Genomic DNA, 66957 nt, shown 5'->3' on the forward strand with positions numbered 1-66957 from the left:
TAGTAAAGTTAACTGACAGATCAATCGATAGCGTACCGTTAGTTCTGATCCCTTCCTTTTGGGGATAGGTGTCTTCTTATATAAGCCTTGGGAAGTGTGCATTGTGCTCATATTTCCGATGTGGGACTGTGGACATGGATTGTGAGCATGACACGTGTCCGATGGTAAAAAGGGGCCAAGATAGATGGCTTCGGTAAGAAGCACGCCGAAGAGGATCTGTGATCAATATCGATCCTGTCCACGTGTTCGATGGTCATAGGCCGTTTCTTTCCGGTATAAACATAACTGATGTTTACTATGCTCTGAAGAAAAAAGACATGCCTTCACCCCCAACATCAGACATATCTTAAATCTTACAAATTCCGTCCCCATCCTCATCTCCAAAAGAAAGAGTACCTCTGTCATAAGAGTGGGCGCGCCTTAAAAGTGCTTTGTGATAATTAGGCCGTTCTCTCAGAGCTGCATTGCAATCATCAATGGCCTTTTCCCATTGTCCAAGGCTTAGACTTGCAAGACGCTCGATTGCAAAGCAAGACACTATTTGTTCGAACATATTGCAGGCCATGGCCATACTTTGTGCATGCCTCCAAGTACTTCCCATCTTCAAATAGAGCCTTTCGGTCTTTTCGAGCATCAGCAGCTCCCCTAGCTTTCCTCAGCCACTTCAGAGATTTTCGGGTTGTGTCCAAATCGACAGCTTTCTCTGCGGTGAGCACCTCTTGCTCAAATCTGAAACAAAATTAAAATTTCAGGCCTATTGTAATTTGCAGAACTGAAATAGCATAACCAAGTGGCAGCTAAGCAAAAACAATCCACCATTTAATTTATGACCATGAATGTTTGTTCAAATTGGACTAACATTAGGAATGCAATAAAAAATGTTTACGGCATCTACAAATCGAACTAGAAGAACTTATGGGGTTGCAATTACAAACCAAATACCTGGCATAAAGAATTCCAAGTCGATGATGAGCACGAGAACACGAAGGATCACATTTGATTGCTTGCAGGCACTCTTCCATTGATTCTGTTAATCTGCCTAGGCCAATCAATGATGCAGCCTTATTGTAATGGCAGGCAGCATTTTGAGGGCACAAGGCAATAGCTTTATCATAAAAAGAAATCGCGTCCAAGAAGCTGGCCCTTCTGTACTCCATATTACCCATGTTGTTAAGCCCTTCCACACTCTCATGGTATGGAGAAGAAGATTGTGAACTTAAGAAATTTAGAGCTTTTGGCATGCTCTTATTGCCAGCAGCCACATTGAACCTCCTTATAATGTTTCTGTTAGATTTATAAGGGAAAAAAAAAGTGATTTTATTATATTTGGAGGAGAATAGTACATGGCTTTGATGTAGGCTAATTGGCCTTTTATACTTAGCATATTGGCTTATTGGCCACTATATTTGATTTAGAATAGTTTGGGCTATTTGGCCCTACACTGGGATTAGTTTGGACTATTTGGCCCTTATAAGCTAATTGGCCCTTATACTTTGATTGGTGAGCTTATTGACTCTCAACATAGTTTGATTTGGGTAGCTCTTGACTCCCTAATAGTTTGGGAGTTGATTGGTTCTACTCCCACATAGATTGGGAGTTGATTGGTTCACTCCCACATAGATTGGGAGTTCTATTAGTTGACTCCCCCTTGTATGATTATTTGTATGTCTATTTATAGACATGATCCATCGCCACACTTTGGTCCACCGACTTAGGAAGACTAACCCCAGCCACATATGTTTGGCTTTCTCTAGATAGTTCTCCAAGGTTGCATGTGGCTGCCGACTTCCCATCAAGCTTATGGCACTTTCTTCAAGCTTCTAGATTTTTCCACACATTTCTTTTGCACAAATGTGCATTATTGCATTATTTTCAACAGTTTCCATGCCCATAATGACATCTTCCAAGGCCTAATACATGGTTTTTAGGCCTTGCTTCAATTGCTTGGCCATCTTTGAAATTCTGAGGAGATTTACATATGTTCCCAAGTGAAACACTTCTTTGATGATGAGCCTTAGCCTTCTCGTCCGCGACCAAATTCCTGTTCTTTATAGCTTCACATGTTCTAGAGCTCTCTTTCTTAGATTTGGAGCTCCCTTCATTTGACAAACTCGAATTACACGGAGACGACAAGAAACCATTAGAAGCATCATTACCTTTGTAGCTCTCTGTTTTGTTCTGTCTATGATCAGAGCAATCCATCTCAGCATTCTTCACTTGGACATCCCATCTTCGCGGCCCGTGCTCCTTTGTTTTCCAAAAAAGAACCCCACAGGTGCCAAGAAACATTTTTTCATAAAACAAAAAGAAAACAAACCTCGAGAAACCAAAGATACAGAGTACCAAATACCCACAAGAAAACCTAGTTGGAGTCTCAAAACAAAGAACAAAATGAAACTGGAAATTCAAGTCTAGATAGTGACGAAGCTATTGTACATAGCAAGTAGTGTTGTTCCAAATAATAAAAAATTGTGGGATTTGAAACTTTGAAAGACATAATCGAAGGGAAATGTTTGATGACACACTTTGTTTTCGTTGTGGATTCCTATAGTGCAGGAACATAATTGGAAATTGAGTGAAAAAAAACCATCCATCATTTTCTCTGTCTTATCTTCCATGCGTTAATTGATTTTGCACGTGGTTAGTATGGGATAATTGAAAAACAAAATTGAGGGGAAAGTTAATGCTATATATTATATTTCCAAATCCATCAATATCAAGATAAAATTTTGATGAAATTTGATATAATGTTTGATTTGGATGAATTAGTGGATTTAAAAGAGTGTTTTTTTTTTACTTATTTCTCCATGATCATCACAACTTCTGGACTGATAGATAAGTGAATAGCTATGAAACTGCTCATCAGAAAATAGACTTTAAAGACATTACCTTATGAAATTATGTTCATCATGATCTGATATAGAAAGTTCAAAATAAACATATCTGTTTTTGTACAAACGATAGTTTAAACTGCTCTAAATTACATGACGAAAAAATTAAACTCAAGTACAATAGGGACGGCATATTGCCATATGGCTTAACTCACAACTGCAAAGCAAACAAATCAGAAAACTGTTTTATAGCCAAATGGAGTAGGATCATTATTCGTTTGTTATATTAATTCATGGAACCATGCTACACTTGGTTTATAATAACCAAATTTATAATAACAATTCTTAGTGCCCAGAAATTTGAACGGCTCTGGTTGCATGAGGGTAGCAATTAACCTTCTCCTTAGGAACCGTGACAGTGAGCTCTCCATTTTCCATGAACACCTTCATCTTGTCAGCCTTGGCATTCTCAGGCAAACTCAAACGCCTGATGAACTTGCCGCTGCTCCTTTCGATGCGGTGCCAATGGTCCCTCTTCTCTTCTCTCTCCACATTTTTCTCCCCCCTAATGCGAAGAACCTTACCCTCCTCCACATCCACCTTTATTTCTTCTCTCCTGAAGCCTGGAAGATCTTCCTTGAGTACATATGCGTGCCCATCTGAGGTCTCCTTCCAATCAATCATGGAGTTGGTGAAGGAGGTTGCTTCTCTTGGAAATCCATAGTGGAATTCCTGAAATGGGTCCCAAACATCGTGGCAGAAAGGATCATAGTGACCAACAAAAATGGTACTAGGAATTAATGCCATGATCTTTGTTAAAAAAAAGAAGGGACACACACGCACTGGCTAGCTTGCTTGAATTTCTCAGTGCTGTGAAGTTGAGGGGGAGTAGAAAGCTGATTTATAGGCCAAAATCGAATGGTTGGAAGGAGAAGGATATAGTGATGTGAAAAATATCTATGGCAACGGTGCACATATTGCTGAAATTTCTGGAGAGAGAATCCTCTTTATGAAAGAAAAGATAATTATGCATGGAATAATATGCTATTGCTGTGTCATTGTCATGAGAGCATTTCTTTTTATTTTTTCTTCTTCCTGGGTTTTTCACATTATTTGTGTCTCCCATGATAATTTGCCACACATGGAGCTGCAAGTTTTAATTGATCAGTGTTACAAGTTACAACCAAAAGAAAACAACCATATTTCAATGCAACAAATGCGAAAGGAATGAAACAACACAAGAAATTCTAGTGAAAACTAGTTGTGGTGTTGCAAACTTCGAATGTATTCGATGAGCTGCTCCAAGTTGTTGTGGGAAGATCCACCTTTGACGACACTGTCACGAGCCAATTTGGAAATGGTGTCTATGGAGCTCTGGATCTCCTCCCTTTTGGGTCCCATCAAAGTTTGGATCATGGTTTCAATGTTGCATCTGTCACAAATTTCATTCAATTGGAGACCAATTTTCCACTTCTGACTAACAGTTCTGCTAATAATATAATGGTCCCCCAAATTGGGCCAACAGATCATAGGAAGCCCAGCCACAATGCTCTCAAGCGTCGAGTTCCAGCCACTGTGAGTCAAAAACCCACCCACTGCTTTGTGGGCCAAGACCTCCTCTTGCGAAACCCAATCGACTATGTAACCTCTTTCTTTTGTACCAATTTCAAGCTCGGCTGGTATTTGATGGGCCCCATATATGATGTCAGATCTTATAACCCACATGAAGGGGTGTCCACTATTGACCAGACCGTACCAAAACTCTATCATTTGGGCACGTGTCAAGTTGACCAAAGTCCCGAAGCTGACGTAGATAACAGACCTGGACGGCTGGGAATCAAGCCATGTCATGCAATTTGGGTCGCTTTTCCAAAGACCGCCGTGGGATGCTAGACTCTTGGACACATTACCTATTTGAGCATTGAGGAGGGCGTGGAGTGGTCCGAGGGTGTAAATTTTGGGAAACATGAGGGCCATGTGGGAGAGACACGAAGCGTCGAGCTCATAAACTGTGTCGAGGATGAGAGCTGAGGCTCGCCTTTGGGCTTGGGTCCAGTTGATGGCGAATTGAAGAGCTGGGTGGTTAGCTTGTTTGACTCTGCAAAAACTTGGCAAGTCTTGACGATGCAAAGGGCCATCCATTCCAGACACTCCGGTAATTTCCACACTCATGTCATCATCTGTTGTGTAACAAACTTAAATGTTAGAAACTCACAAATCAAATCATTACAAGCCAGTTAATTAGGTTATCTTCATATTCTCTCTTTGTCCCTGACCTGGAAAAGGAAGTTGTCCTTGCTCAATGAGGTCCGGGAGACAAAGACAAGTCCACAAGTAACGAGCACAAGGAACGTTATAACTAAGAACGGGAATCTCCAACTCCTCCGCCAAGTCAAACGCAAAAGTGACGAGCCCGTCTGTTATAATACAGTTGAGAGGCGGCGCCGGAGCATCATTTGACTCGGCCTTGATCGAAATGGTTTCGAGGAGCTCCCGGAAATGAGGCCTAATGGACGTCTTCAACGCTATCAACAACTCGCCATTCAAGGCACGGGGGTGGTCGTCGGGGAGGCCGTCGGAGATGGACTCGAAGTGGAGGGTTGGGAAATGGGTGGAGAGCGCTTCGGGGTTGGCCAAGCGCTTGTGGTTGTGGTGGGTGTTGACGAAGGTGACGTGAAAGCCTGCATGGCAGAGAAGCTCTGCTAAGCACAGCAATGGCTTGATGTGGCCTTGGAGTGGGAAGGGAAAGATCACTACGAGAGATTGCTTCCCTGCCATTGCCAATTTGCCAGCAGTTGTGTATTTGTGTGTGTATATATATAGCTTCTTGCTTGCTTTCTTCCTCTCAGGCTTTCATAATTCTAAGTCAATTATATACCGCCTAGGTACAGGAGGGGGTTACATATGGTCGCTGAAGACGGCATATAAAATTCCATGCGTGGAAAGCTATAAACATAATTAAACCAAGATAAGTCGTATAACGGGTGCGGCCACCGTAATTACGTGTACTATTAATTAACACATAATATATAAACTAAAATAAAATAGATGCACTCTATCTTAGTTGACCCAAAAAAAAAAAAAGTAATTTAAGAACAGTGGAAAAGGAGACTTTTTGTATTACATGATTGGGATGCATGGTATTCATTTTTGACGGATTCATGAATCTTACCTCATAAAGTCATAGTGTAAAAGTTTCAAAAAAAATTAAGATGAAAAGAACATTGAAATTGAAACGGTACTTTTATTTATAATTCATGTAAAAAACAACATTACAAGCTACAATTGCTCATGACGAGATTTCATATTTTGAAAATATAGCATTGTAGCTTCATTTTCAATATAAGCAAAAACATGGCAGGAATATTACAATGATTAGCTTATAACTAATCAAGCTTAAGACTAACTAAACATAAAAGAATTAGTTATGGTAGTTATGAGCTAAAATATTCTGTTATTATGTTTATGGCATCTACAAATCGATCTTGAAGAATTATTCATTAATAATATAAATAAAATGGGCCATTATCCACCACCCACTAACACTCTGAGCCAGGTTTTGTCAACATATTACAACCAACTAATTCAAAATAAAACAAGCATATATTTCAATGATACATATATACTAGCACACACGAACAAGACATATAAACTTAAGCAATCTACTTGATACACAATTTCTTTATTAGGTCTTCAATAAGTTTCACCACGTTGTTGTACGATGTACGAGCCAGCTTCACAAACAGCATTCTGAGCCAATTTTGCGAACCTCTCCACAGATTTGGGAATGTGCTCACTTGCATGATCTTCCCTCAAATCCCTTACATCAGACTTATCCTTCATATCAAACCCACTCTTCCAAACCTCATCACCAGATAACACAACAAATTATTCCAATGAAAAGTGAAATATAATATCACCAGCTAGCTAGCTAGCTAGTTCTGGTGTTGCAAATTTCTAATGTATTCGATCAGCTGCTCCAAGTTGTTGTGAGAAGATCCACCTTCGGCAACACTGTCACGAGCCAATTTCGAAATGGCATCCATGGAGCTCTGGATCTCCTCCCCTTTGGGTCCCATCAAAGTTTGTACCATGCTCTCAATGTTGGACCGGTCACAATTTTCATTCAATTGGAGACCAATCTTCCACTGCTGGCAAACAGTTCTGCTAATAATATAATGGTCCCCAAACTTCGGCCAAGAGATCATGGGCAGCCCGGCCACAATGCTTTCAAGCGTCGAGTTCCACCCACTGTGGGTCAAAAACCCACCTACCGATTTGTGGGCCAGCACCTCCTCCTGCGAAACCCAATCCACTACGTACCCTCTTTCTTTCGTACCCTTTTCCAGCTCTGTGGGAATTTGGTGGTCCCCAGATGTGATGTCGGACCTCATGACCCACAAGAATGGGTGTCCACTGTTGACCAGGCCGTACCAAAACTCTATCACCTGGGCACGTGTCAAGTGGACCAAAGTCCCGAAGCTGACGTAGATAACTGATTTGGATGGCTGGGAGTCAAGCCACGTCATGCAGTTTAGGTCGCTTTTCCAAAGAGAGCCGTGAGATGCTAGACCTCGGGACACATCACCTATTTGGGAGTTGAGGAGAGCGTGGAGTGGTCCGAGGGTGTAAATCTTGGAAAATATGGGGGCCATGTGGGAGAGGATTTGAGCATCGAGCTCAGAAACTGTGTCGAGAATGAGAGCCGAGGCTCGTTTTAGGATTTGGCACTCGTTGATAAAGAATTGAAGAGTTGGGTGGTTAGCTTGTTTGACTAGGCAAAAACCTGGCAAGTCTTGACGATACAAAAGGCCTTCCATTCCGGGGACTCCAGTAATTTCCACAGTCATGTCATCATCTGTTTATAACTCACAAATCACTGTAGACAAAGAAATTTTGGTGCAATAAATTTCATTGACAAGAAAATAATTAGGGTTCGGTGGATTAAATCGTGGGCCCCGTAATTCGCCCACGTGGCGTGTGACTCATCAAGATCGAATTAGTTGTCAAAAATGACAAATGGCGACATCCGACGGAGTGCATCAAACGGTTCAAGATGAAGACAAAATTAAAGGAAAGAATCTTCTGTGATTGACTTTGATTTAAATCAAATATTAATCAGGTTAATCAATTAAAGATAATCTGGTTAAATTGCCAGATTATGGGAATTGATTTAAATCAAATCAGAATCCCACAAATCAAGGTTTTAAATAGAAAAAGTTATTTAGGTCAAGCAGCCGACAAAAGCCTATAAATAGGAGGCTTCAAGACGAAAGAGAAGGTCAGAGAAAAAAAAACCTAACACTCAGAAGAAACAGAAAACTCTCTGCATTCTTCACCCTACTTTGGAAGAGCCACCAAGCACATCAAATACGTGCCGGTTCCTTCACCATAGAAAAAATCCCAAACACCAAACAAGCTTCGTTCTACCCGTTTGATCAAGATCAAGTCTCTACGACCCTTGTATCAAACACAAATTTTCTTTAAACACTTTGGAGATCGAATCAGAGGATTCAATACAGAGATTGTAACCCTAAATTTCATTAATACAAAATTATTTTGTACACGTGTTCTTGTCTCATTTGTCGCAGGAAATTCGTGTTTACAAATTTGGCACGCCCAGTGGGACTATCTCTGCCTCTCATCTCTTTCTCCAGTTCCAAAATCAATCAACACACCAAAAACGATGGCTTCCAAGAAGATTCAATCCGTTCCCTCGACGAGAGGCAAAAGCATGAGCGCCTCCTTCTCAAGCGGAGATTCTGCTGGGGTCGTCACCCGGAGCAAGGCCAAGGCGATACCCGCAACTCAACATGTTACTTCCATACCGACTCAAGCCAAGGCGAAAGATGTTCACCGAAGGCGCGAACCGGTTATCAATTTGGCCTCATTGGGGCAAAAGAAGAATACCTCTCGGGCGGATGAGAGAAACTCTCGGAGTGAAGGGAGGAGTTTTTCGAGTTCGAAGAATTCGAGAGAACGCTCACTCTCACCTATTTCAGACGCTGACTCGAGCACATGCTCATACCATGGATCCCCGCCTGACGATCAACAGAAGAAGCTTACCTCGGTATCCGTAGGTGAGTCTTATTCTATGGCTATGCAGGTCATGGTGACGGGAGCTATGTCTATTGAAGAACAGCTGGCCCATATGAGCGAAGCGGTCACCAAACTGACTAAGATGGTCGAGGAGAAGGATGCGCAGATTGCTTCTCTCCTCAACAACAAGTGGGAAGTGCATCAGGATAAGGAGCCTGGTCAAGACGCACACAAGAAAGGACCACATCATGAGGCTGAATCCATCGAGAAAGGATTGGGTCATGAAACAGAGTCGGGTGAGAAGTCGCACGGAAAAGGTGACGCTGCCTCGGTAGGGTCTTTGTCGGTCCAACAACTTCAGGACATGATCGCAAACACCATCAGGGTTCAATACGGAGCACCTTCCCGAGACACGCTCATGTATTCTAAGCCATACACCAGGAGGATAGACAACTTGCGGATGCCAACAGGATATCAACCTCCCAAATTCCAACAGTTCGATGGAAATGGCAACCCAAAACAACATGTTGCACATTTCGTCGAAACATGCAATAATGCCGGGACAGAGGGTGACCACCTGGTGAAACAATTTGTTCGTTCCTTGAAAGAAAATGCATTTGATTGGTATATAGACTTGGAGTCCGATTCCCTTGATAGTTGGGATCAGATGGAGCGAGAATTCTTAAACAGATTCTATAGCACTCGTCGCACTGTGAGTATGATGGAACTCACAAATACCAAGCAATGGAAAGATGAACTTGTCGTCGATTACATCAATCGATGGCGCTCGTTAAGCCTGGATTGCAAAGATAGGCTTTTGGAGTTATCGGCGGTTGAGATGTGCATTCAAGGAATGCATTGGGGGTTACTTTACATTCTACAAGGAATTAAACCCCGCACGTTTGAGGAGCTAGCCACTCGTGCCCATGATATGGAGTTGAGTATAGCTAGTCACGGAGGAAAGCATGAGCCAGTCATGGAGCAAAGAAAGGAGAAAGTCTTTGGACAAAAGACAGATAAGCCTGTCAAGAAGCCTACTAAGGAAGCAATGACAATAAACACCGTCCCCGTCAAAATCTCCACCCGAGACAAAAAGAAAGAAGTCAAAAGGATGGAGCCATCTCGAGAAGTGGATAGACGTCGACGTACTTTGAAGGAGTTAGAGGAAAAAACGTACCCTTTCCCTGACTCCGATGTCGCAGGTATGCTCGAGGACTTGCTTGAAAAGAAGGTGATCGAATTGCCGGAATGTAAGCGGCCTGAAGAGATGAATCGAGTCAATGACCCTAAGTTTTGCAAATACCACCGAATTGTCAGCCATCCGGTAGAGAAGTGCTTCGTGTTGAAGGAGCTAATTATGAACTTGGCTAGGCAAGGAAGGATTGAGTTGGACATTGACGAAATCGCAGATGCGAACGTTGCCACAATTGTGTTTGGATCCTTCGATCCAATGCCACTGCCCGCATTGTCGAAAAGATTGGAATTCCAAACAACAAGGGGCATACGCCAGGTGACTGATCCGTGTACCGAAGAAGTGGCGGGCAAACCGAACAATCAAGGTGGTGATGGCTTCGTTGGTGACTCATCTTTCGATGACAATGAAGGATGGACGCTCGTTACCCGGCGGAAACCTCGTACGAAGCGCATTCCTCAACGACAAAATACTCAATCAAAGAGGGAGCGGCGAAAAAGGAGTTCGCACAAACGCTCTAAAACCAAAACCAGAATAATGGTGAAGAGAGATTCTGGCCAAGAAAATGGACCACTAATCCAAGAACCACGAATTCCAATTACGCTAGAAGAATACTTTCCCAAAATGTTCTTCGTAAGAGGACCAACGGAGACTGTTCATATGACAACTTGCTATCAAGTGGATGACGAAGATGTCTCGGAAGGAAGATCTGAAACTCATGAAGAGCAGAAGGTCCTAACACAGGTAGAAGATTCACCATCACACTTCAATATTGAGGAAGTGGTGGAACTTCCTGAAGCAATACGCATAGCATTGGTAAAGACGTTGATGGATCTCAATATTCATCCAAATCAAATAAGAGAGGCCAAAAAATTAGAGCCTGAGTCTCAAGACCGTGCTATCTGTTGTGCGACATGTGCTTCCATCACATTCACCGATGAAGATCTTTTGTTAGGGTCTAAACCACACAACCGTCCGCTTTTCGTGTCCGGGTATGTACGAGAACAGAAACTCAGCCGCATGCTCGTGGATGGAGGTTCAGCAGTAAACATAATGCCTAAATCCACAATGATAAAGTTAGGCATCACCGTGGACGAATTGTCTCGAAGTCGTCTCATGATTCAAGGCTTTAATTAAGGAGGGCAAAGAGCCATGGGCATGATCAGAATTGAGCTCGTGATAGGCGACCTAAAGTCAAACACCCTATTTCACGTAATTGATGCTAAGACTTCCTACAATCTTCTCTTAGGAAGGCCGTGGGTACATGAAAATGGGATAGTACCTTCAACTTTACATCAATGTTTCAAGTTTTACAGAGGTGGAGTGAAGAAAATCCTAGGTGATGTCAAGCCATTCACTGAAGCTGAATCCTATTTCGCCGACGCCAAGTTCTACATCGATGAAGACATGGCATCTGAAGTTATTCCCGTTGAGGTTCACTCAACTGGCCAGGCCATACCAAGAAAAGATGAGCAATCAAAGTGCCTTTTCGCTTAAGAAAATAGCTATAACAAGCCAAAAAGCACTGCCTTTGGACAAATGGGATCACCACCGATAGATTCACGGAAGGTATCTATCCCTGTTCTTCGTTATGTCTCATCATCCCGAAGGAAGGAAGGTCAATCCCCATTTGGAGAAGAAGTGAAACCAAGGAAGTTAGGGAAAAGTGACATGAAGTTCTTGAAGGAGTCTACAACCATGCCTTTACCCAAGTTGAGCAATTCAGATGTGTCGAAATCTTCAGTACCAGGGTTCGTCAGACCATTACAAGATGCAACAAGACGTGAATATCTTCCGGTCAAAAGAACTAAAGAAGGTTTTGATCCTAATGCTTATAAGCTCATGTCAAAAGCAGGTTATGACTTCGGCTTGTCTTCCTCGCTGGGAGAGCTTAATCCAGATGTCACAGGAGAAAGGACACATGGCCTTAGCGAAACCCAAAAGAAGTTGAAGGAGCAGGGTTACACAATCGACTCAGCTCGAACAGGCCTAGGTTTTACTCCTGTCGCACCTGTTAAGATCTCTGCTAGAAGAAAAGAAAAGAAGGCAGAAGCTCAACACATTAGTGTCGAAGTGGTTGAGGAGGAAGAAGAACCAAAGGCTATTAAGAGAGCCTCAGTGTTCGACCGTTTAGCCAAGCCTACTCAGCGGACTTCAGTTTTTGACCGCATCAAAAAATCGACACCACGACCTTCTGTGTTCAAGAGGATATCTGGACATAAGAATCAAAGGGGAATTCAATCAGCTCCGTGCAGATCAGCACTAGAAAGACTCGGAGTTCCAAGCCAACCGTCTGAAGAGAAAAGCCAGCGAGAGTTGGAAAGTGGAGTTGTTGTTGATTCGACGAAAGATAATGAAATCCGGAGCCTGATCCCGTCACGTATGAAACGTCTCTCAACACTAGATGTAACTTCAGGTGACCAACTCAAAGTGAAACGACGAACAATCATACAAACTCGGAAAGCTTTGAGTCAACAAAATGAAAGTGATGATGAAGTAGAGATTCTAGCTGTTCATCACGTTACGATTAAAGAGCTCAATGAAGAGGAACCTTTCGAGGATGAGGCTCATGACGCTCCTGCTGCATTAGAAGATGGGGGCCAAGCGACTGTTGATGAATTAAAAGAGCTCGACTTGGGCACAAATGAAGACCCAAGACCTATCTTCGTTAGTGCACTTTTGAATCGTAGTGAAGAGGAATCATATCATCAGCTGTTGCTTGAGTATAAAGATGTCTTTGCTTGGACGTATAAAGAGATGCCAGGCCTCGATCCGAAAGTTGCGGTTCACCACCTTGCAGTCAAACCTGGAGCGCGTCCAATCAAACAAACTCAACGTCGCTTCCGTCCGGAGCTCTTAAGTCAAATCGAAGCCGAAGTTGACAAGTTGATCGCTGCCGGATTTATTAGGGAGGTGAAATACCCGACGTGGATAGCGAACATTGTTCCGGTAAAGAAGAAAATCACAGGGCAAATTCGTATTTGTGTTGACTTCCGAGACTTAAACGAGGCTTGCCCAAAGGATGACTTTCCATTGCCCATAATTGAGCTCATGGTCGATGCAACTACAGGTCATGAAGCCTTATCTTTCATGGATGGCTCATCTGGATACAATCAAATAAGAATGTCGCCAGAGGACGAAGAACTCACGGCCTTCCGCACTCCAAAAGGAATTTACTGTTACAAGGTGATGCCATTTGGCCTCAAAAATGCAGGTGCGACCTATCAACGTACAATGCAAAAGATCTTTGGTGACATGCTTCACAAGAATGTCGAGTGCTACGTTGATGACTTGGTGATCAAGTCAAAAAGAAGGGAAGATCACTTGAAAGATTTGAGAACAGTATTTAACAGATTGCGGAAGTACCAACTCAAGATGAACCCTTTGAAGTGTGCTTTCGGCGTCACGTCAGGTAAATTCCTTGGTTTCATCGTTAAACATCGAGGCATCGAAGTAGATCAGACTAAGATTAAAGCCATCCGAGATATGCCCGAGCCAAGAAATTTACGTTAGTTGAAAAGTTTACAAGGACGCCTCGCGTTTATTCGGCGATTCATCTCAAACTTAGCAGGGAGGTGTCAACCATTCAGTCGCCTTATGAAAAAGGATGTTCCATTTGTTTGGGATGAAGCTTGTCACAATGCCTTTGAAAGCATAAAGAAGTACCTATCGAGTTCACCACTATTAGGAGCTCCTATTCCAGGCAAACAACTCAAATTGTACATTGCGGCTCAAGAAAGGTCAATTGGAGCCCTTTTAGCACAAGAGAATGAGTCACACAAAGAGCAAGCACTCTACTATCTAAGCCGAACGCTTACTGGTCCCGAACTAAACTACACGCCTATAGAAAAGACGTGTCTTGCACTTGTTTTTGCTATCCAAAAGTTAAGGCACTACATGCAAGCATTCACAGTCCATCTAATTGCACGAGCTGACCCGGTGAGGTACGTTATGTCAAAACCAGTCTTGACGGGGTGTTTGGCCAAGTGGGCGTTACTTCTCAATCAGTATGAAATCATCTACACTCCAGCAAAGGCGATTAAGGGGCAAGCTGTTGCAGACTTCCTAGCCGATCATCCAATTCCAGCAGACTGGGAAATTTCAGATGACCTGCCCGACGAACAAGTCTTCTTCGCTGGCGTTTCTTCTGCTTGGATGATGTTCTTTGATGGATCGGCTCGTAAAGACGGGGCGGGGGCTGGCGTAGTCTTCGTATCACCCGAGAAACACGTATTGCCCTATTCATTCTCCTTAAGTGAACTTTGCTCGAACAACGTTGCAGAATACCAAGCTTTGATCATGGGCTTACAAATGGCTGTGGAGATGAAGATATCAAGCTTAGAAGTATATGGTGACTCCATGTTAGTGATCAACCAACTACTAACTCACTATGAAGTTAGAAAGGATGATTTAATTCCATACCACCAATTAGCCACGCAATTACTAGAAAGATTTGACTTCGTGACGCTGGAGCATGTGCCAAGAAAAGATAACCAAATGGCAGATGCCTTAGCCAACCTTGCCGCTACATTGGCATTGACAAAAGATGAAGCAATAAATCTTCCAGTTTGCCAACGTTGGATCGTTCCATTAACGCTTGGGACATCGCAAGAAGGAGTCAACGTTATCTCGGTACTATCCATTGACGTTGATGACTGGAGACAACCTTTAATTGAGTATCTTGAGCATGGGAAACTGCCAGATGATTCAAGACATCGATCAGAGGTACGACGTCGGGCACCTCGATTCATTTATTACAAAGAAATTCTCTACCGTCGTTCATTTGAAGGCGTATTTCTAAGATGCTTGGACGAAGAAGATGCATTCAAAGCAATGGAGGAGGCTCACTCAGGAATTTGTGGAGCACATCAATCAGGGCCAAAGTTACATTTCCAAATAAAACAGATGGGCTACTATTGGCCGACTATGGTCAAGGATTGCATGGATTATGTGAAGAAATGCCAAGCATGTCAATTCCATGCCAACTTTATCCATCAACCGCCGGAGCCGCTACATCATACAATTACTTCATGGCCATTTGATGCGTGGGGTCTTGATGTGGTGGGACCAATAGCACCTAAATCTTCCGACGGTCATTCTTACATCCTTGCAGCCACAGACTACTTCTCAAAATGGGCGGAAGCTGTGCCTCTAAAGGAAGTGAAGAAAGAAAATGTAGTGAGCTTTATCAAGGTAAACATCATTAATCGGTATGGTGTGCCACGCTACATCATCACAGATAATGGCAAGCCATTCTCGAATCGGTTGATGGATAAATTGTGTGAAGACTTTGGTTTCAAACAACGCAACTCTTCAATGTACAACGCACCAGCCAATGGTCTTGCGGAAGCGTTCAACAAAACTCTTTGCAGCCTGTTGAAGAAAGTTGTTGGAAGAACCAAGAAAGATTGGCATGAAAGGATAAATGAAGCTTTATGGGCTTATAGGACGACATACCGGACGCCTACTCAGGCTACACCGTACTCACTCGTGTATGGCGTGGAAGCAGTTTTGCCTCTAGAAAGTCAACTTCCATCATTGAGGATTGCCATACAAGAGGGATTGACTGATGAAGAGAATGCGAAGCTACGTCTCCAAGAGTTAGAAGCACTAGACGAAAAGCGACTTGAAGCGCAACAACGCTTAGAGTGTTATCAAGCCCGGCTTTCAAATGCTTTTAACAAGAAAGTACGCCCCAGATCTTTTCAGGTGGGAGATCTCGTCCTCGCATTACGTAGACCTATCATCACAACACACAAAACCGGAAGCAAATTTACTTCGAAATGGGATGGGCCCTACGTAGTACAAAAAGTATACACAAGTGGCGCTTACAAGATTATAGCAGAGGATGGTTTAAGAATTGGCCCTATCAACGGAAAATTCTTGAAATGATACTATGCATGAAGTGACTACCAGCTCCTGGCCCGCATGAGCCTAAACTGCGTACGGCACCCTGAAAAAAAAAATAGCTCGTTGGATTGAAAACCCGAAAAGGCGGTCTAAGCAAAAAAAAATTAGAGCGCAAGAAAGTCCGTTGAACTGAAAACCCGAAAGGGCGGTTCAAGCAAAAGTTAGGGCACAAAAACAAAAACAAAAATCCTTTGAACTACGTGATGACTTGATCCCTTTTCATCGAGGGTACGTAGGCAGCTTGGACAAATAATTCCAAGTTTAGTCACATCAAAATAAAAACAAAGGGTTTTCCACGTCAACCCGAACCATTAAAAAAAATGAAATGAGAAAATGCTTTTATTTCATCATGAAAGTTATTTAGTAAACATCAACACTTTGACAAGTTCAAAGAGAAATATAATAAAGCAAAGAAAGTTTACAACAGCAGAATTTGCTATTCCCAAGACAAATCCTTGAAGCCGTTACGCAGTCTCTCAAAAGAAACTCGTAATGTATCTAAAGTCTCGGCATCTGCAGCTGATAGTACAGGAGCTTCTTCAACCGTGGTCTTATCCTCTCTCAAGCGGGTGACCTCACCATGATGATAAGAAAGCTGTGCATCATTCTCTGAAAGTGATCCGTTTAGTTGGCGCAATCTTAACTCCAATTGTTCTTGTTCCCTCTTCAACTCCTCCATACGCATATTGGCAGATTGAATAGACTTAAGTATAGAAGACTGATGAACTTCTTCAGCTTGTTGCAGAGCCAAGGCAACAGAAAGTGAAGAGTCAACTGCGGCTAAACGATCGCTTTAAGCCTCGAGAGATAGCTTTTGGGAGTAAGTAGAGTGCGCAGAATGATAGTCAACTGCAGTCACCATAAGCGCATCGATCATAGCTCGTAAAGATGAGACGTTCGCCCCTACATTGTCAAGAGTAGTCATCAACTTGCCAAGCTCATCTTTGAATGAGGGAAGCCTTTCCAATGAAGCCTTCAAGATTATGCTTTTTACTTGGTTTCCTAGAACGGAGATTACTTTGCGAAGGGTTTTGTCTGCAACACCTAATTTGGGCTCCCCACATGACATTTCAGAAGTGGACGCGTAATTAGCCGGCTTTAATAAATGTTGTTGTGCAAGTGAACCTACATTGACCGACGGGTAATGGTTAAGCAAATAGAATCAAAGATTTCTAAATACGGAGCGTGACAAAGATTGGCATTGTACCTTTTAGGCTAACACCTGAAGCACTTATCGGGCGCAACGCATCATCTTCCTCTTCAATAGGCAAATGATTAAATGGCACAAGCTCAGACACAGTAGGGACATGATGCACTACTTCTCCCTAATATATATATATATATAATTAATATATGTATGTATAGAAAAGGGGAAGCTCAAGGCAAAATAAAATGCATACCTCATTCATTAGAACCGGTTGTGAAACAGCGGGCACATCACCAAAAAACCCATCATCAAGTGGGTATGCCGCGTCCAAATCACAATAGAGAGGTCCGACACTTGTCTTCTTATGCCTAAAGTTGACTTCACTGTCTTCATTGCTACTTATATGCCCTCGCTTCAAATTGCGGATTCGTCGACTGAGTGGAATGAAATCTTCCTGAGAATCTGCTACGCTTTCTGTTTCTCCTTTATCATTAGGGACTCGAGTTGGAGGAACATCAACTGGAGGTGGGTGTTGAACTCGAGGTGCGGGAGTAGTAGAACTACCTTCAACTTCTGGATGAACTCGAAGCGCTCTACCACGGGCGAGTTTATCATGAACTAAAACTTCATTGCCATGGGACTTAAGAGATTTCGGCTGAGAAAGCGACGATGATTTGCCTGCAGTTGAGATTGTCTTTGATTTTGTCGATTCAAAGCGATGCACCTTCGACCACCAAATAACATAATCGGATGTAATCTCAAACTCCCGAATATTGTCTTTAGTGGGTAGGGTTATTGTAGATGCACTGCCAATTTTCAAACATGATTTCCAATGTGAGTACACTGATAGCACAGTCCCATTCCGGACGTCATCTTTAAGTTCTCCTGGCACATGTTGTACATAACAAAATTGTCTACTGAACCTGTGCGGGCTATAAGGTTGAATGACTCGGTAGTTTTCCTGTCGTAGAGAAACGAATCCCGAACGAAGACATATCAAATACTCAAAGTCTTCTTTAGAAATATGATCTTCATCAGTCAGTTGTTTGCATTCTGAGAACACTTTTGCTAGACGATTCATTTTCACTTTACCACAAGTCCGGAACAAAGCTCGAGCTGTCGAATCTTCAAAAAATTTTGCAGAAAGTCTCCCTGAGAACCTTGCCATGATGGGAATGGACCTCTCGGAAGATGATGTAAAATGTGTGTCGAAATATTCACCCAACCACCCATACACATAATGGAAAGGTAGAACAGTTGTGCAATTTCCTGGATCATCTGCACTAGAAATATCATTCAACCCCTTGTAAATACTGGCCAATACTGGAACTGCTAAGCTAAATGATACACCGTGCGCCATCCGACTGGCAACTTTGAAAACCCCTGGTCTAGTCAAAGTTATGTCATCTTTGGGAAATACAAATTTGCACAACCAGAAAGCAAGGAATGCAGCCAAGTAGGATCTATCCATGTCTTCATCAGCTATACCCAAATCTTCAAAAACCCCTTCCTCTTCCTCAGTACGTTTCAATGCCGCTGCAATGATACCAGACGGATCCGAGTCTTCCTTTGGCTTTTGTGACTTGTTCCGTACAGTTTTCCTTGAAGATTTTTTATACCTGAATGGCCCTCGATACCAGTACTTTATCCAAGCAGTCATTCTCACTCCAGATTTTCCTTTGGAGTCCTGTAAAATTTTGTGGTACGCTAAGAACAAGTAACGACAAATATGTGGGATATAAGGCACGCCTTTATGGTCCTTCCTGTTGAGACTTTCAGTGTTTGGAATAACTTCATCATAAAATCGACCTGTAATAGGGAGACCGCCGATTTCATGAAGATCCCAAAGGGAAATAGACATTTCTCCTTGCGATGTATGAAGAGTATTTGTCGCAGGGCACCAATACTCGCAGAAGGCTCGAATGACTGGAGCGTGTCGATCATAGCTAAATAATGAGGCAAACACTGCATTATATAGACCGACGCTCTTAAGAACCTGGGTATTTCTACTTAGCACATCTTCAAGCCATTCCCAGTAATACTCGGTAAATGTAGATTCACCAGCTGTCGGAAGAACAGAACCCCAATTCACTGCCCCATTATGGATTCGATCGCTAAGGAGTTCGAACGCCCCTAATGAATCAGTCTCTGTATGATGCGAGGACTTTAACTGTAAAACAGTGGAGTGAAGATCCCTATCTGTAGATTTGGATTTTTTGAAGCTGCTAAGTTGACAAAACACCTCTTGGGACCAAGACGGAATATGAAGATAATTGTCCACCTCAGATATCTCCGAAGCTAGGAGAGGCGTACCTACAAGCAATGTGGTACCTTCGTCCCGGCTATCACTTTCATCCTCAAGAATAGTAATGGTGCCTTTCTTAAAACACTTGAAGAAGGCCATCTATATAAGGTAAGAGACATGAAGCAATATTCAGTATCAGGCTGGTGACTTCATACCCAAACAAAAACAAAAACAAAAACAAAAAACAAAAAACAAAAAAAAAAAAGATGGGCTGCGAAAAAAAAAAATACAAAAAAAAAAAAAAAAAAAAAAAGAGCTTACTTATACAAGTTTGAAGAGCCGAGCAAAGGTGGAATGTCTCGAGAGACAATCTTCACTTGTCTTCCTCTACGTAAAGCCTAAGTGCTTGAGCGGGTTATCACCAAGTCGGAGAGATGGATCAAACCCAAGCGCTATAGGACGTCTACGTTCTTCACTTGTCCTCCACTTACGTAAAGCCTAAGCGCTTGAGCGGGTTATCACCAAGTCGGAGAGATGGATCAAACCCAAGCGGTATAGGACGTCTACGTTCTTCACTCGTCCTTCACTTACGTAAAGCCTAAGCGCTTGAGCGGGTTATCACCAAGTCGGAGAGATGGATCAAACCCAAGCGGTATAGGACGTCTACGTTCTTCACTCGTCCTCCACTTACGTAAAGCCTAAGCGCTTGAGCGGGTTATCACCAAGTCGGAGAGATAGATCAAACCCAAGCGGTATAGGACGTCCACGTTCTTCACTTTCTTTCAAAGCACCTATTATAAAAAAACATACACATATATAAATATCATCATTAAAAAAAAAGTGATAGATATGCTGCGGAAAAAAAAAAAAAAAAAAAAAGGGTTTTATTTCAGGCTGTTCGGACCAGCCCAAGCTACAGCCCAGTCCGCACAGCACCCCAGCTCGCAGCCCATGTCGCTCCAGGTCCAACTCGCAGCCCAACCAGAGCTCGTGGCCCGCATCTCCTCCTGGCCCGTTCACTCTAGCTCCAGCAGGAGGCCCAGCATCTTCTTCTCCTAGCTCGAGCCCACTTCGCACAACAAGGCCAGCGCCTCCCTTCGAGCCCGCCTTGCGCGCCAGGCCTGGGGCCTCCTTTCCAGCCCATATCGCACCTGCCTCCCTTCGAGCCCATATCTCGCCTGCCTCCAGCCATACTGACCAGGCCCTAATGCACACCTCCAGGCATGTTCCAACCCTCTTACCCATCTTGCTTCCACTCAAAAAAAAAAAAAAAAAAAGAGCTGATACAAAAACATGATGAAACAAAGAATGGGTTCAAGCCTACCAACAAGTTTCTTGATAAGCCAACAGATGAGTTCTTGTGACTGTAAAAAAATAAAAATAAAAAAAATAATAGCAACTTCAGTTTTTCAAATGGCGGCTGTAGGTATATATATATGAGAGAATCAGACAACGAGGGAAAAGAAGCAACTCTCACCACTTTGTTTGCTAAGAATTCGGATGATGCAAACTTCAAAATCGTAGACCTTCTCGCCAACAAGAGGAGTTTTTCTGCTGTTCTATTTGGTTGATCTCAATATTCATGAACATAGTGCAATTTAAAGAAACCAAAGACCATCAAAGCTCCTAGTGATGCTAGGGTTTCTCATTCCTAGTTTAGGAAAGTATGGGATTTTGTATCTTGCTTCCCAAGATCTTACCAATATTGGATATTATTAAGCTTAATAATATCAAAAAAAAAAAAAAAAAAAACCTGGAAACCAACGTTGGAAATAGGTTAGATATTCTCAATAATATCTACCACAAAAAAAAAAAAAAAAAAAAAAGGAGGAACACTTCAAGCTGCACCTCCTACATGTGAAAAGGCACATGTCTACAATGCATCATGAAGTGGGGGCAATTTGTAGACAAAGAAATTTTGGTGCAATAAATTTCATTGACAAGAAAATAATTAGGGTTCGGTAGATTAAATCGTGGGCCCCGTAATTCGCCCACGTGGCGTGTGACTCATCAAGATCGAATTAGTTGTCAAAAATGACAAATGGCGACATCCGACGGAGTGCATCAAACGGTTCAAGATGAAGACAAAATTAAAGGAAAGAATCTTCTGTGATTGACTTTGATTTAAATCAAATATTAATCAGGTTAATCAATTAAAGATAATCTGGTTAAATTGCCAGATTATGGGAATTGATTTAAATCAAATCAGAATCCCACAAATCAAGGTTTTAAATAGGAAAAGTTATTTAGGTCAAGCAGCCGACAAAAGCCTATAAATAGGAGGCTTCAAGACGAAAGAGGAGGTCAGAGAAAAAAAAACCTAGCACTCAGAAGAAACAGAAAACTCTCTGCATTCTTCACCCTACTTTGGAAGAGCCACCAAGCACATCAAATACGTGCCGGTTCCTTCACCATAGAAAAAATCCCAAACACCAAACAAGCTTCGTGCTACCCGTTTGATCAAGATCAAGTCTCTACGACCCTTGTATCAAACACAAATTTTCTTTAAACACTTTGGAGATCGAATCAGAGGATTCAATACAGAGATTGTAACCCTAAATTTCATTAATACAAAATTATTTTGTACACGTGTTCTTGTCTCATTTGTCGCAGGAAATTCGTGTTTACAATCACATTATTAAATTTATTTCTTTAAAGCGAGTTAATTAATTGTGACAGCTTTGAGCTGACGATGACTTCCAAAATATTGTATGTGCGCATGAGGATCTTAATTTTATTTATGTTTCTTATTCTCCAAAATCCTTGTAAGTTAGACAAACAAAAATTGGATAAAATAAATGTTTAATTTGATGCCGTTTAGGGTTTAGGGTTAGAATATGTGTTACATGACTTATGATATATAAGTGTTACATGCCACATTAAAAATTCGAAGCTTCCAAAATATTTTTTTGTATCACTCCATCCCCAACATGATTCTATTTCTATTTTTTTTTTTAATCTCTTTACAAATGAAAATTTGAAGTGATGGAGTATATATATAGAAATGAATAAATAAGGAGTGCTGCTATTTCCACCCACCTGTCCTATTTTCCCACCCACCTTATCTTCCCACTCACCATATAAATTTGAAAAAACACAATCCTATCTTTCCACTCACAATTATTCTTAAAATACCGTTTATTATTAATTCAAGCAAATTCTCTTTTCTGTTAACTTGTGAGTCATTTAAATTTAATCTAATGATTGAAAAGAGCAATTGTTTGCTCTAATTAGAGAGATTTGACAACCAAAATTAAACTAATAGAACATATTTTCAACATGAGCATCTGATTACATTGGAATTTGTTCCGTGGGATGAGAAGACTTTTGCCATGTCGATCATTGGGATTTGCTGGCCTCCTCCTACAAATGGGAAGAGTACATGACGACTGGAGTTTCTAATGAAGAATCCATCGTTTTGGCTCAAAAAATTTTGGGGTTGGGGTTTTAGGATGGAGATAAAATAGGAGGGAGAGGTTGAGGGTGCTTTGGATTTGACGTTTGATCTTTGTGCTTTGGATTTTTTTTAACTTTTTTTAATTTTAAGTTTGAGGCAATTGTTTTGTTTTTTAATCATTTTCCACAAGTCCTTAAAAGTCATTTTATGAAGGAGTAAATTTATCTTTAAATTTTTGAAGATAAGGTGGATGAAAAAATAGGACAGGTGGGTGGAAATAACAGCACTTTAAAATAAGAGGTGAAGTAGAGGCCCTTACCTTGAAAAGGAAGCTGGCCATCCTCAATGAGCTTGGGGAGACAAAAACAAGTCCACATGTAACGAGGTCAAGGAACGTTATAACATAGAATTGGAAGCTCCAGCTCCTCCGCCACGTCAAACGCAAAATTCACTAGCCCATCTGTTATGATACAGCTCGGAGGCGGCACCAGAACATCATTCGATTTTGCCTTAAGCGAAATGGTTTTGAGGAGCTCTCGGAAATGAGGCCTAATGGACGTCTTAAATGCCATGAAAAACTCAATGTCCAGGGCACGAGGGTGGCCCTCGGGGAAGCCATCGGAGATGTACTCAAAATGAAGGGTGGGGAAATGAGTCGAGAGCGCTTGGAGGTTGGCCAAGCGCTCATGGGTTTGGTGAGTGTTGACATAGGTGACATGAAGGCCTGCATGGCAGAGAAGCTCGGCTAAGCATAGCAAGGGCTTCATGTGACCTTGGAGTGGGAAGGGAAAGATGACTACGTGAGGTTGCTTCATTGCCATTGGGTTAATATTTTAGCTAGGTTTTCTTGCTCTTAGGGCTTTCTTAATTGTAAGTTATATCAACCTATTACAGAAGGGGTGGTATATATAGAATCTGGAGATGGCATACAAAATTGCACGGCGTGGAAAATGTCAACATAAACTTAGATGCCAATATAAGTAGTGCATACGCAGGGGTGGTCCTACCCTAAGGGTAGGGTAAGTAGCCGCCTACTCTATTTTTTGCCAAATCAAAAATTATCTAGTATTCAATACAATCAAATTTCTTTTGCCTACTCAAACCCAACCCATCAGGGGCGATCCCACCTTAAGAGCAGGCCTACTCCATTTTTTGCCAAACCAAAACTTACCCAATACCCAATACAATCAAATTTCTTCTGCCTACTCAAACCCAACATACTCAAAATTTTCCCTTTAACAAAAACAATAGCCCAGCACACTCAACTTTCTCCTTTAACAAAAACAATAAAAAGCAATATAAGCATGTGAAAGATGTGAAAGTTGTATGGAGATTTTTTTCAACGTTGACTAACATTGTGAATTCTGTTAGTGCTTCTGTTAAACGCCGTAATGAGTTAAATTTAATTCGAAAAGCTGAACTCAAAGAGCTTTTATAGTTTATATTAATTTCTTATTTATATTCTATTTTGAGTATTTGTTATTGTTCTTAATGCATTGAATATATGGCTAATATTTAATTGATTTGATGATCCGAAAGGAGACCAAGAGAAGATGTTTGGTTATTGCTTCTTATAACAAATACCATGTCTTGAATGAGTGCCTAAGAGGGACTAACATGACTCATGCAGTTTTCTTATAGGTTATTATAGAACTTAATGGGTTTTTGATTTTCTAAATCCATTCATCGAGAGAGAATGAGTTGTTAATTGAGAATACTTTTGGTTGAGCCTGAGAGGGGATATCGAATGAATTAGGAAAAGCCAACTGTCAACATGGGTAGTAATTAGGGTTAATTGGCTATAAGAATTAAGTGGAATTGGTTATGGTGAAATCGGATGCTCTAGTGTCTCATCAACTTGATTCTAAACCGTTATTTAAATTGTTATTTTTCATAATTGCTTTAATTTAATTGATAAATATTATTAATCAACTGTTTAAATACAGTTTTGAATTAATCAAAATTGGTAATTAATAGGATATTATAGTCTTCATGGGAACGACACTCTATTTATTTATTTTATTATTTGTGTGGATTGTGCACTTACAATAATTTCACAACACTAATCAAGCTTAAGATCTAATTAACTAAACTTTATTACTCGGCTATTTTATCACAAAGTAATTTCAAGCATATATAAATTGCATAGTGTACAAAACAAAAAACTCAAGATACAATTCTTGACATCTATTTATTTTTATTGGAAATAATAGTCAATATGAAGAAATGACACAAATTTGAGTTTCACATGATTTCGAAGTCAACCAATATATAGGCCAGTTCCAGCCACTCTCAATCGGCATAATATTTTTTGTACACAAAGAAAATTCTCTTAGAGCATTTCCACCAGTTAGCCCCTTGCCAAGGCAAGGGGAGCCCTAGGGCAGCTACTATTCACGTGAATAGTGGCTGCCCTAGCCCCCCTCAGCAAAGTGTGTTTCCAGCAGTTTAAGCTTGCCATGGCAAATACTATTCATTTTTTTATTTTTTTCACAACTTTTTTTACTTAAACAATTAATTTGGATAATATTTTTGGATAAGATTTTTGGGTTTCTATGTGTCAATACTATTCATATTGGATAATATTTTTGGATAAGATTTTATTTTATTAGTTGTATTGGTTGGTATTTATAGGAAAAAAAAAAAGTATGAGGAATGGGTTAATAGTGAAGAGTATTGGTTGGTATTTATAAACACTGGCGAACTCATAATTTTTGTAGCAGAGGTGCAATATTGACTAAGTATGAAAAATAATTTTTCGGAATAATCATTTTCTCAAGATAATTTTTGGCGGCTTTTATTCCTTACACATCAAATAAGAAAACTTGATTTTATGAAATTTTAATATGAAGTATATATTGACTTAATGAGCCATCATTTTTAGCCTAAATCGTATTTTGCACTAAAACCGATTTTTCATATTTTGATTTGATGGGAATTTGATTTTCTAGTATTTTTATTTGAATCCAAATAGGGTGTACTTCTTTATTTACATTGTAAACTTAAGTAAATGGAGTAATATAAAAATAAATGAAAGTAAAAGGACAAAGACATTTACTTAAATGTTGAAAATGGAAATAAGGTATAGAGAAAAAAAAATCAGTAATTTTTTGGGTATTTTTTTAAATTTTTATCCATTTTTTTTTTCATTTTTTTATTGCACAAACATTGGCTCCGTTGGATTGCTGGAAAAAATATGATCGGAGAGCCTAGCGCTCGCCACATGGACGATTTAAAAAAATTTGGACGCAGGGCTGACGTCGACGTGACGTCAGCACACTGACATCAGCCTTGCCCTCGGGCCAGCCCAGTCTGTTGGGTCCCACCATTTGCCCGAGCTTGCTTTTGCTGCTGGAAACCACTTTTTTGACTAAACCCCCCCCCCCCCCTAGCCCGAGCCCAGTCTTAGCTGCTGAAAATGCTCTTAGAATATACAAGTTCGTGTGGAAATCGTCCACACATTATTGTTGAAGCCAAGCCATAGCAACAATGATAGATTTGCAAGCAGATAATTCTCATTAATCACCTTCATCTAGCCAACCATCGAAGCCCATTTTTTCTTTATGTTATTCACACATTAAGATCAATTACATAAGTCATGAAGGAAAATTCGAAACTAAACATTCATTTGCTGAAAACGGATATTCAATCTAGCAAGTTATTCAATTCAATTCAATAAAATTTTAGACACCAAATATGAACTTTATAGAATATACTCTTATATATACGTTACAAGCTTATTGATTGTAAGGCTGGAAATGTGAAGAGAATCTTTTAATTCCTCCACAAGATAAGGAAACATGGAATAAAAAAACTCTAATTGCAATGACTTTTGGTATATATGCTTGACAATTGACATAAAAAAATAAAATAAAAAATCCAACACTTGGAGATGTGTTTACATGCGACTTTTGCTATCGTGGTTACAAAACAAATAATCCTTTTTTTTTACCTACCATTACTTTGCATACCTTTTTATTTTTGTGGTCAAATTTCTCCGCTTACTATTAGGTCATGCATGTATGCATGAGGCATTTAATATCTGCATGATAAATTGTGTTTACATGTCTCCAAATTTTGTCAAACAAAACAATTTGTGGGAAGTTAAAAGACAGATTAGTCGTGGTGGAATTTATTTTAATCCCACAAAACAATAAAACACCAACACCTACAATTGAAGTTACAGACAGCAATTTGTGGGAAAGAGCTCGATTGACCCCTTGCATGCATGTATCACTTCACTTGTGGATGAAAATTTTGAATTTTGGATTGTTTATTCAAGAAGCAATGATACATATATACTAGCCCACACGAACAAGACATATAAACTTAAGCAATCTACTTGATACACAAATTCTTTTATTAGGTCTTCAATAAGTTTCTCCACGTTGTTGTACGATGTACCAGCCAGCTTCACAAATAGCATTCTGAGCCAATTTTGCGAACCTCTCCACAGACTTGCATGATCTTCCCTCAAATCCCTTTACATCAGACTTATCCTTCATATCAAACCCAATCTTCCAAACCTCATCACCAAATATCACAACAAATTATTCCAATGAAAAGTGAAATATAATATCACCGGCTAGCTAGCTAGCTAGTTCTGGTGTTGCAAATTTCGAATGTATTCGATCAGCTGCTCCAAGTTGTTGTGAGAAGATCCACCTTCGGCAACACTGTCACGAGACAATTTCGAAATGGCATCCATGGAGCTCTGGATCTCCTCCCTTTTGGATCCCATCAAAGTTTGAACCATGCTCTCAATGTTGGACCGGTCACAATTTTCGTTCAATTGGAGACCAATCTTCCACTGCCGGCAAACAGTGCTGCTAATAATATAATGGTCCCCCAACTTCGGCCAACAGATCATGGGCAGCCCGGCCACAATGCTTTCAAGCGTCGAGTTCCACCCACTGTGGGTCAAAAACCCACCTACCGATTTGTGGGCTAGCACCTCCTCCTGCGAAACCCAATCCACTATGCACCCTCTTTCTTTCGTACCATTTTCCAGCTCTGCGGGAATTTGGTGGTCCCCAGATGTGATGTCAGACCTCATGACCCACAAAAACGGGTGTCCACTGTTGACCAGACCGTACCAAAACTCTATCACTTGGGCACGTGTCAAGTGAACCAAAGTCCCGAAGCTAACGTAGATAATCGATTTGGACGGCTGGGAGTCGAGCCACGTCATGCAGTTTAGGTCGCTTTTCCAAAGAGAGCCGTGGGATGCTAGACCTCGAGACATGTCACCTATTTGGGAGTTGAGGAGAGCATGGAGTGGTCCGAGGGTGTAAATCTTGGGAAACATGAGGGCCATGTGGGAAATGCAAGGGGCATCGAGCTCATAAACTGTGTCGAGAATGAGAGCCGATGCTCGTTTTAGGGTTTGGGTCTCGTTGATAGCAAATTGAAGAGATGGGTGGTCAGCTTGTTTGACTCGGCAAAAACCTGGCAAGTCTTGGCGATGCAAAAGGCCTTCCATTCCGGGCACTCCCGTAATTTCCACATTCATGTCATCATCTATTTAGAACTCACAAATCACATAATTTTTTTTTATTTTTTTAAAGCAAGTTAATTAATTATGACAGCTTTGTGGTGACGACTTCCAAAATATTGTATTACATGCGCGGGAGGATCTTGTTATAGAAGTTTCAAAAATATTACATGTATCATTCCACCCCAACGTGTTACGTGTCAATTTATTAGTGTTTATATTTCAAGTTTTATTTAAGTTTTCTATTATCCAAAATCCATGTAAATAAGTTTCATAAGACAAATAATTGAAGTGATATGGAGGTCGTTCATATATATGGAGATGAATAAAATAAGAGGTGAAGTAGAGACTCTTACCTTGAAAAGGAAGCTGGCCATTCTCAATGAGCTTGGGGAGACAAAGACAAGTCCACAGGTAACGAGGACAAGGAACGTTAAAACTTAGAATGGGCAGCCCCAGCTCCTCCGCCACATCAAACGCAAAAGTCACGAGCCCATCTGTCATGATACAGCTCGGAGGCGGCACCAGAGTATCATTCGATTCGGCCTTAAGCGAAATGGTTTTGAGCAGCTCCCGGAAATGAGGCCTAATGGACGTCTTCAACGCAATCAACAACTGGCTATTCAGGGTACGGGGGTCATCCTCGGGGAGGCCATCGGAGATGGACTCGAAATGGAGGGTGGGGAAATGAGTCGAGAGGGCTTGGCGGTTGGCCAAGCGCTGGTGGTTGTGGTGAGTGTTGACATAGGTGACATGAAGGCCTGCATGGCAGAGAAGCTCGGCTAAGCATAGCAAGGGCTTCATGTGACCTTGGAGTGGGAAGGGAAAGATGATTACGTGAGGTTGCTTCATTGCCATTGAGTTAATATTTTAGCTAGGTTTTCTTGCTCTTAGGGCTTTCTTAATTGTAAGTTATATCAACCTATTAGAGAAGGGTTGGTATATATAGAATCTGGAAATGGCATATAAAATTGCAAGGCGTTGAAAATGTAAACATAAACTAAGGCCATCTCCAGTCATATGGCTAAATGTAGTTCAGGATTAAAAATTTAGCCTCCAAAATATTAATTTTTTAAAGAATAGTGCATGGTTAAATTTTTCCATCTCCAGCCATGCAGGGGTATATTTTAGGGTCCTTCATATTTTATTATTGTGAGAAAAACTATAGTATAACACTCATACATTCAACAACTATATATTGTTTAATTTAATTAAACTACAATTTAGAGACAATATTTCATATTTAATTAAACTACTATTTAGAGATAATTTTTTATAATTTTTTTTAAACAACACTTGAAAACATTTAAAAAGGTGACCATATTTATTTTTATTTTTTAAAGAAAAAAAAAGAATGGGTTTCAATGGTCTGACCATAACGGTCATGACCAATAATATTTTATACTTTTGTCTTCAACAATATGAATTGAAACATTTAAAAAGGCTGTTAAAAAATATATATATCCAACTATGCATTAACGTGTTTTACTGTTGGCCGTTGAAAAGCAAATGCATGGGGCCCACTAAAATTTGGTCTAGGCCAAAGCTGAGCTATATGTGGCCCAGTTGGAGGGCTAAGGAGCCAAATGTGGCCCTCTAAATTTGGCCGAAATTTTGTTTAGCTCATGACTAGAGATGGATTTTACATTATTTTAAGGCTATATTTAGGATATAGCCCAAAGCTAGAGATGGCCTAAGATGCCAATATAAGTCATGCATACGAACACATAATATTATACCTTGAAATAAAAATAAAAATAGGTTCACGGATGGCGGCCACCTTACATGATATATATGGCAATTCACGTGTACCCAAAAACAAAACAAGAAAAAAGATACCGTGTCTCAGCTATTTTTCTCATCCAATGAAATTCAAGTTGAACCCTCCACCAAAAAAAAAAAAAGGAAAGAAAACTAAGAACAGAGGATTAGCTTATACAATGATGAATTGGAAGTAATAGTAAATATGAAGATATGAGACAAAATTGAATTTCACGTTGTTTCAAAGTCAACCGATATGGAGGCAAGATCTAGTCCCTCTCAATCAACATAATATTCTTCTAAACGGAAAAAATTCTTTCAGAATATATCGTATCGAAAACGTTGAAAATATAAAATACACTAGTATAAACACGTGAACATATATAATGAGTAAAATAACAAAGGAATTAAGATATTCTTCCTTTAAGTCTCAATAATGTAATTGTTTTTGTCGTTTGCCAAAGGTCTCAATGCAACACATACAAGTTGGTGTGGAACTCTTCCACGCATTCATCTCCATCTACCGAACTATGGAACTATCGAAACTGATTCTTTCTATACATTATTCATACAATTAAGATCAATTTGAAAGTAGCATTCATTTCTTATTTGAACAAATATTCGAATCTAATGAGTTATTCAATTTAATTTAATCTTCGATATCAAACATGAATTATGGAATTTATGTCGGTTACAAGCTTATTAATTGTGAGGTTGGAAATCCAAACCAATTATTTGATCCCAGACTCTGGGCAATATTGTTGTTGTTTCGATCAATATACAAGGTTGGCTATCAAATAAGCTGGTATTCTCAAACAAAATGACTAATATACCATGCAATCAACCTATTCCAAAGAAATGACTAATATGTGCAGCATTAATTTTCCATAGAGATCCAGCTATGTTTGGCAACTGGGAATTTGAAGAGAATCTTCTAAATTCTTTTTCTTTTTTCTTTTTTTATGAACTTCTTTTTTTTTATTCCTCCACAAGATGAGGAAACATGGAATAAAATAGACCCCAATTGCAAGTGGCAATTACTTTTGGTTTTGGTACCATATATATATATATATATATATATATATATATATATATATATGCTTGGCAATTGACATCAACATCCAACGCTTGGGGATCATGCTGTGTAGTGTTTTTGCATGCTACTTTTGGTATGGTGGCTATTTGACCCTCAAGTTCAATCGCATTGCTCGAAGCGATAATTTTTTTATTTATAAGAGAGAGAAGAGGGATGTATCACGGAGGATTGTCGGAATTTTTATAAATTTTTTTATGACCAACTCAAATATTGTCATGGTTACAAAACAAAATAATCGTTTTATTTTTTATTTTTTAAAACCTACCATTACTTTGCATACCCTTTTTTTTTTTTTTCGTTGCTCAAATTTCTCTGCCTATCATTACTTTGGTACAGACACTTATTAGGGCTGATTATATATGCATGATAAATTAAGGATGTTGTTAAACGAATTTTAAAATTAATTGAATACATCTTATGATCTAAGTACACTCTAATATTTAAATTAAAATATAAAATTAACTAAGTATACCCAATTTAACTACTAAAAATACTCCTGGTTCACCATAATATACTCTATCACACAACACCAAATCCATTTAAGAGCTGACTGCTGAACACTATCAAACCACCAAACTCATTTAAGAGTTGGCTACCGAATACAATAATAATACAGTAAATAAATAGAATCAAGAAAGACAAAGAACATCAACAGAGCTTCTAAACCGTTATGGTGAAATCAGATGCTCTAGTGTCTCATTAACTTGATTCTAAACCGTTATTTAAATTGTTATTACAGTCTTCATGGAAACGGCACTTTATTTATTTTCATATTACTTATGTGGATTGTGCGCTTCCAATAATTTCCCAACACTAATCAAGCTTAAGATCTAATTAACTAAAGTTTACTCGGCTATTTTGTCACAAAGTAATGAGAAGCATATATAAATTGCATAGTGTACAAAACAAAAAAACTCAAGACACAATTCTTGACATCTATTTATTTTTATTGGAAATAATAGTCAATAGGAAGAAATGACACAAATTTGAGTTTCACATGATTTTGAAGTCAATCAATATATAAGCCAATTCCAACTTCCAGCCACTCTCAATCGACATAATATGTTTTGTGCATGAAGAAAATTCTCTCAGAATATATCGTTTGGAAAACCCTTAACCAGCATTACCTATAAATATTGTGGAAAATATTATAGCCTTGCTATAATAAACAAGTCTCAAAGTAATTTATTTTGTCGTTTTCCAAGTCTCAATGTAATTATTTTTGTCGTTTGCCAAAAGTGTAAATGTGTAAGACATACAAGTTTGTGTGGAAATCGTCCACGCATTATTGCGGAAGCGAAGCCATAGGGTGTAAATTGACAGTTAATCTTTCTTATTAATCTAGTCAATTATCAAAGCTCATTTTTTGTTTATGTTATTCACACATTAAGATCAATTACATAAGTCATGAAGGAAAATTTGAAACTAAACATTCATTTGGTTGAAAACGAATATTATTTCAATCTAACGAGTTATTCAATTCAATTTTAGACAGCAAATATGAACTTTGTAGAATATACTCTTTTATATATTACGTTACAAGGTTATTGATTGTGAGGCTGGAAATGTGAAGAGAATCTTTTAATTCCTCCACAAGATAAGGAAACATGGAATAAAAAAAAATCTAATTGCAATGAATTTTGGTATATATATGCTTGACAATTGACATAAAACAAAAAACAAAAAATCCAACACTTGGGGATGTTGTATAGTGTGTTTACATGCCACTTTTGCTATGGTGATTGTGGAGGATTGTCGGAATTTTCATAAAAAAATTTATGAACAACTCTTGTTGTGGTTACAAAACAACTAATCCTTTTTTTCACCTACCATTACTTTGCATACCCTTTTATTTTTGTGGTCAAATTTCTCCGCTTACTATTAGGTCATGCATGTATGCATGAGGCCTTTAATATCTGCATGATAAATTGTGTTTACATGTCTCTAGATTTTGTCAAACAAAACAATTTGTAGGAAGTTAGAAAACAGATTAGTCGTTGTGGAATTTGTTTTAATCCCACAAAACAATAAAACACCAACACCTACAATTGAAGTTACAGAGAGCAATTTGTGGGAAAGAGCTCGATTGACCCCTTGCATGCATGTATCACTTCACTTGTGGATGAAAATTTTGGATTTTGGATTGTTTATTCAAGAAGCAATGATACACACACGAACAAGACATATAAACTTAAGCAATCTACTTGATACACAAATTCTTTATTAGGTCTTCAATAAGTTTCTCCACGTTGTTGTACGAAGTACGAGCCAGCTTCACAAACAGCATTCTGAGCCAATTTTGCGAACCTCTCCACAGACTTGGGAATGTGCTCACTTGCATGATCTTCCTCAAATCCCTTACATCAGACTTATCCTTCATATCAAACCCAATCTTCCAAACCTCATCACCAAATATCACAACAAATTATTCCAATGAAAAGTGAAATATAATATCACCAGCTAGCCAGCTAGCTAGTTCTGGTGTTGCAAATTTCGAATGTATTCGATCAGCTGCTCCAAGTTGTTGTGAGAAGATCCACCTTCGGCAACACTGTCACGAGCCAATTTCGAAATGGCATCCATGGAGCTCTGGATCTCCTCCCTTTTGGATCCCATCAAAGTTTGAACCATGCTCTCAATGTTGGACCGGTCACAATTTTCATTCAATTGGAGACCAATCTTCCACTGCCGGCAAACAGTTCTGCTAATAATATAATGGTCCCCCAAATTCGGCCAACAGATCATGGGCAGCCCGGCCACAATGCTTTCAAGCGTCGAGTTCCACCCACTGTGGGTCAAAAACCCACCTACCGATTTGTGGGCTAGCACCTCCTCCTGCGAAACCCAATCCACAATGCACCCTCTTTCTTTCGTACCATTTTCCAGCTCCGGGGGAATTTGGTGGTCCCCAGATGTGATGTCGGACCTCATGACCCATAAAAACGGGTGTCCACTGTTGATCAGACCGTACCAAAACTCTATCACTTGGGCACGTGTCAAGTGAACCAAAGTCCCGAAGCTGACGTAGATAACCGATTTGGACGGCTGGGAGTCGAGCCACGTCATGCAGTTTAGGTCGCTTTTCCAAAGAGAACCGTGGGATGCTAGACCTCGAGACATGTCACCTATTTGGGAGTTGAGGAGAGCGTGGAGTGGTCCAAGGGTGTAAATCTTGGGAAACATGAGGGCCATGTGGGAAATGCAAGGGGTATCGAGCTCATAAACTGTGTCGAGAATGAGAGCCGATGCTCGTTTTAGGGTTTGGGTCTCGTTGATAGCGAATTGAAGAGATGGGTGGTCAGCTTGTTTGACTCGGCAAAAACCTGGCAAGTCTTGGCGATGCAAAAGGCCTTCCATTCCGGGCACTCCCGTAATTTCCACATTCATGTCATCATCTGTTTAGAACTCACAAATCACATAATTTTTTTTTTAAAGCAAGTTAATTAATTATGACAGCTTTGTGGTGACGACTTCCAAAATATTGTATTACATGCGCGGGAGGATCTTGTTATAGAAGTTTCAAAAATATTACATGTATCATTTCACCCCAACGTGTTACGTGTCAATTTATTAGTATTTATATTTCAAGTTTTATTTAAGTTTTCTATTATCCAAAATCCATGTAAATAAGTTTCATAAGACAAATAATTGAAGTGATATGGAGGTCGTTCATATATATGGAGATGAATAAAATAAGAGGTGAAGTAGAGACTCTTACCTTGAAAAGGAAGCTGGCCATTCTCAATGAGCTTGGGAAGACAAAGACAAGTCCACAGGTAACGAGGACAAGGAACGTTAAAACTTAGAATGGGCAGCCCCAGCTCCTCCGCCACATCAAACGCAAAAGTCACGAGCCCATCTGTCATGATACAGCTCGGAGGCGGCACCAGAGCATCATTCGATTCGGCCTTAAGCGAAATGGTTTTGAGCAGCTCCCGGAAATGAGGCCTAATGGACGTCTTCAACGCAATCAACAACTGGCTATTCAGGGTACGGGGGTCATCCTCGGGGAGGCCATCGGAGATGGACTCGAAATGGAGGGTGGGGAAATGAGTCGAGAGGGCTTGGCGGTTGGCCAAGCGCTGGTGGTTGTGGTGAGTGTTGACATAGGTGACATGAAGGCCTGCATGGCAGAGAAGCTCGGCTAAGCATAGCAAGGGCTTCATGTGACCTTGTAGTGGGAAGGGAAAGATGACTACGTGAGGTTGCTTCATTGCCATTGAGTCAATATTTTAGCTAGGTTTTCTTGCTCTTAGGGCTTTCTTAATTGTAAGTTATATCAACCTATTACAGAAGGGGTGGTTATATATAGAATCTGGAGATGGCATAGAAAATTGCACGGCGTGGAAAATGTAAACATAAACTAAGTCATCGTGCATACGTACACTTATACTAATACTGTACCTTGAAATAAAAACAACTTTAAAAATAAATAAATAAATAAATATAAAAAAAGGGTTCGAGGATGGTGGCCACCTCACATATGATATATATAACGTGTACAACTATTTAACACATAATAAATTAGATACGATAACTCATGGCACACAGGCCCAAAAACAAAACAAGAAAAAAGATACTGTATCTCAGCTAATTTTCTCATCCAATGAAATTCAAGTTGACTCCGGAAAAAAAAAAGGAAAAAAAAAGGAGGGAAAACTAAGAACAGAGGATTAGCTTATACAATGATGAATGATGAGATGCTGACATTTATACAGCAAGGTTACACAAAATTGGAAGTAATAGTCAATATGAAGAAATGACACAAAATTGAGTTTCACGTTATTTCGAAGTTAATCGATATGTGAGTAAGATCCAGCCACTCTCAATCGACAAAATATTTTTCTAAATGAAAAAAATTATTTCAGAATATATCGTATCGAAAACCTTGAACCAACATTACCTATAAATATTGTGGAAAATATAAAATACAAAGGAATTAAGATATTCATCCTTCAAGTTCACCTCTCTTAAAAACAAGTCTCAATAATGTAATTGTTTTTGTCGTTTGCCAAAAGTCTCAATGCAACACATACAAGTTGGTCTTTGGAAATCTTCCACGCATTCATCTCCATCTAGAGAACTATGGAACTATCGAAACCGATTCTTTCTACATTATTCATACAATTAAGATCAATTACACAAGTCATGAAGGAAAATTTGAAAGTAACATTGATTTCTTATTTGAACAAATCTTCTAATATAGTGAGTTATTCAATTCAATTTAATCTTCGATACCAAACATGAACTATGAAATTTATATATGTTACAAGCTTATTGATTGTGAGGTTGGAAATCCAATCCAACTATTTGATCCCAGCCTCATGGCATTGTTGTTGTTGTTTCGATCAATATACAAGGTTGGCTATCAAATAAGCTAGTATTCTCAAACAAAATGACTAATATACCATGCATTCAACGAAATGACTAATATATATCATGTGCAGCATTAATTTTCCATGGAGATCCAGCTATGTTTGGCAACTGGGAATTTGAAGAGAATCTTTTAAATTCTTTTTTTTTTTATTCCTCCACTAGATGAGGAAACATGGAATAAAAAAGACTCTAATTGCAAGTGGCAATTACTTTGGGGATCATGTTGTGAATGTGTAGCGTGTTTGCATGCAACTTTTGGTACGGTGGCTATTTGACCCTCAAGTTTAATCGCATTGATCGAAGCGATAATTTTTTATTTATAAGAGAGAGAAGAGGGATGTAATTGATCATGGAGGATTATCGGAATTTTTATAAATTTTTTTTTATGAACAACTCAAATATTGTCATGGTTACAAAACAAAATAATAGTTTTTTTTTTTTTTTTTTTACCTCTATTACTTTGCATACCCCTTTTTTTTTGTTGCTCAAATTTCTCTGCCTACCATTACTTTGGTACAAACACTTATTAGGGCTGATTAGAGATTAGGGCATGCATGATAAATTAAGAGTGTTGTTAAACGAACTTTAAAATTAACTGAATACATCTTATGATTCACGTACAATCTAATATTTAAATTAAAATGTAAAATTAACTAAATACACTCAATTTAACTACTAAAAATATCCCTGGTATACTGTAATACACTCTATCAAACAACACCAAATCTATTTAAGAGCTGATTGCCAAACACTATCAGACCACCAAACTCATTCAAGAGCTGGCTGCCGAATACAATGATAATACAGTAAATAAATAGAATCACGTCAACAAAACTTCAAGCAGCATCGGCAATAAAACGTTTATATATATAAAAGTCCTTTTTGAGCCCAGAAACAAAAGTACATATTAGTATGGCAAGGAAACATTTTCTACTGAGAATTGAGAGAATAGGATAAAGAGCTTTCTCAACCAATGACCATTTTGGACTCAAAAATTTCCTTTTAACTCCCAAATTCCTTTATAGTGTCTCTTTTCCAAGCCTCATCTCATATGTACCTCAAAGTAGAAAATATGATCGCTATCAAGACTCAGAGAAGCTATCTCAATTATTCCCATCCAGCCAACAAAGACAAGTCACGCATCTCATACAAGATACACACACTCGGTTCAGTCTTTCAAAATCTATCCTTTAGGTTAACCCAGCATTATAGAAACTTGGATGCCATTTCTCATCTTCATTTCTTTTCCCTCCAGAGAAGAGCTTATAACTTATCAAGGTTCTAGAAACTCTTCTTCTTTGGGACATAAGCATACCTAAATAGTTAAAAAGTTCATACCCTACATAGATAAGCTCGAGTTTCAAAGACAATTCACTATATGGTCAGAATTGAATATGATGAGTAGGATTGTACTTATTAAAATTACATTTGTTTCACAATTCAATATATATTTTTCTGTCATTTTATATTAGGGATAAATTAATAATTCAATAAATAGTTTGATAACATGGTGTACTCAATTAATTTTAAGGTTTGTTTAACAACATTCTAAATTAATTGCTCAAAGATCTCTTAAAACTGTCTCCAGGTCCACCTTCACTGACACCGAACCCAAAATCTCGTCCCTCTGATCTTCCATCAATGCCCTTACCGTCTTCTTCTCCACCGTTGATCTATCACATTTGTCCTTCATATCAACCCGTGTCTTCCACCTCCCAACCCATCTACTAATCACCGGCTGGTCCGCCAGTTGGGGCCAGCAAAACATCGGGACTCAAGTCAAGGGTAGAGCTCAATCCACCCAAAGCTTCATGGGCTAGGACATCCTTTTTCTTTGCCAAGAATTTGGTCTTAGAGCTAACGAAACTCTAGTTCCCATTGGCAATGTGGCCCAACCCAACTGCAGGTGATCCAGACTTCCTAACATAGAAAAATAGTTATAGACTAGTAAATTGATGTGGACTTCAAAACAACAAAATAGTTATGGAACTTGCACATCGCAGGGATAATACTATTTTGTTATTTTTAACCAATTACGTAATGTTATATGAAAAAAATTATTACGTATAACGAAACTTGATTAGTTGAGAATAGCAACACAGTGTTATCCATGTAATATACAAGTTTTTCTTCCTTACGAGAGCATTTCATCGTATATTGATATTTGCAATATGATAGACTAGGATATATGTAGCATGTCCTTGACACAGAGTAGTTATATAGGGTACTATTACCAAATAAGTCCTCGGAAGCTTTTTTCTTTTTATGCCTAATGTGGCCAAATCTACAAGCTAAAAGGCCTAAAATCCAAGAGTAGCTTGGAGTTAGAAGAAGCTTTTCTTCGGTCCTCCATTTTTGTTTCAGCTTTTCACTTTAAGTTATGCTCTTTAGTCTTTTCCCTTTAACCAGAGAGATCTTATTTTACTATGCATAAAAGGGAAATCAATACAAAATGAAAAATGTATACATCACCCCACATAGGCACATACACAATACCTTCCTTAGGTTAAAGCTAGCTTTAATAAATAAAGGGTTCGTGACACAAATTGTTAAGAATATTTATCCTTACGCTAAGTTCTGGTGTTCGACTCTTTCATCTTCTAATATTACTTGTATATAAATTAATTACTATTATAAAATAAATATTTATAAATAATAATAAAAACTAACCTTAATGAAGATAACAATACCGACAATCAATGTACTAATAAAAGGGGATTGGAATATGACAAGGACAAGTAACAAAAAAACGGAAAGCCAACAGAGAAAGAAATAAAACAATGACAGATTCCTGGAAAATGAAACAGGAGTCCAAGTATTTTCCCCACATTTTATTTGAGTTGGCTTGCTTTACTTACACACCCATTATTCTGGAAGTAGGCCATGCTCCTCCTCCATGTACTATGCCTATTGGCTGTGTTAAAATTTCAGATATGGGTAGGTAAGTTTAGCCATATTTTGTTCTCTAGCTAGCACACGGCACACAGGACATGCCTCTTTCTTGATATTAACAGCAAATAGTCACAGACATTGCGAATATTTGGATTTAATTTTGTAGATGCAAAGCTTAAGAATCTAATCATTGATCAAAGCCTCGGCCTATCCACTTTGGATCATATTAGCACTATAGGCTTCATTTTATTTCGAGTAAAAACTAAGGATGTTATAAAGAGCATCAAAGCTACTAGAAATCTCTAACTCAATGTAGACAACAAGGATATTGTTACAGTTTATGGATCAAATGCGTGTAAGTGATTACAGATTGTTAATCTTATATAAGAGCCCCTATATATCAACAATTATAAATTAATCACAAACCCAATTGCGATAGTCCTAACGTTCTCACTGGATGATACAAAATGAAACAAAGCTTACTTTCTTCGTCTTTGCACTTGTTTGGAAAATTATTATTTGCACCATAAATAGTTATCATTCACCCTTATAAATGTGTTTTTTCTTAAAAATGTTTTTGTTCACCGCTCTTAATTAATGATGAGCAGTGTCATCACATCAATTGTTATCGGATAAATTTAATTTTTGAGATTTGCGTAACATGTAAATTAAATATACTCATTAAACGACAATTAACGTCTTAGTGCTCACCACTAATTAAGTGTTATGAGCAAAATATTATCTTTCTTATTTTTAGCTCTTTCGGATAATGCTCGATGATTTTTTTGGGGATGATTTTAATTTAATTAATTTTTGGTAAAATTTATAGAGAAAAGACAAAGATTAAGTCAAAGTTAAGGAGCTCTCAAGTCCGAATAAAACCAAAAGAAGGGAAGAAAAAGCCTTGTATTGGTTTAATCATAGGTCAGGCGCCTAAAGCCACTGCCCAGCTCCAATCAGAGTGGCCGCTGACGTCAGATACAGAGAACTTTTCGGGCCCCACATCTCGTGGGGATCCGTGACAAAGAAAGAAGTCTCCTGGCTGGGACCCCAATAGCCACCTCCCCCTACAATGATGTGACCGCACTCATCATGTAGCCTCATACCTACACACACCTCAATGCATATCAGCCGTCCGATCAAAAACCGAAACGATCTCTGCACCGTACCACACACAAACACTCTGCCTCTGCCTCTGCCTCTTGTCTCTTTCTCTCTTTCTCTCTCTCGGTCAGAGTCAGCAAAGCTCAGAGTGACAGTGTGTGTGTGTGTGAGCATTGCAGATTCTCTGTGCTCCTCTGAATCATCGTCTTCTTCTCCGGTGAAAACCAAAACGCACTCACGAATTTCAAGAACAGCAGATTAAACCAGAACCCGAAGCGGCGTCGTTCTTGGCCTCTGTGGCGGTAATTCTTTTCTTTGCTTATAATCTACGTTGCTTCGCGCGGCATTTGTTTTTTGTTTTGCTTTCGTTTGTTACGTTTCGGATCTATTTCGGGATCGGAGCGTTTCGGTAAATGCGTTTCTTCCATTGTTAAAGAAGCTCGTGTGAGAACTTGTTTGGCTAGCTAGCGCATTTGCATTTGCATTTTTGTTTATTTGTGTTCCGTTTGGTTGCCGAGAAAGTAGATGCTGAATAAAAGACAATGAGTTGTTTTTCTTGAAATGTCATTGCTGTGTGTGAGGGGCTCATGATTGGAAACTTACGAACGTAAAAGGCTTTATCTTGGTTCTTGTGCATTTTACATTTCTTCGTTTTCTATTTAGCCAAACAGAACAGAAAAGCTTGAAGGTGTTAGCTTTTTGTTGTGTGATTGCTGCTTTCTTAGGGTTTTGTTGGATCTATGAGTCCTTGCTTTCAGTGTGATGATTTCTGTGGTTACAAGACTGGATTGTTTAAGCTATGTCATAATTTTATTTCCTTCTACATGGATCTGTTCTTTTCTTTTTCTTCCATATGAGTTTGGTGACATCAGGACTTTACAAGTTGTCCCATTATTATTGAAAAGTGCAAAAAACTCTCTGTATTTGGTTACCTTAAATTTGGAATGTGATATAATTCTTCCCTGTTTACCATCTGCATTGGATTGTTTGATCAAATCCTGTGTTTTACAGCCCCCTGATTTGGAACTTATGTGATTATTTTGATTATCGTTTTTCTTTTCTTTTCAGAATTTAAGGTTGGATAAGAGTGAGTGGGAAGTGAGAACAGATTTCCACACTGTGCTGGCAGCTAATATGTGAAAATGAAGCTCGAGAGCTACAATGCAATCTGATGTATGTCCAAGTAGTCGCTTTGTAGAACCTGCTGAGGATATGGGATCCAGAGTAGAGCTCAAAAATAGTTCAAAAGAGCAGAACAAGTCTACCATAGAGGACAAGGTTCAACAGCCCCAAATGAGTCGAAGAACAAAGCATCTAGAGAAGGTGAAAGTGAGAACTGGTGTTGGTTTGCCAGAGTATGATCTGCATCAGAAAGCAAGACAAGATGCAGGTGATAGCGCCTTGGTCCAAGAAAAGTCTTTCCGAAATCGGCATAAGCAGAGTATGAAGGCGAATGCAGCTAAAGTTGATGAGCTTGTCAAGCACATGTCAAACTTGCCCGGTTATCTTCAGCGCCCTGAGAGAGGAGAGAACGTCAAAGAAAAGGCATTGAATGTTGGGGTTCTGGATTGGGCTCAGCTAGAAAAATGGAAGCACAAGCAGAAACATCCCCCAGAAAAAGGTAGCAATAGTTTATTGAGCAGTAGCCGAATTTCATCCTTGGAAAAGACTATTGGATCATCTACATCGTCTGATCTGGTTCGCACCGGGACACAACACTCCTCGCGCTGTTCCAATCTTAAGTCATCTCAAAAGGAAGGCCTTTCTCAGGGTGCCAAACCATCTATCCAGAAAGATGTGCGCTTTCAAGACTCTAAAACTGCTTCGAAGAATGCCATTCATGGGCACAAAAAGATACCCTTCCCCTATGGGTCTCGTGGAAGAAACCACTCAGATATAATGGTTGATAAGGGAAAGGGAAAAGATTCAGGTCAGAAGATCACTTCAGAAATGGGAAATGCGGCAGCAAACTTGAAAAGTTATGGAGTCTCACTCGGTCAAAAGGAAGAGGTTAGCACTTGGGATGGTCAAGCTAAGAATACCAAGGAGTTGCAAGAATCAGATATCAAGAGGAAGAATATTGATCGAAGAATCATTTCGGAAAATCCAGAGGGAGCTATGTCGTCTAACTTGGGAAGATATGATGTCTCACTCAGTTCAAAAGGAAAGGCAATTGCTTCCGATGATAAAACTGAGAAAAGGATGGAGGAGTTGCAGAAACCAGATATCAATCTATGTCATCAACGTTTCCCTGTTGAGGAGAATACCACTGTTCTCTCTCCACCAAAGGAATTGCCCCAAAATGGCTTTACAGAGGTACTGGAGCTTTCAAAACCAAGAGCATCACGGGATGAGCTTGTGACAGAAGCTAAAGGGATTAGCTTCTCAGGTGGCTTTTCTACCAAGGAGATGGACTTTGCAGAACTCTGTTCTGAAGTTCCACACTCATGCCCACTGCCTTATGGAGTTGAGTTTAATAAAGTGTCAAACATGATGTCAAGTGGCTCAATCAACAGTAACAGTATGGGGCCTTCCTTTGTTCCGTCTCACTTGCGCTCATGCTCAAAAGGAACACAAGACCTGCTATATGAAGATAAATTTATAGAGAAGAAAAATTCAGAGAAAAAGCTTACCCGTTCAAGTTTTGATACTTCAAAAACATCAGATCAAGAAGAGCTGGCAACTAGAAATGGCAGAAACACAACTCCCAATCGCCGATTTAGCTTCAGCTTAGGTCGGCTTGGTAGAAGTTTCAGTTTTAAGGAAAGTTCAGATATTCCACAGTTAAGTTCCACATATGTGACAGCCAAATCAGGTCCTGTGAGATCTGGAACTTCTGATTGTCCAGATAATCCAAACAGAGAGAAGGCAAGTAGTCATAATAGAGCTAGGTCAAGCCCATTAAGAAGGTTACTAGACCCAATACTGAAGCACAAGGAGGCAAATCCACACCATTCTGTTGAAGCTATTAAACCCTTGAAAGCAAATTTTAATTCCTTTGTCCCCAGGCCAATCAATGTCAGTGACTCGTTACAAGCTGCGAAGAGTGAGGCATCATGGGTTCAAGCTTTTTTGCAATTAACAATCAAGAACGGACTTCCTTTGTTTAAATTTTGGGTTGACAACAACAGCAGCTGTCTTGCAGCAACCACGAAATACTTATCATCTGGAAAGGATGATGTAGTCCAATATTTTACATTTTACTCTGTTAATGAAATCAAGAGAAAAATTGGTGGCTGGATGAGCCAAGGAAGTAAAGCCAAAAGTTGTCGCTATGTTTACAACGTTGTTGGTCAAATGAAGGTTTCTAGCTCTGACTTCTCCAACGTTGACGGACAGAACTTCAGTAAGTATATGGTAAGAGAGTCTCTGTTGTATGGTGTTGAGCTAAGACAAGCAGATCAAGAATCACCAAAGTTCGTACCAACAAGGGAGCTTGCTGCTGCTGTTGTCAAGATACCTAGCAAAGACTTGAGCCATGCTGAACAGCAAACTAACGAGGAAGTTCTGGAGAAGGGCTACGCCAAGTGTTCACCAGAGGATAGATGCTCTTACAGCTGGGAAGACAGTACTATAGTCATTCTTCCAGGTGGTGTCCATAGCTCACCAAACAAAGGAGAACCTTCACCACTAATTGACCGTTGGAAATCTGGTGGGTTATGTGATTGTGGAGGTTGGGATATTGGTTGTAAACTGCGTGTTCTCTCCAACCAGAACAAATCCTGTCAGAATCTGAAAGCATCCCCATATTATCCTTTTTCCGATCATTTTGAACTTTTCGATGAGGTATTCATTTTTGGTTTCGGCTAAGCGCCATCTCTACACCAGACAATTGGTGATGTTGTTTTAGCCAATTTACATGTTGGTTTTGTATTTCATTTCAGGAGGGAGCACAGCAGAACAGGCCAGTTTTCAGTTTGGCACCAGGGAAGGATGGAAGCTACTCGATTGAATACAATACATCACTTTCTTTGTTTCAAGCATTCTTCGCCTGTGTTGTTGTGATCAGCAGTAGGAAACCGTCAGATCTGTCTGAAGTGAGTAACAGGTCAGAAGCAAAAGTTTTCCAGGAACCGAGTTTGATTGGAAACAATGGAATCCAGGTGACAGGGCCAGCAAAATATGCCCCAAATCCACCAGTGTCCCCCATTGGAAGAGTCTAGCTTCATGCAAGCAAAGCCTTTCGCTGTTCAAGTCCAACAATCGATGGTCTTCAAGATTCAAGAGGCAGCTTATAGAACTCCTAAAGGCATACTATCTCATAGTCAACAAATCATTGTTGTTTGAAAACTTGCATGAGTATGACCCTTGCAATTTTGTGCTGGTTGTACTGCAGTACCAACATTACCATGTGTAAAGGAAAAAATGTCGTTCAATACAGAACTCAAATACTAAAACTCAACATCTTCGAAGAATGATGGTGTAAATACTCTTATGCAGGGTTATTTCAGATATCATAGTATAATGCTCCGTGATGCATCTGGTTTTTAGTTTAAGATTACAACATTTTGAAGTTGAACAGGTGAAAAATTATACGCAAAATCTGGCAAACAAAGACGAGAAGACGACAAAGGGGCAATATAGCCAAATTTCAAAATACAATATAGTTTGTAGGTTTCACAACTCAAGAACTGAAGCATGGTGAATGCAGATAAACCATTTACCATCAATTCTCTCAAACACATTTGTTGCAAACTGTCCCCCCCAACTGCTACCCTTTGTCTTAACCAATTCCACACAAGAAACATACCCTACATCCCCTATAACACGAACATTGACATCTTTCAGCTCAATCTCTAGCGGGAATTCATAGTTCGCCCATACATAGTCCCAGCTAGTCATAACATCTTCATAACCATATATCCCGCGTGCACCGGGGTGCACACAACAGACTTCTTTCCGGTTGGCCCAAAGGGCTTGCATGGCAGCCAGATCCCCAATCCTGAATGACTCATAAAATTGAGCATTTGCTGCTAAAACAGAAGTTGTACTATCTTGGCGCAGAAGTTTGAGGCTATCCCTAATTTGTGCTGCTTTAGCATAGTTCTCCTCTGCAATGGCAATGTCTAGATCACGCTCCAAGGTTTGCACATCCAATAAGATGCTTTCGCCACTTGCATTATCCTTTGAGTCATCGCCTTTCACATTACGTGGTCTTAATAACCGCAAACCAGAGGCCTGAATAGAGGATGCTGCACTGAAAAAGTACAGATTAGAAGTGTTCAAATGGATGGTACATTGCACTCAAGGCTTTGATGATCATGTAACAGTCGAAACCTTACAATTTATGGGTAAATTCCTATCAGAGGTTTTCAAGATAAGCACTTAGATTACAATGGCAAGGAAAATAAACTTACTGGGTCTTTCAGTCCGCAATTTGATACGACGATCCCCAGGCAAAAACTGATTTTTATTCCCCCTTCCAAACGTCTTTGCTACAACTAAATTGTATTGCTTTAAAGAAGGTGAAGAGAGATGATGAAGCATCCCGAAACTGTAATTGCAGGAACACGGCAAGCTGTAAAATTCCCTAAAAGAACCATTTCCCTAGAAAAATAAAGATCAAAATAAGTCCATATCACCTCAACTTGAAATGTAAGAAAGTAAACAACAATACAGGAAATAATTAACAAATTCAAGCATCTTCCATTCGTTTCTTTCATAACTTTCAAAAACCCAATCCGAATTTGAGATTTCCAACACTGTGAAATGGAAATTCAGAAAGAAAGTAAGCTTTTTTCATACAAAGATCACAACTTTAAAATATACATATACTCTAAAGCTTATCATAACTCACATTTAAGCAGTAACTAGATCCATGAAGCGCCATGAATAAGAAGGAGAAGGTTTGCAATACAGCCCAGAAATTATATAACGAATAGGTCAGGGGTAAGGATAAGGATTAGGGTTAGGGCTTTGAGCTGTCAGTCTCCTGCTAATAGTTACAGAACCTGTAGGAACTGAAAAATTAGGACCAGTGGAGGGCATTTGAGAAGACAAAACAAAATGGGCCTGATTCAATGGGCCGGCCCATATTTTAGCAAGTTTAGGTCAACTTGGTTGGGCCTAGGCCAAACTTTGGACCTTCCAGAAAAGATGTCGTTTTCCTTCTCGAAATAAAGAAGAGACTCCTTCCAAGAAACTTCTAGGGACATATCGTACTTGTTGTAAAGGCTCAATCGTGTAGTGGTGTGGCTCCAAAACATTCCAAGATTGAAAAGATTTCTTAATGAACAAACAACAATACATGTGAATGTCCACCATTTTCCTTGTCAACGACAAATTGCACCCAAAAACAATAGCATAAGATTATTTCAAATCGCGTATCTCCAATACTTTATTCTTCACTTTGTTTTTTGTTATTCTCTAGGAAATTTCAATTGCTCAAACTTACTTCGTTGACAACCAAGTTTTCTTGTTATTTTAAACTTCTAGGACTTAAACCATATTTTCAGGGACGGACGGACTCAAGATTTTAAAATGAGATTGGCTAAATTTACTTTACGTTCAAACCTACTAAGTAGATAGAAAACTCAAATGAATTTCATTGATAACAAAAAAATATATATATACACCTATTCATGAGGAAATAGCTAGCATATTTAATAAAGTATAATATATTGAATAAGAAAGAACACCAAAATTAATTATAAATCCTATTTGATAATTAGTAACTCATAAATTGAAACTAATAAGCCCCAATTGCAAATCCTCAGTTGATAATTCATAAGTATCAATTGCAAATCCCTAATTAATACTTTATAAACTCCCAAAAAAAAAAAAAAAACTCCGATTTTTCTTGTTATTTTAAACTTCTAAGGCGGGGGGAGACTTAAACCATTTTCTCACATGGCATGTTTCATGGATTTTAAGACCTAAAAGAGTGCTTCGTAATCAAACTTTTTTCTATGTATATTTTGACCAAGCAATTAACTTGACTTGCTCAAACAAAAACAGAAAAATAATTGAATGGTGGGGGCTAATAAGAGCACGTTGGTCAACAGTTGGAAATTTGGTCCAAGGCAATTGAAATATTCAAGTTTTGTGAAAAGCCACTCTCCTCCGTACACCTAAAGACTTTGGTCAAAATTGGAAAGCTCTTGAAGGGTTTTCAAGGAGAAAATTATGAAGGGGATCTGATAAAATCCGTGCACATTTTTTGACAGACCAATGGGATCTTCGGAAGGGCTGTGTGTGGTGTGGGCATGAAATGGGACTCTTAGAAAGGTTCAGACTGGTTCACGTAAACGTAACCCACAACGTTAGATTTGCAGAGTACGTAACACAGATTTTTGTATTGTGATAGTAAATTATTGACAAGTCATCAGATTTTGCATGCAGCAACAAGAAGTGGTTTGTTCAGTGGTCCTGGTTTTATATAAGTCACGCTGACCCTTTCTTCCTTGGTTGCTGCCTGCCTGCTTATAGTTATTTTGATGCCCCTCTGCACACAAAAAAGTCGATGACATAGAACAAATATTGTCCATTGAGCAAACATCAGTGAACTTGTCTAACAAGCCCTCCCAAAAATCCAGGATTTATGAACTTGTCTAACAAGTATTCTATTTTATTTGAATGATTTTAATTCTTTACTTTTCGTTCATTTACTTACACATAAAGAATTAAAATTTTTGTGAATTTTATGTTAAAATCCATAATTAAATACTCTTAAAATAAGAAATCAAAAATAAATTAGAATAAAGTAGTTGATGCGATGTTTACAGTTGTTCATAAACGCGCATAAAATAAGAGACTGCGAAACTCTAATACATTGGAATCGAGAGAGCCTATATGAAGGGATTGTTTTAAGCAGAAAAATGGCAAAAAAAGAGGGTTTGGTTTGGTTGGTGGGTAGAGCTTAGCTATTCATAGTGGCATGTATAATAAGTAAATAAACAAAACAAGAAATAATTAGAGATTCAGGATTGGAGAATGAGAACGGAGCAGTGGTGAGTGGGGAGAAGAAAAGAAGCGTATAGAGATGGGGAATCTTTTGGGTTTTGGCACGGAATGGAAGTAAAGATGTAGGGAGGTCATGTGACACGTCACGTGGAAGAAGCCGCCTTGGCCGTTTATTGTCTTCTGGTTGACTGCCTGGTCTCTCTCTCTCTCTCTCTCTCTCTCTCTCTCTCATCATTCGCTGCATAACCCCTCCTTTAACCCAAACCACCTTTCACTCGTTGACCACCATTCACCAGTCCATTTTGTTGTGCCCCTCCTCGCGTTGCCCAAGTCATTGACGGAACTACCCTTCTCCAGTAACTATCTTTTTGGTGATAATATTATTTGTTTTTTATTTTATCAAATAGGCCATACCCGTACTAATTTATTTTTTTTGTCGTTTGGCAGTAAATTATTTAACAACGCATAAAGGTGAGTGATGGGATTATGCTGCATAAAGTTATGCAATCATCCAATTCTACTGTGTGAAGTCATTGCGGTGGATGAACTGAGATTTGCAAATAAACCAATTCTAGCCACCCAAATCAGTTTGAATTGATTCGCTGTGTTAGAATTGGCCTTTTGGTAGGTTTAACTTTAAAATTTGAATTAAATTATTTATATCATGCTAATTAGCCACATTATTAATGATATATTTCACATTGCTAGAATCTACTTAAAATTGTACGTGTTCAATTAAGTGTTACTTCTTTTCATCTTTTTTGTTTGTACCCCGTAATAATATTCATCTAGCAGCTTTGATGCTTCTTTCATTTTGAATGCAACACTTCATTTACTTTCCTAATTTACGTCATCAGCTTCTTTTCTTCTTCCCCTGCCACAAGCAAGAAACAAAATTAATGTAAAAAAGCTTATTATAATATCCTCGAAATCACAAAGCTCAGTGGGGAATCTACCTTTCCCTGTATAGGTGTACGTAGTTTACACAAAAAAGGTTAAAAGAAGTCGTTGGAAGAAGTTAATGGGTGACAAAAATGCCGAGTCAGACAGACAACTCTGTGCTCTATAGACTATACAATGTAGCTGTAGCAATGCTATGTTCACCTCAAAATTAACCCCCGCCACCAATCAACACCCTCCTCCCCTATTTGGCCTTGCCAGGGCGATCCCACGTGGCTTCCACGTGCTTTTGCTACTCTCATTATTACCACTCGTTTAGGAAAATTATTGAGTGGCATCCCAACACTTAATATTCAGTGTAATTAATTCACTTATATTATAACGTGTGTATATTTATTAAAACTATATTCTTTGATCGCACTTATTACAAGATGCATGCACACTTTATTTCATTTCCATATTTTCGAACTTTGAATTTTTTACATAAAATTGTTATTGATTTTGAATAATAAAATGAATAAAAATGGAAGTTTGAAATTTAAGGAGCGGACGAGGGAGTCTGTTATCCTCGTTTACGGAGCCCAAACGTGGGGGACCAGAGCTCGAGGGCATTATCGTAATCGAACCTGGAACTTTGACCTCATAAAACGATTAATTAAATAATTAACAAAAATAATAATTTCCTAAATCTGAATTTACGATAATTATATAAAAATTAATGCAGGCTAAGGCCGGACGATTGACCGCCTTCCTCCGCGGCCCGCACACTCTTCCCCATAGTAAAACTGTAATACAAAATTGCCGCCCTCTTTTATTTTATTTTATTTTCCTATTATTAAAACAAAATATACAGTTATAATTTCGAGAACGAGAATATCTGCTTTTACCTCGTTTTCTCAAATTTAGTTTATAATTTTTTAAAATAAACAAATAAAAAAGATTTTACTGTTGAGAATAGTTAGCAAGGTTCAGTCATCAGTTTCGCAGAGAGTAATAATAATAACAAGAGCGAGAGAGGGAATAAAGAGAAAGGGAGGGGAGAGAGAGAGAGAGAGAGAGAGGGGTCGGCCATTTGTAGAAAAATAAATAAAAAGGGGGGGCTTTTCTTTCTTTCGTTCTCCCTTTCTCTGTCTCAATCTCCTGTGTGAGAGTTTCTAGAGAGAGAGAGAGAGAGAGAGAGAGAGAGAGAGAGAGAGAGTGAGTTTTAAACATTTTAGTGTGGTTTTTGAATTGAATTGAATTGAATCGTGCATCTCTTTCTCTGTCTCAACTGTCGCCCCCGTGTTCAACTCGCGTGGCTGGCCCAGCACTACCAGACACACACAGACAGACGAAGAAGCCAAACAGAGAGAGAGAGAGAGAAGAGAGAGAATAAAAAAGCCTTTTGCTTTTCTTTTTCTTCCGTTTCCCGATTTATCAAATTGTACGCGTTATTGGTCTCTCTCCGCTTGTAAAAAAGGCCTTTGGCTTTGGTGGTGCCTTCCACGCCTCCACTCAAACTCAGAGCCGCAGAAGAGCCCTTCAATCGCCTCAACAATCAGATCTCCTGGGGTCTCAGTGGTGTCAATTCGCGGCTCTGATCCCCTTCACGAACCGCTCTAAACGACCGTGTTTTGTTCCTCTCCTTCTTCTTCCTCACATTTGATTCGATTTTGAAGGGTGCCCAGCAATCATGTTGTTGACCTTGTGAAGTAATATGGAAGTTGTGGTTACACCAATAATAACAACAACAACAACTAGAAGATGACGCTTTACATTGGTCGCGAGTCATCAAAGGTTTGCTCTTTTTCACTTTGCATTAATACCTTTTTTCTCTTTTTAAATTCAGAAACGCAAAAAAATTGCCTTTTTGTTGCTTATGAGTTATGACTGATGTGCTCCTTTTTCGTTTTTGTTTTGTATTTCTGATTTGAGAAGCTCTGGAAGAGAATTTGCGCTGAGGTCATCACCGAGATCAACCTCCTTGCCGCGAATTGGAAGTATCTTCTTGCCGGTCTTGTTTGTCAGGTGCTTCTTCTTCTTCGTCTTCTTCTTCTTTTCTCACTCTTAATTTCCAAAGCTCTTCACGTTCAATTACTCTTTTGGTTTTCAAACTTTTGGAGCTTCCAAATGAGCTTTGCTTACGGTGATGAACAATGGGTCAACCAGCTTTTTCTGATTGAGAAAGTAGTTTACTATAGGCCTTTTCATTTTGAAGGCAAGAAAAAAGAAAGTTGAAAGTTGGTTCTGGTACAAGGTTAAGATCATGGTTCGACATTGTGCGAACTTTGAGAGAAGATGTATGCTTTTAAGCTTCAGAGGAAGTTACCATCAGTTTAGAAGCGTGTGACGGTTAAACAGCAGTTTTCTACTAAACAAATGCTACTATCGCCAATTTTATTTCATCTCCTAATTCAAGTGTGCAACTTGGGATGCATTGATACATCGGTGGTGCTAGTGAGGTTTTTGGATTTTGAAACTGATTCAGGCTTTCTTCACCTATTTGATGAATATGTTAATGGGTTTTTATCAATTTAAGTCCATCAGACTAGAAAAAGTTCTTTGTAAGCAGATATTTTGAACAACGTTGTTTTGTTTTGCTCTTTGTAATTTTCATTTTTTCCCCATGTTGTTAATTTATGTGAGCTTTATATTTCAAGTTCATCTCATTTGCAGTACATACATGGTCTAGCTGCTCGAGGAGTTCATTATATACATCGGCCAGGGCCAACACTACAGGATGCTGGCTTCTTTCTTCTTCCGGTTCGTAGCAATCAATTTTTGTTTCATCTGTGTAGTGTGAAATTGATCATGGGAAGTGCTTTCCTATATTCAATCCTGTGTGTTTGCTATAATGAGTTTGGGTGTCTTTGTAGGAACTCGGGCAAGACAGAGCTTATATCAGTGAGACCCTGTTCAGCTTCATCTTTTTATCCTTTGTGTTGGTAAGGTTCTTCCGTGTTGTCTTTGTTATATTTCTTTCATCTCTATAACATAGTTACATGTGTCTCGTTCTGTTCAATTTAATTTCATGGGGATTGTAGTTGTGTATATATTGGCATTGGCGACTGAATCTGCATGTTCGTGTGTCTTGAATTTGCTATTGATTCATCAAAGCAGTTCATAATTTTTGCCCTCCTTATTGGAATAGGCTTCTGTCAGCATCTCTTCTATGACACTAAAACTGATGTGCTTCGCGACTTACATTCATGATTAATTCTGTCAATTTGTTTAACTGACTGATTTCAGCTGCAGATCATATGAATAACTGAAAATGTTGTGAAACAGTTTTTTTTTTTCCGCTTTTTATAGTTTCTTATTTAATAGCTTTTTATTTCCTTTAAAGTTTCAAAAGTTTGAGGGTGTTTTATGCAATACTATCTTTTAAAGTAAATCACTTGAACTTAACATGTTATCTGCTGTCCATGTTGGTTTTCATTTTATGGTTATTCCTTTTGAACTTTCTAGCCTGTCTTTTTCTTTGATTGATTAGCGTATGGTTTCAACTTATTTGCCCACTTGTATTCTGTTTATTCTCTGATAAGTTCCAGTTGTGCATTTCTGCTTTGCAGAAAAGTTTACATTATTTGTATTTCCCTTAATGTGGTGCATGTTCTGTTGCAGTGGACTTTTCATCCTTTCATTTTCAAGAGCAAAAAGATATACACAGTTCTACTATGGTGCAGGGTTCTAGCATTCTTAGTGGTAAGTAGTGATAATTTCCTTTTTGGTTTTTGATTTTTGATTTTTTACTTTAACTGATTTGAAATCTGGATTCATGCCGGTGTGATATATGAGAAGGATGAAATGGAAAGTTACCTCCAGTAACAGAATTTGAGAAGTTGGTTCTGTGATAAACTTGGAATTCATTTTGTTTTATTATTTTGTTATTTACTTTTCTTTTACTTGTACCTGATTTGACAAACTCATGAGAGTTAATTTAGTTCTAATGGTTCATTTGATATTTGGAATTCTATTAGATTTCTTTTCTTGTTTTTTTCCGCTTTTAAGTCATGTCTTGAGTTTCTTCTTTTTGACGTGCTGCCTGAGAAAGATAAGTCGTGAATTGAAACTTTTGTATGCAACAGAGAAAACAAGACTTCGCCATTTAACTTTTTCTGTGAACCGATGGTGACAAACAAACCCCTACTTTTTTTTCTGACAGTTTCTACTGTTTATTGCAGGCATCTCAATTTCTCCGGATTATCACATTCTATTCCACCCAGCTTCCTGGTCCAAATTACCATTGTCGTGAGGTAGGCTGATTGTTTAATTTCTTGATGTTGTTGTGTTCCCTATGATGTGGTGGAGTTTAATTTTTATTTACTTTTGAAATTTTCTTTATTGGTGCTGTGCAAAACTCTCTGTATGTTGTAGAAAGCTAAGAAGCTCTATTTTAATTGTGCAGGGTTCTAAACTTGCCAGGCTGCCTCCTCCGGATAGCGTATTTGAAGTCCTCTTGATCAATTGTAAGATATCTTGTTTTACTCAGATAATTTGGCATATTGCTTCTAGTATTACGGCTTTGTGCTGATTTTGATTTGCTAAAAATATGCAGTTCCGAGGGGTGTACTTTATGGTTGTGGTGATTTGATTTTCTCATCGCACATGATATTTAGTCTTGTCTTTGTGCGCACTTATCAGAAATACGGTACACAAAGGTAAACCTTAGCTTCTGAGTTTAACAACTTGTGACTGACATGAATTTTAAGTGCATTGTGTTTGGCTTACCTCTAAGATAAATTGGCTTCTGGGTTCTGCATAATAAAATTTGTATTTAATCTCTCTACCAATTCATTTTTCTAGATGTACATAGTCTTGAATGATTTAGAGTTGTCACTGCAGATTTATAAAGCAGTTAGCTTGGTTACTCGTTGTGATCCAGAGTTTCTTGATTGTGGCATCGCGCAAGCATTACACGGTTGACGTTGTTGTAGCATGGTATGAAGATTTTTGCATGCTTTCATGTTTACATTTGTTTTTAAGCAGATGAAAGTTTCCAAGTTATTTATTTGGTTGAATAATATGATTTCCTGCAGGTATACTGTTAATTTGGTTGTATTCTTTATTGACAAGAAATTGGCAGGTTAGGTTGTTTCCATTTGTTTTTTCTAATTTCTCCATATTTTTGGTTTGGTACCAATGAGCAGCGGTACTAACATAGTTGTTATTGCAGAATTACCTGACCGGACAAATGGAGCTGCATCTCTCTTGTTACCCCTAAGTACGAAGGACAAAGATAGTAAGACCAAAGAAGAGAATCACAAGCTCTTGAATGGAATCTCCGGAGACCCTGCTGATAGGGTATAGCAAATCTGCACTTCTACAATTTGAATTTAGCAGTTCCATAGAAATCAGCAGAGCATTTTGTGATATGGACTAGAATTTACAGTTTTTGCTGTTATTTATGCAGAGGCAAAGAACTCAAGTTAACGGCAAGACTCTGGACGAGGTAAACACAGTACATGTTGATGCTACAATGAACGGTGCATAGAACAGAAGGGACGGTGCTGCAACAAGCAGACTTTTGTTGAATGGCTTATTGTCTATTAGGACCCTGAGTTGAAATGAAAGGTTCTGTAACATGTGTGGATGGGTTCTGTGCTGGAGACATATATGACATGATTTGTATTCTAACGGAAATGGAATTTGGGTTACATAGTTTTCACATTTTGCAGTCCTGCTTGCGTTGTTCTACTTACAAGTTATAAGGACTTCATATGATCATCATCTAATACCCAGCATCAGCACATGCACCATGGGACTTAGAAGTTACACGGAATTCTGTTTTTACCATGCAAGAGTTCCCTTTAAAATCAGTAGATCTAGCATGTCATAGCTTGATGAGAGAGGGAAGGGAGCACATGATTTGTGCTGTTGGTCCAAGTTAGTGCTTCCTTCCCGTCTATTTTCTATATACAGCTATTGCCCCACATTGTCTTGTAGACTGCAGTTTCCTTGTATGTATGGAACAGCACAAGATTTCTCATCCGGAAAGACCTCTCCTACAAAACTGAAACCTCACCTCACATGCCCTCTTCTCTTGTCACGTGGAGGGATGACGTGCCTCCCTGTCTTCTTTCTATCACAATCACATTACAAAACTTGGTTTTTTTTGGTTTTTTTTGGGGGGGGTGGGTGTGGAGGGGGAGGACTTACTTGTGACGGGGATAGCATTATTCTGCTATCTCTGACCAATAACATAATGACACGTGAAAAAGTAATGCAATTCCCATTGTATGAGAGTTTCTTTCCAATGGGGTTTCTTTTATCACATATGTAATATTAATGCAGTCCAAGAAATTGGGTTTTCAGAAGGGAACCAATTTTAATTTCTGAAATTGTATTTCAAAACTTGATTGCAGCCGTGCTGTCTTTGCTTTGTGATCACTACACAAATGCTGAAGGAGATTAGCTTATGCTGGTATCGTCTTAGATTGCCAATGCCTTTTGTTGAAAATGGGGGAAAAAAGGTTATGGTATAAAGTTGGCATCCTTGTGTACTTACACAACAATGCTTCACGAGTAAAAACTAATATCTTGATTACTAAACAATTATATTCCATTATGGTGTCAAACAAAAAACCAGCTTTTGGGCATACCAGAGTCATATTATGGCATGCATCCGATGCATTGCACCGGATACTCACAGAAAAAAAAACAAAAAACCTATTAAACCCATTTTTGTGTGAGTTTTATGTGTTTGTATTAGTGTCGGACGAGTACAAAGCGACTCTACTTCATGATATACAGACCCAAACATATAGAGGGGTGATTTGAATTTAACCCATCTAAATCAAGCTTTGACACCAATGCATCATTGCAAAACCAGATCTTTATCTTTGTCCTTTAATTATTATGTTCTGTTGTTGGTTATATTTTAGTTTCAAATATATGCCCTTGGGATGGGCTGTATGCTGTATCTGTATTATCACAGCAAATTTTGCTTGCCCATGTGAGCTTTCTGTTGACACTTGACAGCATAGAGAGAGGCCCCATATGTATAGCTGGGCCATCTTATGAGTTATATATGAGATGAGATGAGAGGCAGGATAAAGATGAGCAGCATATTGCCCCACTCTCCTCCATCACCAGAAAGCACGCTGCGCAATTTCAGCTGCAAAAGCTGGTCAATAAAGAGAGCAATTTTTTTGCCAAGTCTATTTGTGTGATCTATTTTATCATATGAGCCTTGTCAATGTCATGATTGAGGCATGTCTAAACTAAACTCTCTAAAAAACAAACCACTTTTCTCCTTTGATATGTTCTTTCTTTTTCATGTAAAAGAGGGTCCTCAAGACCCCCATATGGGTGCATGTTACACTGTGTCTACTTATAGCAACACTTGTCACACTGTCTGATCAAGCATGCTCTGTTTTTCTCTTTTCTTTTCTTTTTTCTTCTTCTACTAGCATATATGCTTGATATTCGTGGTTAATTTTTACCCGGGATTGGACTTGTATTTGCTAAATTATGTGAAACAAGGGTAAAAAGTAAGAAATGATTCTCTCTCTATAAGTTGGAACTGTCACTCCTTCAAAACAGAGGAACCTTGTCAAGCCACACACTTTGTTTTTTTGCTTTTGTTTTTGTCTTGTACAGTATTTGATCTGTGTTGATGTTGAAGTTTCGTGCAAGAACAAGTTGGGATTGCAAACACATGGCTTCAGTGTATGGTGGGCAATGGCATGATCATAGGTTATTAGTATTTTCATTAACAACTTCATTAATAATTCATCATTATGCATAACTTTTCTATAACAGCAATCAACATCAAACTGTATATATTATATATAGAGGCCTTCTCTAGTAATCGTTCAGGTTTTAGGTTGTCTTTTAAGAATTACTCATGTAAAAAGATCAGCTAAATAATAAATTGTTTAGTCATTGAGTTATCCACATTTTCCCTCTTTTTTTCAAACACATTTTAAGTAACCAAACAACTTCCGATTTAGGTAATATTTTGCACGAATCTTGGTGACTTGAAATAAAACGATTACCTGTGTTGTAGGGTTCAGACCAAAAAAAAATAAACTATGTTGTAGGGTAAATAACTACTTTCTGCTCGTCTTCCATTTCCCACATCTGAATTCCCTTGTCACCTTTCAAAACTAATACGATTAAATAGACTTCAACATTCATTAAAGCTACTTAATTACCCTGAACCTCTGATACAGAACAGAAGTCACTATTGACACCCAAAAAAAACAAAACAGAAATCTATATGCATATAGTTTTAGTGCTCGAAATGATCAGGCTTTAATGGCCCTTTGGCAGCTGCTAAGTACTGCCATGCCTGTCCACTCAGTAAGAGGCCAGTTTAGGCATAAAAACACAGAGAGACCAATCAATTAGTCCAAATGTTGTCACCACCAACTGCCATCAATTGTTGTCAACATTCTTGTATTAGAATAATGAAGCCTGTTTTGTTTTTTTCCCCTGGGACCCCTTTCTGTCAAATTTGTGAAACTAGCATAAGCTGATGGGGACTAAACAGAAAAACACAATTAAATCCTAAGATCGATGTTAATGACGAGTGATTAATATAAAAAAAAACCAAGAATTTAACACATCAATTCATCCAATTTGTTTTGTTTGACTTTGTTGACCTAACTCAAGAACAAAACGGCCATTTGATTTGACCACTAATCCACTCTTGAAGAAAAAGGAGAGAGAAAATGATGACTTTGCAGACCATCAAGAAAGTAGACAGAAAAAGGCCGTTTCCTTTTCATTCTGCAATTTTTTTCTTTCTTGGTGGGTTGCATTTTTTTTTGCATTTTGCAACACACACACACCCTCTGCCTCTGACACTCACACACCAAACGTGAAAGCACACATTCACACACACACACACACTGTGATTATAATGGCAATGTCCTTCAAATCAAAACAATAATAAACAAATAATAATACTCCCTTATTAATCTAAAGCACAAATTAAGAATATAATTTCAGTTTTATATTTTACTTTGTTACACTGAAGTTGATTTGAACTTACTGGTGGCTTAGCTATTACCCAGAGAGCAGAGAGAGCTGAAAGTCTGAAATGAATCAACTTTGGATCCACAAAACTTCACTCTCTGCAAATTAAACTGAAGCTTCTGTGTCTGATTGATGTCCACCGACTGATCATTTGACTTTCCCACTCCCTCTCCACCGCTCGATCCCTCTCTTTCTCTCCTTCAATGGGAGGCCGCTGCTCCAGATTCTCCCTCTGCTGGTTCACCTCCCACCTTAAACCCTCCGTCCTCGAATCCTCCGAACTCGGTAACCATTCTTCTCATCACAAGTTCAAAACTTTCTGTTTTCGCTGTTTTCTTTTTTTGTTGGTTTGTTTGTTTTGTTTATTTTGAGCTCTGAGTGATGCCGTCGTTGTTTTGTTGCAGAGAATGGGGGCAAAAGTGACAAAAACTTATGGCCGAGCTTCACTGAATTCAGCCTGGACCAACTGAAAACCGCCACGTGTGGCTTCTCCTCCGACAACATAGTCTCGGAGCACGGCGAAAAAGCTCCAAATGTTGTCTACAAGGGAAAGCTCGATAACGGCCGTTTGGTCGCCGTCAAGCGATTCAACAAGCTGGCCTGGCCCGACTCTCGCCAGTTCCTGGTCCGTCGTTAAACTTACCATTACTATAAATTTGTGATTTTTCTTTCTGGGTTGTAAAATATTTTTATAAAAATGGAAGCTTTTGAAGTTGAAGTGAATCAATGATGGTTTTGATAGGAGGAAGCGAGATCGGTGGGGACGCTGAGGAGCGAGAGATTGGCGAATCTGATTGGATGCTGCTGCGAAGGAGATGAGAGGCTGCTTGTAGCGGAGTTCATGGCTCATGAGACTCTGGCTAAGCATCTGTTTCACTGGGAGAGCCAGCCCATGAGATGGGCTATGAGGTTGAGGGTGGCTCTGTATTTGGCTCAAGCTCTAGACTATTGCAGTGGCAAAGGTCGTGCTCTGTATCATGATCTCAATGCCTACCGGGTCTTGTTTGATCAGGTAAAATTAATAAGGCCTGCTTTTTGAAATCTCTTCATTTTATTGAATGAAGATGTTTTTTTTTTCTTTAATGTATTATTTACCATCTGGGTTTTTAACTTGGCACCCACAGGACGGTAATCCCAGGCTGTCATGCTTTGGCCTCATGAAGAACAGCAGGGATGGCAAGAGTTACAGCACTAACCTGGCTTTCACTCCTCCTGAGTACCTCAGGACAGGTATGGCCACCTAATTGAATACCATTGTACTTTAGAAAATCAGGCTAAGAAGATGTTGAAAACTATTAATTGTGTGCCTTTACATACTAGCAAAATTCTGCTTTAGAATTTAATGTAGTCACACACACCACATTTGAAGACCCATTTGCTTTTCTAACTTTGGGGAATCGCCTTCACTGAATTGGGGATTTGAATATTGACGATGATGAAAGTTAAAATACAAGTTTTTTGTGCCACCTTTATTCGTTTGGCTTTCATCTCATCAGTCTCTTTCTCTCAGTAAAATTCAATGGAACATGGATTACAGTTTGTGTATAGTTGGTGCCATTGACATGCATGGAAACCAGCATTACCTAGTTGATCTTTCCTTCCCGTTTCCTCTAAATTATGAATTCCATCGGTTGCAATATGATAGTGAATATACGTGCGTCTTTGGTTGGCAGGTAGGGTGACGCAAGAAAGTGTAGTTTACAGCTTTGGAACCTTATTGCTGGATCTTCTAAGTGGCAAACATATTCCCCCCAGCCATGTGAGTTCTATACCTATTTCTCTTTACAATAATCCACTAGAATGAAGGTTAATATAAGTTCTTTAGATACTTAATAGCAAGTCAGTGGTCACTGAACTTCCCCTTAAAAAGGCATCTTTTCCAAAAGACAATAAAGATGTCTAAACATCTGATCCCAACTAAACAACAACATATTCATTTATTTAAGTAGTCGCTCGTAAATTCCTCCAAACTGTGTTTTTATTTCTTTCATTTGGTCTCTAAGAGTTAGTAGCCTGGTGTTTGGTTAATAATACTAGTAAGCAGTTTCATGCTCCTATTGCTTAACTTTTTTACTTCAAAAATTGATCCTTAGTGATTGCAGAAGTGGTAGGTGTAAAACATGATAGAAAATTACCGTGCACTTGTCTTTTATGACTCCAAATATTGGTTTGAGTATCAAATTAGGGGTTACCATGTTTGCATGTCTTGTTTGAAGGCACTAGATCTAATTCGTGGCAAGAATTTCCTGATGCTGATGGATTCTGCTCTGGAGGGTAATTTCTCAAATGATGATGGAACTGAGTTAGTACGCTTAGCTTCACGCTGTCTGCAATATGAAGCTCGTGAGAGGCCAAATGCAAAGTCCATCGTCACTGCTCTCATGTCACTTCAGAAAGAAACAGAGGTAGGGCTGGCATCCTTATTTTTAATGTATATCTCACATATTTCACATGATCCTAGACAAATGTTAGGTCTAGATTCTTACTTTTTCTTGTATCGTACTACACCCCTTAGGCATATAAATAGGCTTTCCCTTGTACATTATTACTCTCTCACAACATACATAATTCCTTTTTCTGTCTTTTGTGTTGTTATTTTAACGTGATACTAGAGTCACCAGTTAGTGGCATGAATTAATTTCAATAGCAAGCACAAGTGCTCATCCGCCTCTACACACCATCTCTGTTCCTTTTCTCTTTGATCAGAATCTGTATTGGTCAAATCAGTTTGACAGTATCCCCATTTGATTCATATACCATCAATATACCAGGGATGAAGTAGAGTAAGATTTGGATCCTACCTCTGTCTAGATTAATTGTATATGTGAAATGTGAGAAATACATTAACAATGTCTCAGATTCAAGGTGATATACAAGAAACCATCTTAAGCTAACATGTACGTATACAGCTTAGATATAGAGCACGAACTCAACATATAATATTACCAACTTCAACGTACAGAGTTCTATTCTTTCTTTTATGTTATTCTTACAATTGCTTACCTTTTTGAGTTTGTCTATTCTCAAAGCATCATAACCTTTTCTTGATACTAACCTCATTTCTTTTGCAACTTAAAAACAAGTGGGGTGGGAAACGAATTTCTGCTGAAAATGAAATTTAGTTTTCCCCGCATCAATTGTGGACATTGCAATGGTTGTCCATGCTAGCCTGCCTTTTAACAGCTAAAAGTTCGATTGGAAAGAGTATAATTTCTCATTCCATAGTTTTCGAGCAGGTTGCATCACATATTTTGATGGGTATCCCACATGAAACTGCATCCTCGACGCAGCCATTGGCATTAACACCTTTCGGAGAAGCTTGTTCGAGAATGGATCTCACTGCCATACATGAAATATTGGAGAAGAATGGATACAAGGATGATGAGGGGATTGCTAATGAGGTCCGCTACTGCCTGTCCTGTACTTTATTCTTTTAACTTTGACATATAATTAAGGATTTTGCATTTATGAACAGTAACAAGTGCTTTTAATATGATTCTTCCCCATATCTTTTCTTTCTTTTATTGTTTTGGTAATCACTTTAGTGCTAATTCTGCTTGAGATATTTGGGCACTGCAGCTTTCTTTCCAGCTGTGGACTAATCAAATGCAGGAGACCTTGAATTCTAAGAAGAGTGGAGATTCCGCTTTTCGAGCTAAAGAGTTTGCCACTGCAATTGATTCCTATACACAAGTGAGTCTCTGTTTGGGAATAATTTTAAACTGGTATATAGAATTATGCTTTCTTCTAACCAGTTACCGAACTCAACACATTGCAACCTTCAAAAAGTGGCACAGTATCTGGATATTTTCTTTTTCTTTTTCAGTGCACATATAATATAAAACAGTTTAGTAAGGGTCAGAAATCTGATACCTGTTTCAGATTTAGTTGATTTTTTATCTGTTTGCTATACACTGTTTTGATAATTTGATACAAGTCATTAGACAGTTTGCATATTATATAATGCTATTGAGAAAGATCAGGAGACTAGCATTGAGGTGTTTGTTGGGAATTTAGAATTTGTCAAGTCCAGGCTGATTTTGTTTCTACACTTTCTGGTGTCTTTTGTAGTTCATCGATGGCGGGACAATGGTATCACCCACAGTGTATGCTCGGCGTTGCCTGTCTTACCTGATGAGTGACATGGACATGGCACAAGAAGCTTTGGGGGATGCTATGCAAGCCCAGGTGGTTTCTCCTGAGTGGCCTACTGCCTTGTATCTTCAAGCAGCTTGCCTCTTCAGCCTTGGCATGGATAATGATGCACAAGAAACACTCAAAGATGGCACAAATTTGGAAGCCAAAAAGAACAAAACTTGATATGTATAGACTAATAAATATTTATTTTTATTTTCCTTTTAACATCCGGTGACGTTTTTATCAGTAGTCATATTTAGTCTTTGTATCTATTCTTTATTATGATTTGCATATTTTAAGCTTTGCTTGCTTCAATTTCAGGATTCTTGGAAAATTATTTTTGTTGGTTTTGATAATGTCTTTTGAGTCCCTTATGTTAGCATGCGGTAATTGATGCATGAGTATATTTCTTTTCTTTTCTTCATGCATGGAGATTTGAAGTTAGGATCTTTACTCTCACTTCACCTAGGCATGCCACTTGAGCTAAGGCTCATCATGGGATGCTACCTGATCATATCAGAAGTACAGCTCCTAAGGATATGTTTTTGGGGGGAAACACAAAACTTGACCTAAGCATACAAATTAAAATGGAAATAAGAATAATGCTGAGGGCCTCAAATAAATTTCAATATAATTTGATATGATATGTTTTGTTTGCTTTAGACTTGTCAAGACATTGTATTATTGAAGGGGAAAAAAGGTTTTCACCAAACAAAGAAGGGAGAAAAAGGTAATAGTTGACGTATGATGTGATTGGATAAAGTTAAAAAAAAAAAAGGTCACAGGCGGCGCTGGGGCTGTGTTTTGCTTGAAAGAAGAAGAATGCAGCAATGCAATTATACAATTCAATTCAGCAATTCCCCTACCGTTCAGAGAACACCAAATACACTGGTTAAAAATAAAAAGGAGAAGAAATATTTTATATATTATAATTTATATAAACCCTTATAAAGGCCTTCAATAAAAGGCCTGATAAAGCTATGACTTATGCACAAGGTAGGGGAAGATATTGATACATACAACAAACACTCTTAGAGGCAACAGATGATGTATTGCTATATATATATATGAATGCTGCAGGGCTTGAACTATGTGTTACTCAAATTTTGCAGCTTCTTTTACACTTGTTTTTTTTTTTCTTTTGCTTTCAATTTTCCTCAACTCTTTGCTGAGGATTTTATGACGGAACGTTGAAGTGAAAGAGCCATGATATGACAAAAGCAAATACCATACAAGCAAGAAGGAAGTTGAGGAACCGATGGCCATGCCAGAAGCTTTGAGTATCCGTGGAGGGCCCTGGTGCTGAGACTGCAGCTGTTGTTGATGCACTATTGGCTTCACTCAACTGCTCAGTAAACTCAATGTCATTTGGACCAACAACATTGCGTGCAACTGACTGGCATATCTCACAGGTCCTGGAAACCATGTAGACTGAAATTAATATAGTAACCAAATGATATTCGTTTTAAAGACTAATCACCATTAGCAAGTAAAATTTAAGTTAATCGACCTACGCTACGCGGTAAGTAAATAAACCAAGATTAATCTCTATGGTTTGATGCGAAAACAAATTAAACCCAGAAACCTACAATCCAAGAATCAGAAGGCAAGACTTTTAACAAGACAACTCCTAGTGGGCTAGTATTCCAGGATAAGGAATCAGGAAAACAAGAGGAAAGAAAATATACGGATATAATTTATGCAAGCAGGGCACATAAGTCAAGCTCATACTCAACAGGCTTGAATTTTCTGTGACAGATATAATTTAAGACTAAAAAGGTAGAAGTATAAAAAGATGCACAGCACCAGGTATTACAAATTTACAAGAAGATTTCATAAAGACGCTTGAGATTCAAACATTGAAATTGCAAGATTTCATATGAAATATCTGACACCATGTATTTGGTAGGGATTTGGATAACAATATCTAGCTTTAAGGAATTGCTGATCATCACCAGGGCATGTGCAATCAATAAGATATAGCATAATAACACGGTGGATGGCAATTGGTGTTAGATGGTGGTACTGCCACCACAAATCTGACTGTCAGCTTCTATGGTGGTGGCATTGTTAATCTGTAAGTGACCCGTACAAACCCTCATGAGTAATGACACATGGCAATCTGCCAAAAGCTCAATTATTTTGAATCAGAAAACTTTGGGGTCAATAATTCTCCATCTATATATCATACTCAAAAAACTATGCGTATATAAAAAGTCATGTGTCACTAAGCATGTTGGATGAGTAGGAGCTGTGGATATGCACACAGGAAATCATAAGTTTATTTAGTGCGTCGGCAGACAAGAAAGCTTTTGGCAAGATAAATGTATTGGAAATATCAATAAGAGGTCAAATCCCCACTTTCATAGAGAGCAAGAATCACAAAGAAGCAGTAGAGAGATTCCTATACTTGGAGAAAAGACAGACAGCAAGGAATTCTAGTTTGTACTTGGACATATTCAATGTGCTTTACCTTTCCTTTACTTTGTCCATTTCTTTACTTTCCCAGTTGTTTAAGCAAAAGTTATGTGCCTGCATCTCCTATCTAAGCCTTTTATATCATTCAACTACAACTAGACTTCCTTCAGCATGAAGAATTGGATAAATCCAAATCAATTAAGAACTAATAAGATGAGATAGGGTTATCAAATTATAAAATATATGAACTGCATAATGCTAAGAACAACCTAAGAAGGGAAAGGGTTTGTAATTCAAGTGGTTAAGAGTATTTACTCATGCATCCGAGTTACTGGGTTCAATTCCCTCCTCCCCGCTATTGCTTGTATAAAAAAGAAAATGCATATGATGTACTGGGCGTATCAAAATGAAAATAGAACAACCTAAGCAGAAGTGGGAAGCTAACAATTACCAGAAAGACTGAAATTTAAAATGAAACCATGAAAAAAAGAAGAAGAGAAATTTACTCACTTGTTACCCTTAATTTTGAACCAAGTATCAGCGCAGTGCTTGTGGGCAGCTGCCAAATCATCCTTGCAAGAACAACCCAATTCAATAGGAACCCCAGATTCATGGCTATTGCTCTCCAAGCCCAGCTGACAAATCCTACAATCTCTCTCTACTTTATCCAAATGCACCTTAATTTCAGGCGGCCCAATCTCAATTTCGAGCTGGACCGAACCGTCCGAAACCGAAGAGGCTCTCCTGGAATCTGAGACCACCCCAGCCTCAGGATCAGAGACGAAGGCAAAATTGTACTCGTCGTATGACCCGCCATTTGTTGAGTAGAACTGAGAGTAACACGACCCGTCGTCTGCGTCGGAGAAGCAGACGCTGCCGTCGGCGCTTAAGTCACGGCGGTGAGATCCTTGCTCTAAATCAACGTGGGACATCTTCTAGAGGCTAAAATTTCAAAGACCCAGAAACTGAAACTTTGCTGAAAGGCCAAGAACAGAGCATTCAGACATTAGAGTTTGAAGCTTTGGGGTTTCTAACACTTAATTGATGGAAAAACGAGGATTTAAGGACATGGGTATTGGATTAGGTGCACTTCAACTCCATTAATATTGTTTAAGATAGTGATTTGATACCAACAAATTTAATACACCAAAAAAGGTCGAAGCTTGAAGAATGCTGAGAGAGAGAGAGGACAACGGTCTCAGAGACCAAGACTCATGCTTGCTCCAGAGACTTGGACTGAGGACCCCCTTCAAGGAGGAACAGATACAGAAACGTGCAGTGGGTGCACTGATTATATCTCAGAAAGAGACTTCATTGATAAAAAGACGACTCCAAATTTGAAAAAGCAATGATAAGTAAAATAAAAAAAAGGAAAAAAGAAAAAGTTGGTGGAATATTTGGTGCCAATGCAATGCCATGCCATGCTAAAATGCTCAATGTGGTCTTATGGAGATTCTCTTCTCTATACGGTTCTAGTATTGAGCTTGTGTTACAAACATGTCCATGAAAAACGATTGTGGTGTAGATTAAAGGGATATACGTACACCATAGAAATATCAATCAAATTCCATATGAACTCATAAATTTTTGGGTCAAATTACTAATGATATGATACAGTAGATAGATGGGGATATTTTGTTGTTGGTTGGTCCTAAAAAGACTGTTTTGCCGCCACAATTGGACAACATTGGAGGCAAAGAATATTGGGATTTTTAGAAGACGAGGGGCAATGGTGTCAGAGAAGACATGAATTAGCCAATTTGGCTTGTCTTCACTAACTTGCTACTTTCAGTTAACCCATACATACTTTAATCATGTAGCAGGAGCTGCAGCAGGATGTTTCTCTATGCATAGCAGTCTTACCTCCTCTCTGTTGTTGTGCATGAATCCTGGCTGTTGATTCAGTTCATTATATGCAAAAAAAATGAGATGGATGAAATGGTGTCCGTTGATTGTGGGTGCATCAGCATTTTCTTCTACACTCGCAGCACATAATCACTCTGCTGTTTCTTCTTTTTCTTTTTTCACTCTTTTTGGAGTTTTGCAATTTCTCAGTCATGATCAGTTGACTGGAGGTGGACCACCTCAGGGTCAGTGTCGCTTATGTAATCTCTGCCTTTGCGTGAAGAGCACAAAAGAAAAGGATTGAAGA

At 38.9% G+C, this 66957-nt stretch overlaps 11 protein-coding genes across 12 annotated transcripts; 3 read left to right on the forward strand and 8 right to left on the reverse strand.

The window, feature by feature from the left end:
• LOC109949942 (inactive TPR repeat-containing thioredoxin TTL3-like) lies at nucleotides 302-1641 on the reverse strand. The gene is made up of 2 exons (XM_020566968.1): nucleotides 943-1641; nucleotides 302-729 (listed from the first exon to the last, which is right to left on the reverse strand). Exons 1-2 carry the CDS (start codon nucleotides 1239-1241, stop codon nucleotides 474-476), a joined length of 555 nt encoding a protein of 184 aa, XP_020422557.1. The 5' UTR covers nucleotides 1242-1641; the 3' UTR covers nucleotides 302-473.
• Nucleotides 2902-3722, reverse strand: LOC18773115 (18.1 kDa class I heat shock protein). The gene has a single exon (XM_007206010.2). It carries the CDS (start codon nucleotides 3636-3638, stop codon nucleotides 3177-3179), a length of 462 nt encoding a protein of 153 aa, XP_007206072.1. The 5' UTR covers nucleotides 3639-3722; the 3' UTR covers nucleotides 2902-3176.
• On the reverse strand, nucleotides 3914-5974 carry LOC18772998 (7-deoxyloganetic acid glucosyltransferase). The gene is made up of 2 exons (XM_020567443.1): nucleotides 5108-5974; nucleotides 3914-5011 (listed from the first exon to the last, which is right to left on the reverse strand). Exons 1-2 carry the CDS (start codon nucleotides 5607-5609, stop codon nucleotides 4089-4091), a joined length of 1425 nt encoding a protein of 474 aa, XP_020423032.1. The 5' UTR covers nucleotides 5610-5974; the 3' UTR covers nucleotides 3914-4088.
• Nucleotides 6641-23852, reverse strand: LOC18774680 (7-deoxyloganetic acid glucosyltransferase). Its single transcript, XM_020565365.1, has 2 exons — nucleotides 23081-23852; nucleotides 6641-7689 (listed from the first exon to the last, which is right to left on the reverse strand). Exons 1-2 carry the CDS (start codon nucleotides 23136-23138, stop codon nucleotides 6767-6769), a joined length of 981 nt encoding a protein of 326 aa, XP_020420954.1. The 5' UTR covers nucleotides 23139-23852; the 3' UTR covers nucleotides 6641-6766.
• Nucleotides 27007-29135, reverse strand: LOC18774745 (7-deoxyloganetic acid glucosyltransferase). Its single transcript, XM_020566834.1, has 2 exons — nucleotides 28612-29135; nucleotides 27007-28281 (listed from the first exon to the last, which is right to left on the reverse strand). The coding sequence occupies exons 1-2, from the start codon at nucleotides 29111-29113 to the stop codon at nucleotides 27359-27361; spliced, it is 1425 nt and encodes a 474-aa protein (XP_020422423.1). The 5' UTR covers nucleotides 29114-29135; the 3' UTR covers nucleotides 27007-27358.
• On the reverse strand, nucleotides 33224-35369 carry LOC18773666 (7-deoxyloganetic acid glucosyltransferase). The gene is made up of 2 exons (XM_007207108.2): nucleotides 34831-35369; nucleotides 33224-34507 (listed from the first exon to the last, which is right to left on the reverse strand). The coding sequence occupies exons 1-2, from the start codon at nucleotides 35330-35332 to the stop codon at nucleotides 33585-33587; spliced, it is 1425 nt and encodes a 474-aa protein (XP_007207170.1). The 5' UTR covers nucleotides 35333-35369; the 3' UTR covers nucleotides 33224-33584.
• Nucleotides 40559-44899, forward strand: LOC109949826. The gene is made up of 3 exons (XM_020566449.1): nucleotides 40559-40786; nucleotides 41553-44270; nucleotides 44369-44899. The coding sequence occupies exons 2-3, from the start codon at nucleotides 41646-41648 to the stop codon at nucleotides 44645-44647; spliced, it is 2904 nt and encodes a 967-aa protein (XP_020422038.1). The 5' UTR covers nucleotides 40559-40786; nucleotides 41553-41645; the 3' UTR covers nucleotides 44648-44899.
• Nucleotides 45045-46448, reverse strand: LOC18774082 (F-box protein SKIP8). 2 transcript variants are annotated; one of them, XM_020566450.1, is made up of 3 exons: nucleotides 46282-46448; nucleotides 45842-46031; nucleotides 45045-45676 (listed from the first exon to the last, which is right to left on the reverse strand). In XM_020566450.1, the coding sequence occupies exons 1-3, from the start codon at nucleotides 46312-46314 to the stop codon at nucleotides 45102-45104; spliced, it is 798 nt and encodes a 265-aa protein (XP_020422039.1). In that variant the 5' UTR covers nucleotides 46315-46448; the 3' UTR covers nucleotides 45045-45101. The 2 variants fall into 2 exon arrangements, with proteins under 2 accessions (XP_020422039.1, XP_020422040.1); XM_020566451.1 differs by having other exon boundaries at nucleotides 45842-46186; nucleotides 46282-46446.
• Nucleotides 50341-54945, forward strand: LOC18772724 (phosphatidylinositol:ceramide inositolphosphotransferase 1). Its single transcript, XM_007205532.2, has 12 exons — nucleotides 50341-51062; nucleotides 51204-51293; nucleotides 51942-52028; nucleotides 52142-52210; nucleotides 52890-52970; nucleotides 53450-53521; nucleotides 53674-53734; nucleotides 53824-53926; nucleotides 54111-54206; nucleotides 54305-54351; nucleotides 54442-54569; nucleotides 54679-54945. Exons 1-12 carry the CDS (start codon nucleotides 51030-51032, stop codon nucleotides 54757-54759), a joined length of 948 nt encoding a protein of 315 aa, XP_007205594.1. The 5' UTR covers nucleotides 50341-51029; the 3' UTR covers nucleotides 54760-54945.
• Nucleotides 57946-62743, forward strand: LOC18772552 (probable serine/threonine-protein kinase BSK3). Its single transcript, XM_007205046.2, has 10 exons — nucleotides 57946-58022; nucleotides 58278-58535; nucleotides 58655-58875; nucleotides 58993-59262; nucleotides 59375-59480; nucleotides 59924-60009; nucleotides 60467-60655; nucleotides 61487-61651; nucleotides 61830-61943; nucleotides 62322-62743. The coding sequence occupies exons 2-10, from the start codon at nucleotides 58454-58456 to the stop codon at nucleotides 62568-62570; spliced, it is 1482 nt and encodes a 493-aa protein (XP_007205108.1). The 5' UTR covers nucleotides 57946-58022; nucleotides 58278-58453; the 3' UTR covers nucleotides 62571-62743.
• LOC18772106 lies at nucleotides 63211-66389 on the reverse strand. The gene is made up of 2 exons (XM_007205810.2): nucleotides 65316-66389; nucleotides 63211-63802 (listed from the first exon to the last, which is right to left on the reverse strand). The coding sequence occupies exons 1-2, from the start codon at nucleotides 65735-65737 to the stop codon at nucleotides 63565-63567; spliced, it is 660 nt and encodes a 219-aa protein (XP_007205872.1). The 5' UTR covers nucleotides 65738-66389; the 3' UTR covers nucleotides 63211-63564.

This window comes from Prunus persica, chromosome G6 (assembly GCF_000346465.2).
Source record: "Prunus persica cultivar Lovell chromosome G6, Prunus_persica_NCBIv2, whole genome shotgun sequence".
Classification (NCBI taxonomy): Eukaryota; Viridiplantae; Streptophyta; class Magnoliopsida; order Rosales; family Rosaceae; genus Prunus; species Prunus persica.

Coding starts and splice junctions, on each gene's coding strand:
- LOC18774680 (XM_020565365.1), bottom strand. CDS start 23,138: ATGTGGACTTGTTTTTGTCTCCCCAAGCTCATTGAGGATGGCCAGCTT. Junction 7,690..23,080: donor TGGCCAGCTTCCTTTTCAAG/GTAAGGGCCTCT, acceptor AGTTATAAACAG/ATGATGACATGACTGTGGAA.
- LOC18773115 (XM_007206010.2), bottom strand. CDS start 3,638: ATGGCATTAATTCCTAGTACCATTTTTGTTGGTCACTATGATCCTTTC.
- LOC18774082 (XM_020566450.1), bottom strand. CDS start 46,314: ATGGCGCTTCATGGATCTAGTTACTGCTTAAAT. Junction 46,032..46,281: donor GATCTAGTTACTGCTTAAAT/GTGAGTTATGAT, acceptor TTATTTTTCTAG/GGAAATGGTTCTTTTAGGGA. Junction 45,677..45,841: donor ATTGCGGACTGAAAGACCCA/GTAAGTTTATTT, acceptor TTTTCAGTGCAG/CATCCTCTATTCAGGCCTCT.
- LOC18772106 (XM_007205810.2), bottom strand. CDS start 65,737: ATGTCCCACGTTGATTTAGAGCAAGGATCTCACCGCCGTGACTTAAGC. Junction 63,803..65,315: donor TTCAAAATTAAGGGTAACAA/GTGAGTAAATTT, acceptor CATGGTTTCCAG/GACCTGTGAGATATGCCAGT.
- LOC109949942 (XM_020566968.1), bottom strand. CDS start 1,241: ATGCCAAAAGCTCTAAATTTCTTAAGTTCACAATCTTCTTCTCCATAC. Junction 730..942: donor CTTGGAATTCTTTATGCCAG/GTATTTGGTTTG, acceptor ATTTTGTTTCAG/ATTTGAGCAAGAGGTGCTCA.
- LOC18772724 (XM_007205532.2), top strand. CDS start 51,030: ATGACGCTTTACATTGGTCGCGAGTCATCAAAG. Junction 51,294..51,941: donor TTGCCGGTCTTGTTTGTCAG/GTGCTTCTTCTT, acceptor TCTCATTTGCAG/TACATACATGGTCTAGCTGC. Junction 53,927..54,110: donor CAGAAATACGGTACACAAAG/GTAAACCTTAGC, acceptor TTGTCACTGCAG/ATTTATAAAGCAGTTAGCTT.
- LOC18774745 (XM_020566834.1), bottom strand. CDS start 29,113: ATGGCAATGAAGCAACCTCACGTAATCATCTTTCCCTTCCCACTCCAA. Junction 28,282..28,611: donor TGGCCAGCTTCCTTTTCAAG/GTAAGAGTCTCT, acceptor AGTTCTAAATAG/ATGATGACATGAATGTGGAA.
- LOC18772998 (XM_020567443.1), bottom strand. CDS start 5,609: ATGGCAGGGAAGCAATCTCTCGTAGTGATCTTTCCCTTCCCACTCCAA. Junction 5,012..5,107: donor AGGACAACTTCCTTTTCCAG/GTCAGGGACAAA, acceptor GTTACACAACAG/ATGATGACATGAGTGTGGAA.
- LOC109949826 (XM_020566449.1), top strand. CDS start 41,646: ATGCAATCTGATGTATGTCCAAGTAGTCGCTTTGTAGAACCTGCTGAG. Junction 44,271..44,368: donor ATTTTGAACTTTTCGATGAG/GTATTCATTTTT, acceptor ATTTCATTTCAG/GAGGGAGCACAGCAGAACAG.
- LOC18772552 (XM_007205046.2), top strand. CDS start 58,454: ATGGGAGGCCGCTGCTCCAGATTCTCCCTCTGCTGGTTCACCTCCCAC. Junction 58,876..58,992: donor CCGACTCTCGCCAGTTCCTG/GTCCGTCGTTAA, acceptor TGGTTTTGATAG/GAGGAAGCGAGATCGGTGGG. Junction 59,263..59,374: donor ACCGGGTCTTGTTTGATCAG/GTAAAATTAATA, acceptor TGGCACCCACAG/GACGGTAATCCCAGGCTGTC.
- LOC18773666 (XM_007207108.2), bottom strand. CDS start 35,332: ATGGCAATGAAGCAACCTCACGTAGTCATCTTTCCCTTCCCACTACAA. Junction 34,508..34,830: donor TGGCCAGCTTCCTTTTCAAG/GTAAGAGTCTCT, acceptor AGTTCTAAACAG/ATGATGACATGAATGTGGAA.